We start from the raw sequence: 72089 nt of genomic DNA, 5'->3' as shown, positions 1-72089 counted from the left end.
GTGGGTAGATGAGGTGGATGGTGGTCGATGATGTGGATGGTGGTAGATGATGTGGATGGTGGTAGATGAGGTAGATGGTGGTAGATGATGTGGATGGCGGTAGATGAGGTGGATGGTTGTAGATGTGGTGGATGGTGGTAGATGATGTGCATGGTGGTAGATGTGGTGGATGGTGGTAGATGAGGTGGATGGTGGTAGATGAGGTGGATGGTGGTAGATGAGGTGGATGGTGGTAGATGATGTGGATGGTGGTAGATGAGGTGGATGGTGGTAGATGAGGTGGATGGTGGTAGATGTGGTGGATGGTGGTAGATGAGGTGGATGGTGGCAGATGATGTGGATGGTGGTAGATGAGGTGGATGGTGGTAGATGATGTGGATGGTGGTAGATGATGTGGATGGTGGTAGATGAGGTAGATGGTGGTAGATGATGTGGATGGTGGTAGATGAGGTGGATGGTGGTAGATGTGGTGGATGGTGGTAGATGAGGTGGATGGTGGCAGATGATGTGGATGGTGGTAGATGATGTGGATGGTGGTAGATGATGTGGATGGTGGTAGATGAGGTAGATGGTGGTAGATGATGTGGATGGCGGTAGATGAGGTGGATGGTTGTAGATGTGGTGGATGGTGGTAGATGATGTGGATGGTGGTAGATGTGGTGGATGGTGGTAGATGAGGTGGATGGTGGTAGATGTGGTGGATGGTGGTAGATGAAGTGGATGGGGGTAGATGATGTGGATGGTGGTAGATGTGGTGGATGGTGGTAGATGAGGTGGATGGTGGTAGATGTGGTGGATGGTGGTAGATGAAGTGGATGGGGGTAGATGATGTGGATGGTGGTAGATGAGGTGGATGGTGGTAGATGAGGTGGATGGTGGCAGATGATGTGGATGGTGGTAGATGATGTGCATGGTGGTAGATGTGGTGGATGGTGGTAGATGATGTGGATGGTGGTAGATGAGGTAGATGGTGGTAGATGATGTGGATGGTGGTAGATGAGGTGGATGGTGGTAGATGAGGTGGATGGTGGTCGATGGTGTGGATGGTGGTAGATGAGGTGGATGATGGTAGATGAGGTGGATGGTGGTAGATGAGGTGGATGGTGGTAGATGACGTGGATGGTGGTAGATGATGTGGATGGTGGTAGATGAGGTGAATGGTGGTAGATGAGGTGGATGGGGGTAGATGATGTGGATGGTGGTAGATGAGGTGGATGGTGGTAGATGAGGTGAATGGTGGTAGATGATGTGGATGGTGGTAGATGATGTGGATGGTGGTAGATGAGGTGGATGGTGGTAGATGAGGTAGATGGTGGTAGATGATGTGGATGGCGGTAGATGAGGTGGATGGTTGTAGATGTGGTGGATGGTGGTAGATGATGTGGATGGTGGTAGATGTGGTGGATGGTGGTAGATGAGGTGGATGGTGGTAGATGTGGTGGATGGTGGTAGATGAAGTGGATGGGGGTAGATGATGTGGATGGTGGTAGATGAGGTGGATGGTGGTAGATGATGTGGATGGTGGTAGATGAGGTGGATGGTTGTAGATGTGGTGGATGGTGGTAGATGATATGCATGGTGGTAGATGTGGTGGATGGTGGTAGATGAGGTGGATGGTGGTAGATGATGTGGATGGTGGTAGATGAGGTGGATGGTGGTAGATGAGGTGGATGGTGGTAGATGAGGTGGATGGTGGTAGATGAGGTGGATGGTGGTAGATGTGGTGGATGGTGGTAGATGAGGTGGATGGTGGCAGATGATGTGGATGGTGGTAGATGAGGTGGATGGTGGTAGATGATGTGGATGGTGGTAGATGATGTGGATGGTGGTAGATGAGGTAGATGGTGGTAGATGATGTGGATGGTGGTAGATGAGGTGGATGGTGGTAGATGATGTGGATGGTGGTAGATGATGTGGATGGTGGTAGATGAGGTAGATGGTGGTAGATGATGTGGATGGCGGTAGATGAGGTGGATGGTTGTAGATGTGGTGGATGGTGGTAGATGATGTGGATGGTGGTAGATGTGGTGGATGGTGGTAGATGAGGTGGATGGCGGTAGATGTGGTGGATGGTGGTAGATGAGGAGGATGGTGGTAGATGTGGTAGATGGTGGTAGATGAGATGGATGGTGGTAGATGAGGTGGATGGTGGTAGATGAGGTGGACGGTGGTAGATGATGTGGATGGTGGTAGATGAGGTGGATGGTGGTAGATGAGATGGATGGTGGTAGATGAGGTGGATGGTGGTAGATGAGGTGGACGGTGGTAGATGGTGTGGATGGTGGTAGATGAGGTGGATGATGGTAGATGATGTGGATGGTGGTAGATGTGGTGGATGGTGGTAGATGAGGTGGATGGTGGTAGATGTGGTGGATGGTGGTAGAGGATGTGGATGGTGGTAGATGATGTGGATGGTGGTAGATGATGTGGATGGTGGTAGATGAGATAGATGGTGGTAGATGATGTGGATGGTGGTAGATGAGGTGGATGGTGGTAGATGATGTGGATGGTGGTAGATGATGTGGATGGTGGTAGATGAGGTAGATGGTGGTAGATGATGTGGATGGCGGTAGATGAGGTGGATGGTTGTAGATGTGGTGGATGGTGGTAGATGATGTGGATGGTGGTAGATGTGGTGGATGCTGGTAGATGAGGTGGATGGCGGTAGATGTGGTGGATGGTGGTAGATGAGGTGGATGGTGGTAGATGTGGTGGATGGTGGTAGATGAGATGGATGGTGGTAGATGAGGTGGATGGTGGTAGATGAGGTGGACGGTGGTAGATGATGTGGATGGTGGTAGATGAGGTGGATGGTGGTAGATGAGGTGGATGGTGGTACTTGTGGTGGATGGTGGTAGATGAGGTGGATGGTGGTAGATGAGGTGGATGCTGGTAGAGGATGTGGATGGTGGTAGATGAGGTGGATGGTGGTAGATGAGGTGGATGGTGGTAGATGTGGTGGATGGTGGTAGATGAGGTGGATGGTGGTACTTGTGGTGGATGGTGGTAGATGAGGTGGATGGTGGTAGATGAGGTGGATGGTGGTAGAGGATGTGGATGGTGGTAGATGAGGTGGATGGTGGTAGATGAGGTGGATGGTGGTAGATGTGGTGGATGGTGGTAGATGAGGTGGATGGTGGTAGATGATGTGGATGGTGGTAGATGATGTGGATGGTGGTAGATGAGGTAGATGGTGGTAGATGATGTGGAAGGTGGTAGATGAGGTGGATGGTGGTAGATGATGTGGATGGTGGTAGATGATGTGGATGGTGGTAGATGAGGTGGATGGTGGTAGATGAGGTGGATGGTGGTAGATGTGGTGGATGGTGGTATTTGTGGTGGATGGTGGTAGATGAGGTGGATGGTGGTAGATGATGTGGATGGTGGTAGATGATGTGGATGGTGGTAGATGAGGTAGATGGTGGTAGATGATGTGGATGGTGGTAGATGAGGTGGATGGTGGTAGATGAGGTGGATGGTGGTAGATGTGGTGGATGGTGGTACTTGTGGTGGATGGTGGTAGATGAGGTGGATGGTGGTAGATGAGGTGGATGGTGGTAGATGAGGTGGATGGTGGTAGATGAGGTGGATGGTGGTACTTGTGGTGGATGGTGGTAGATGAGGTGGATGGTGGTAGATGAGGTGGATGGTGGTAGAGGATGTGGATGGTGGTAGATGATGTGGATGGTGGTAGATGAGGTGGATGGTGGTAGATGATGTGGATGGTGGTAGATGAGGTGGATGGTGGTAGATGAGGTGGATGATGGTAGATGAGGTGGATGGTGGTAGATGAGGTGGATGGTGGTAGATGAGGTGGATGGTGGTAGATGAGGTGGATGCTGGTAGAGGATGTGGATGGTGGTAGATGAGGTGGATGGTGGTAGATGAGGTGGATGGTGGTAGATGTGGTGGATGGTGGTAGATGAGGTGGATGGTGGTACTTGTGGTGGATGGTGGTAGATGAGGTGGATGGTGGTAGATGAGGTGGATGGTGGTAGAGGATGTGGATGGTGGTAGATGAGGTGGATGGTGGTAGATGAGGTGGATGGTGGTAGATGTGGTGGATGCTGGTAGATGAGGTGGATGGTGGTAGATGTGGTGGATGGTGGTAGATGATGTGGATGGTGGTAGATGATGTGGATGGTGGTAGATGAGGTAGATGGTGTAGATGATGTGGATGGTGGTAGATGAGGTGGATGGTGGTAGATGATGTGGATGGTGGTAGATGTGGTGGATGGTGGTAGATGAGGTGGATGGTGGTAGATGTGGTGGATGTGGTAGATGATGTGGATGGTGGTAGATGAGGTGGATGGTGGTAGATGATGTGGATGGTGGTGATGATGTGGATGGTGGTAGATGAGGTAGATGGTGATAGATGATGTGGATGGTGGTAGATGAGGTGGATGGTGGTAGATGATGTGGATGGTGGTAGATGATGTGGATGGTGGTAGATGAGGTGGATGGTGGTAGATGAGGTGGATGGTGGTTAGATGTGGTGGATGGTGGTATTGTGGTGGATGGTGGTAGATGAGGTGGATGGTGGTAGATGATGTGGATGGTGGTAGATGATGTGGATGGTGGTAGATGAGGTAGATGGTGGTAGATGATGTGGATGGTGGTAGATGAGGTGGATGGTGGTAGATGATGTGGATGGTGGTAGATGATGTGGATGGTGGTAGATGAGGTGGATGGTGGTAGATGAGGTGGATGGTGGTAGATGTGGTGGATGGTGGTACTTGTGGTGGATGGTGGTAGATGAGGTGGATGGTGGTAGATGAGGTGGATGGTGGTAGATGAGGTGGATGGTGGTAGATGATGTGGATGGTGGTAGATGAGGTGGATGGTGGTAGATGTGGTGGATGGTGGTAGATGAGATGGATGGTGGTAGATGAGGTGGATGGTGGTAGATGAGGTGGACGGGTGGTAGATGATGTGGATGGTGGTAGATGAGGTGGATGGTGGTAGATGATGTGGATGGTGGTAGATGAGGTGGATGGTGGTAGATGATGTGGATGGTGGTAGATGAGGTGGATGGTGGTAGATGATGTGGATGGTGGTAGATGAGGTGGTTGGTGGTAGATGATGTGGATGGTGGTAGATGTGGTGGATGGCGGTAGATGAGGTGGATGGCGGTAGATGAGGTGGATGGTTGTAGATGAGGTGGATGGTGGTAGATGATGTGGATGGTGGTAGATGATGTGGATGGTGGTAGATGAGGTAGATGGTGGTAGATGAGGTAGATGGTGGTAGATGATGTGGATGGCGGTAGATGAGGTGGATGGTTGTAGATGTGGTGGATGGTGGTAGATGATGTGCATGGTGGTAGATGTGGTGGATGGTGGTAGATGAGGTGGATGGTGGTAGATGATGTGGATGGTGGTAGATGAGGTGGATGGTGGTAGATGAGGTGGATGGTGGTAGATGATGTGGATGGTGGTAGATGAGGTGGATGGTGGTAGATGAGGTGGATGGTGGTAGATGTGGTGGATGGTGGTAGATGAGGTGGATGGTGGCAGATGATGTGGATGGTGGTAGATGAGGTGGATGGTGGTAGATGATGTGGATGGTGGTAGATGATGTGGATGGTGGTAGATGAGGTAGATGGTGGTAGATGATGTGGATGGTGGTAGATGAGGTGGATGGTGGTAGATGTGGTGGATGGTGGTAGATGAGGTGGATGGTGGCAGATGATGTGGATGGTGGTAGATGAGGTGGATGGTGGTAGATGATGTGGATGGTGGTAGATGATGTGGATGGTGGTAGATGAGGTAGATGGTGGTAGATGATGTGGATGGCGGTAGATGAGGTGGATGGTTGTAGATGTGGTGGATGGTGGTAGATGATGTGCATGGTGGTAGATGTGGTGGATGGTGGTAGATGATGTGGATGGTGGTAGATGAGGTAGATGGTGGTAGATGATGTGGATGGTGGTAGATGAGGTGGATGGTGGTAGATGAGGTGGATGGTGGTCGATGGTGTGGATGGTGGTAGATGAGGTGGATGATGGTAGATGAGGTGGATGGTGGTAGATGAGGTGGATGGTGGTAGATGACGTGGATGGTGGTAGATGATGTGGATGGTGGTAGATGAGGTGAATGGTGGTAGATGAGGTGGATGGGGGTAGAGATGTGGATGGTGGTAGATGAGGTGGATGGTGGTAGATGAGGTGAATGGTGGTAGATGATGTGGATGGTGGTAGATGATGTGGATGGTGGTAGATGAGGTGGATGGTGGTAGATGAGGTAGATGGTGGTAGATGATGTGGATGGCGGTAGATGAGGTGGATGGTTGTAGATGTGGTGGATGGTGGTAGATGATGTGGATGGTGGTAGATGTGGTGGATGGTGGTAGATGAGGTGGATGGTGGTAGATGTGGTGGATGGTGGTAGATGAAGTGGATGGGGGTAGATGATGTGGATGGTGGTAGATGAGGTGGATGGTGGTAGATGATGTGGATGGTGGTAGATGAGGTGGATGGTTGTAGATGTGGTGGATGGTGGTAGATGATATGCATGGTGGTAGATGTGGTGGATGGTGGTAGATGAGGTGGATGGTGGTAGATGATGTGGATGGTGGTAGATGAGGTGGATGGTGGTAGATGAGGTGGATGGTGGTAGATGAGGTGGATGGTGGTAGATGAGGTGGATGGTGGTAGATGTGGTGGATGGTGGTAGATGAGGTGGATGGTGGCAGATGATGTGGATGGTGGTAGATGAGGTGGATGGTGGTAGATGATGTGGATGGTGGTAGATGATGTGGATGGTGGTAGATGAGGTAGATGGTGGTAGATGATGTGGATGGTGTAGATGAGGTGGATGGTGGTAGATGATGTGGATGGTGGTAGATGATGTGGATGGTGGTAGATGAGGTAGATGGTGGTAGATGATGTGGATGGCGGTAGATGAGGTGGATGGTTGTAGATGTGGTGGATGGTGGTAGATGATGTGGATGGTGGTAGATGTGGTGGATGGTGGTAGATGAGGTGGATGGCGGTAGATGTGGTGGATGGTGGTAGATGAGGAGGATGGTGGTAGATGTGGTAGATGGTGGTAGATGAGATGGATGGTGGTAGATGAGGTGGATGGTGGTAGATGAGGTGGACGGTGGTAGATGATGTGGATGGTGGTAGATGAGGTGGATGGTGGTAGATGAGATGGATGGTGGTAGATGAGGTGGATGGTGGTAGATGAGGTGGACGGTGGTAGATGGTGTGGATGGTGGTAGATGAGGTGGATGATGGTAGATGATGTGGATGGTGGTAGATGTGGTGGATGGTGGTAGATGAGGTGGATGGTGGTAGATGTGGTGGATGGTGGTAGAGGATGTGGATGGTGGTAGATGATGTGGATGGTGGTAGATGATGTGGATGGTGGTAGATGAGATAGATGGTGGTAGATGATGTGGATGGTGGTAGATGAGGTGGATGGTGGTAGATGATGTGGATGGTGGTAGATGATGTGGATGGTGGTAGATGAGGTAGATGGTGGTAGATGATGTGGATGGCGGTAGATGAGGTGGATGGTTGTAGATGTGGTGGATGGTGGTAGATGATGTGGATGGTGGTAGATGTGGTGGATGCTGGTAGATGAGGTGGATGGCGGTAGATGTGGTGGATGGTGGTAGATGAGGTGGATGGTGGTAGATGTGGTGGATGGTGGTAGATGAGATGGATGGTGGTAGATGAGGTGGATGGTGGTAGATGAGATGGATGGTGGTAGATGAGGTGGATGGTGGTAGATGAGGTGGACGGTGGTAGATGATGTGGATGGTGGTAGATGAGGTGGATGGTGGTAGATGAGGTGGATGGTGGTACTTGTGGTGGATGGTGGTAGATGAGGTGGATGGTGGTAGATGAGGTGGATGCTGGTAGAGGATGTGGATGGTGGTAGATGAGGTGGATGGTGGTAGATGAGGTGGATGGTGGTAGATGTGGTGGATGGTGGTAGATGAGGTGGATGGTGGTACTTGTGGTGGATGGTGGTAGATGAGGTGGATGGTGGTAGATGAGGTGGAAGGTGGTAGAGGATGTGGATGGTGGTAGATGAGGTGGATGGTGGTAGATGAGGTGGATGGTGGTAGATGTGGTGGATGGTGGTAGATGAGGTGGATGGTGGTAGATGATGTGGATGGTGGTAGATGATGTGGATGGTGGTAGATGATGGTAGATGGTGGTAGATGATGTGGAAGGTGGTAGATGAGGTGGATGGTGGTAGATGATGTGGATGGTGGTAGATGATGTGGATGGTGGGTAGATGAGGTGGATGGGGTAGATGAGGTGGATGGTGGTAGATGTGGTGGATGGTGGTATTTGTGGTGGATGGTGGTAGATGAGGTGGATGGTGGTAGATGATGTGGATGGTGGTAGATGATGTGGATGGTGGTAGATGAGGTAGATGGTGGTAGATGATGTGGATGGTGGTAGATGAGGTGGATGGTGGTAGATGATGTGGATGGTGGTAGATGATGTGGATGGTGGTAGATGAGGTGGATGGTGGTAGATGAGGTGGATGGTGGTAGATGTGGTGGATGGTGGTACTTGTGGTGGATGGTGGTAGATGAGGTGGATGGTGGTAGATGAGGTGGATGGTGGTAGATGAGGTGGATGGTGGTAGATGAGGTGGATGGTGGTACTTGTGGTGGATGGTGGTAGATGAGGTGGATGGTGGTAGATGAGGTGGATGGTGGTAGAGGATGTGGATGGTGGTAGATGATGTGGATGGTGGTAGATGAGGTGGATGGTGGTAGATGATGTGGATGGTGGTAGATGAGGTGGATGTGGTAGATGAGGTGGATGATGGTAGATGAGGTGGATGGTGGTAGATGAGGTGGATGGTGGTAGATGAGGTGGATGTGGTAGATGATGTGGATGGTGGTAGATGAGGTGAATGGTGGTAGATGTGGTGGATGGTGGTAGATGTGGTGGATGGTGGTATATGTGGTGGATAGTGGTAGATGAGGTGGTTGGTGGTAGATGTGGTGGATGGTCGTAGATGAGGTGGATGATGGTAGATGAGGTGGATGGTGGTAGATGTGGTGCATGGTGGTAGATGAGGTGGATGGGGGTAGATGATGTGGATGGTGGTAGATGAGGTGGATGGTGGTAGATGAGGTGGATGGTGGTAGATGAGGTGGATGGTGGTAGATGAGTTGGATGGTGGTAGATGAGGTGAATGGTGGTAGATGAGGTGGATGGTGGTAGATGATGTGGATGGTGGTAGATGATGTGGATGATGGTAGATGAGGTGGATGGTGGTAGATGATGTGGATGGTGGTAGATGAGGTGGATGGTGGTAGATGATGTGGATGGTGGTAGATGAGGTGGTTGGTGGTAGATGATGTGGATGGTGGTAGATGTGGTGGATGGCGGTAGATGAGGTGGATGACGGTAGATGAGGTGGATGGTTGTAGATGAGGTGGATGGTGGTAGATGATGTGGATGGTGGTAGATGATGTGGATGGTGGTAGATGATGTGGATGGTGGTAGATGAGGTAGATGGTGGTAGATGATGTGGATGGTGGTAGATGAGGTGGATGGTGGTAGATGATGTGGATGGTGGTAGATGATGTGGATGGTGGTAGATGAGGTAGATGGTGGTAGATGATGTGGATGGCGGTAGATGAGGTGGATGGTTGTAGATGTGGTGGATGGTGGTAGATGATGTGCATGGTGGTAGATGTGGTGGATGGTGGTAGATGATGTGGATGGTGGTAGATGAGGTGGATGGTGGTAGATGAGGTGGATGGTGGTAGATGATGTGGATGGTGGTAGATGAGGTGGATGGTGGTAGATGAGGTTGATGGTGGTAGATGTGGTGGATGGTGGTAGATGAGGTGGATGGTGGCAGATGATGTGGATGGTGGTAGATGAGGTGGATGGTGGTAGATGATGTGGATGGTGGTAGATCATGTGGATGGTGGTAGATGAGGTAGATGGTGGTAGATGATGTGGATGGTGGTAGATGATGTGGATGGTGGTAGATGTGGTGGATGGTGGTAGATGAGGTGGATGGCGGTAGATGTGGTGGATGGTGGTAGATGAGGTGGATGGTGGTAGATGTGGTAGATGGTGGTAGATGAGATGGATGGTGGTAGATGAGGTGGATGGTGGTAGATGAGGTGGACGGTGGTAGATGATGTGGATGGTGGTAGATGAGGTGGATGGTGGTAGATGAGATGGATGGTGGTAGATGAGGTGGATGGTGGTAGATGAGGTGGACGGTGGTAGATGGTGTGGATGGTGGTAGATGAGGTGGATGATGGTAGATGATGTGGATGTTGGTAGATGTGGTGGATGGTGGTAGATGAGGTGGATGGTGGTAGATGAGGTGGATGGGGGTAGATGATGTGGATGGTGGTAGATGAGGTGGATGGTGGTAGATGAGGTGGATGGTGGTAGATGAGGTGGATGGTGGTAGATGAGGTGGATGGTGGTAGATGAGGTGGATGGTGGTAGATGAGGTGGATGGTGGTACTTGTGGTGGATGGTGGTAGATGAGGTGGATGGTGGTAGATGTGGTGGATGGTCGTAGATGATGTGGATGGTGGTAGATGATGTGGATTGTGGTAGATGAGGTGGATGGTGGTAGATGATGTGGATGGTGGTAGATTAGGTGGATGGTGGTAGATGATGTGGATGGTGGTAGATGAGGTGGTTGGTGGTAGATGATGTGGATGGTGGTAGATGTGGTGGATGGCGGTAGATGAGGTGGATGGCGGTAGATGAGGTGGATGGTTGTAGATGAGGTGGATGGTGGTAGATGATGTGGATGGTGGTAGATGATGTGGATGGTGGTAGATGATGTGGATGGTGGTAGATGAGGTAGATGGTGGTAGATGATGTGGATGGTGGTAGATGAGGTGGATGGTGGTAGATGATGTGGATGGTGGTAGATGATGTGGATGGTGGTAGATGAGGTAGATGGTGGTAGATGATGTGGATGGCGGTAGATGAGGTGGATGGTTGTAGATGTGGTGGATGGTGGTAGATGATGTGCATGGTGGTAGATGTGGTGGATGGTGGTAGATGAGGTGGATGGTGGTAGATGATGTGGATGGTGGTAGATGAGGTGGATGGTGGTAGATGAGGTGGATGGTGGTAGATGACGTGGATGGTGGTAGATGAGGTGGATGGTGGTAGATGAGGTGGATGGTGGTAGATGTGGTGGATGGTGGTAGATGAGGTGGATGGTGGCAGATGATGTGGATGGTGGTAGATGAGGTGGATGGTGGTAGATGATGTGGATGGTGGTAGATGATGTGGATGGTGGTAGATGAGGTGGATGGTGGTAGATGTGGTGGATGGTGGTAGATGATGTGCATGGTGGTAGATGTGGTGGATGGTGGTAGATGAGGTGGATGGTGGTAGATGATGTGGATGGTGGTAGATGAGGTGGATGGTGGTAGATGAGGTGGATGGTGGTAGATGAGGTGGATGGTGGTAGATGACGTGGATGGTGGTAGATGAGGTGGATGGTGGTAGATGAGGTGGATGGTGATAGATGATGTGGATGGTGGTAGATGAGGTGGTTGGTGGTAGATGATGTGGATGGTGGTAGATGTGGTGGATGGTGGTATATGTGGTGGATAGTGGTAGATGAGGTGGTTGGTGGTAGATGTGGTGGATGGTCGTAGATGAGGTGGATGATGGTAGATGAGGTGGATGGTGGTAGATGTGGTGCATGGTGGTAGATGAGGTGGATGGGGGTAGATGATGTGGATGGTGGTAGATGAGGTGGATGGTGGTAGATGAGGTGGATGGTGGTAGATGAGGTGGATGGTGGTAGATGAGTTGGATGGTGGTAGATGAGGTGAATGGTGGTAGATGAGGTGGATGGTGGTAGATGATGTGGATGGTGGTAGATGATGTGGATGATGGTAGATGAGGTGGATGGTGGTAGATGATGTGGATGGTGGTAGATGAGGTGGATGGTGGTAGATGATGTGGATGGTGGTAGATGAGGTGGTTGGTGGTAGATGATGTGGATGGTGGTAGATGTGGTGGATGGCGGTAGATGAGGTGGATGACGGTAGATGAGGTGGATGGTTGTAGATGAGGTGGATGGTGGTAGATGATGTGGATGGTGGTAGATGATGTGGATGGTGGTAGATGATGTGGATGGTGGTAGATGAGGTAGATGGTGGTAGATGATGTGGATGGTGGTAGATGAGGTGGATGGTGGTAGATGATGTGGATGGTGGTAGATGATGTGGATGGTGGTAGATGAGGTAGATGGTGGTAGATGATGTGGATGGCGGTAGATGAGGTGGATGGTTGTAGATGTGGTGGATGGTGGTAGATGATGTGCATGGTGGTAGATGTGGTGGATGGTGGTAGATGATGTGGATGGTGGTAGATGAGGTGGATGGTGGTAGATGAGGTGGATGGTGGTAGATGATGTGGATGGTGGTAGATGAGGTGGATGGTGGTAGATGAGGTTGATGGTGGTAGATGTGGTGGATGGTGGTAGATGAGGTGGATGGTGGCAGATGATGTGGATGGTGGTAGATGAGGTGGATGGTGGTAGATGATGTGGATGGTGGTAGATCATGTGGATGGTGGTAGATGAGGTAGATGGTGGTAGATGATGTGGATGGTGGTAGATGATGTGGTTGGTGGTAGATGTGGTGGATGGTGGTAGATGAGGTGGATGGCGGTAGATGTGGTGGATGGTGGTAGATGAGGTGGATGGTGGTAGATGTGGTAGATGGTGGTAGATGAGATGGATGGTGGTAGATGAGGTGGATGGTGGTAGATGAGGTGGACGGTGGTAGATGATGTGGATGGTGGTAGATGAGGTGGATGGTGGTAGATGAGATGGATGGTGGTAGATGAGGTGGATGGTGGTAGATGAGGTGGACGGTGGTAGATGGTGTGGATGGTGGTAGATGAGGTGGATGATGGTAGATGATGTGGATGTTGGTAGATGTGGTGGATGGTGGTAGATGAGGTGGATGGTGGTAGATGAGGTGGATGGGGGTAGATGATGTGGATGGTGGTAGATGAGGTGGATGGTGGTAGATGAGGTGGATGGTGGTAGATGAGGTGGATGGTGGTAGATGAGGTGGATGGTGGTAGATGAGGTGGATGGTGGTAGATGAGGTGGATGGTGGTACTTGTGGTGGATGGTGGTAGATGAGGTGGATGGTGGTAGATGTGGTGGATGGTCGTAGATGATGTGGATGGTGGTAGATGATGTGGATTGTGGTAGATGAGGTGGATGGTGGTAGATGATGTGGATGGTGGTAGATTAGGTGGATGGTGGTAGATGATGTGGATGGTGGTAGATGAGGTGGTTGGTGGTAGATGATGTGGATGGTGGTAGATGTGGTGGATGGCGGTAGATGAGGTGGATGGCGGTAGATGAGGTGGATGGTTGTAGATGAGGTGGATGGTGGTAGATGATGTGGATGGTGGTAGATGATGTGGATGGTGGTAGATGATGTGGATGGTGGTAGATGAGGTAGATGGTGGTAGATGATGTGGATGGTGGTAGATGAGGTGGATGGTGGTAGATGATGTGGATGGTGGTAGATGATGTGGATGGTGGTAGATGAGGTAGATGGTGGTAGATGATGTGGATGGCGGTAGATGAGGTGGATGGTTGTAGATGTGGTGGATGGTGGTAGATGATGTGCATGGTGGTAGATGTGGTGGATGGTGGTAGATGAGGTGGATGGTGGTAGATGATGTGGATGGTGGTAGATGAGGTGGATGGTGGTAGATGAGGTGGATGGTGGTAGATGACGTGGATGGTGGTAGATGAGGTGGATGGTGGTAGATGAGGTGGATGGTGGTAGATGTGGTGGATGGTGGTAGATGAGGTGGATGGTGGCAGATGATGTGGATGGTGGTAGATGAGGTGGATGGTGGTAGATGATGTGGATGGTGGTAGATGATGTGGATGGTGGTAGATGAGGTGGATGGTGGTAGATGTGGGTGGATGGTGGTAGATGATGTGCATGGTGGTAGATGTGGTGGATGGTGGTAGATGAGGTGGATGGTGGTAGATGATGTGGATGGTGGTAGATGAGGTGGATGGTGGTAGATGAGGTGGATGGTGGTAGATGAGGTGGATGGTGGTAGATGACGTGGATGGTGGTAGATGAGGTGGATGGTGGTAGATGAGGTGGATGGTGATAGATGATGTGGATGGTGGTAGATGAGGTGGATGGTGGTAGATGTGGTGGATGGTGGTAGATGTGGTGGATGGTGGTAGATGAGGTGGATGGTGGTAGATGTGGTGGATGGTGGTAGATGAGGTGGATGGTGGCAGATGATGTGGATGGTGGTAGATGAGGTGGATGGTGGTAGATGTGGTGGATGGTGGTAGATGAGGTGGATGGTGGCAGATGATGTGGATGGTGGTAGATGAGGTGGATGGTGGTAGATGATGTGGATGGTGGTAGATGATGTGGATGGTGGTAGATGAGGTGGATGGTGGTAGATGTGGTGGATGGTGGTAGATGATGTGCATGGTGGTAGATGTGGTGGATGGTGGTAGATGAGGTGGATGGTGGTAGATGATGTGGATGGTGGTAGATGAGGTGGATGGTGGTAGATGAGGTGGATGGTGGTAGATGAGGTGAATGGTGGTAGATGTGGTGGATGGTGGTAGATGTGGTGGATGGTGGTAGATGTGGTGGATGGTGGTAGATGAGTTGGTTGGTGGTAGATGTGGTGGATGGTCGTAGATGAGGTGGATGATGGTAGATGAGGTGGATGGTGGTAGATGAGGTGGATGGTGGTAGATGAGGTGGATGGTGGTAGATGAGGTGGATGGTGGTAAATGTGGTGGATGGTGGTAGATGATGTGGATGGTGGTAGATGAGTTGGTTGGTGGTAGATGTGGTGGATGGTCGTAGATGAGGTGGATGATGGTAGATGAGGTGGATGGTGGTAGATGAGGTGGATGGTGGTAGATGAGGTGGATGGTGGTAGATGAGGTGGATGGTGGTAAATGTGGTGGATGGTGGTAGATGATGTGGATGGTGGTAGATGAGGTGAATGGTGGTAGATGTGGTGGATGGTGGTAGATGTGGTGGATGGTGGTAGATGTGGTGGATGGTGGTAGATGAGGTGGATGGTGGTAGATGAGGTGGATGGTGGTAGAGGATGTGGATGGTGGTAGATGAGGTGGATGGTGGTAGATGAGGTGGATGGTGGTAGATGTGGTGGATGGTGGTAGATGAGGTGGATGGTGGTAGATGATGTGGATGGTGGTAGATGATGTGGATGGTGGTAGATGAGGTAGATGGTGGTAGATGATGTGGATGGTGGTAGATGAGGTGGATGGTGGTAGATGATGTGGATGGTGGTAGATGATGTGGATGGTGGTAGATGAGGTGGATGGTGGTAGATGAGGTGGATGGTGGTAGATGTGGTGGATGGTGGTACTTGTGGTGGATGGTGGTAGATGAAGTGGATGGTGGTAGATGATGTGGATGGTGGTAGATGATGTGGATGGTGGTAGATGAGGTAGATGGTGGTAGATGATGTGGATGGTGGTAGATGAGGTGGATGGTGGTAGATGATGTGGATGGTGGTAGATGATGTGGATGGTGGTAGATGAGGTGGATGGTGGTAGATGAGGTGGATGGTGGTAGATGTGGTGGATGGTGGTACTTGTGGTGGATGGTGGTAGATGAGGTGGATGGTGGTAGATGAGGTGGATGGTGGTAGATGAGGTGGATGGTGGTAGATGAGGTGGATGGTGGTCGATGGTGTGGATGGTGGTAGATGAGGTGGATGATGGTAGATGAGGTGGATGGTGGTAGATGAGGTGGATGGTGGTAGATGAGGTGGATGGTGGTAGATGAGGTGGATGGTGGTAGATGATGTGGATGGTGGTAGATGAGGTGAATGGTGGTAGATGTGGTGGATGGTGGTAGATGTGGTGGATGGTGGTATATGTGGTGGATGGTGGTAGATGAGTTGGTTGGTGGTAGATGTGGTGGATGGTCGTAGATGAGGTGGATGATGGTAGATGAGGTGGATGGTGGTAGATGAGGTGGATGGTGGTAGATGAGGTGGATGGTGGTAGATGAGGTGGATGGTGGTAAATGTGGTGGATGGTGGTAGATGATGTGGATGGTGGTAGATGAGGTGAATGGTGGTAGATGTGGTGGATGGTGGTAGATGTGGTGGATGGTGGTAGATGTAAGTGGTGGATGGTGGTAGATGAGGTGGTTGGTGGTAGATGTGGTGGATGGTGGTAGATGAGGTGGATGGTGGTAGATGTGGTGGATGTCGTAGATGAGGTGGATGGTGGTAGATGAGGTGGATGGTGGTAGATGTGGTGGATGGTGGTACTTGTGGTGGATGGTGGTAGATGAGGTGGATGGTGGTAGATGAGGTGGATGGTGGTAGATGAGGTGGATGGTGGTAGATGAGGTGGATGGTGGTACTTGTGGTGGATGGTGGTAGATGAGGTGGATGGTGGTAGATGAGGTGGATGGTGGTAGAGGATGTGGATGGTGGTAGATGATGTGGATGGTGGTAGATGAGGTGGATGGTGGTAGATGATGTGGATGGTGGTAGATGAGGTGGATGGTGGTAGATGAGGTGGATGATGGTAGATGAGGTGGATGGTGGTAGATGAGGTGGATGGTGGTAGATGAGGTGGATGGTGGTAGATGAGGTGGATGGTGGTAGATGATGTGGATGGTGGTAGATGAGGTGAATGGTGGTAGATGTGGTGGATGGTGGTAGATGTGGTGGATGGTGGTATATGTGGTGGATAGTGGTAGATGAGGTGGTTGGTGGTAGATGTGGTGGATGGTCGTAGATGAGGTGGATGATGGTAGATGAGGTGGATGGTGGTAGATGTGGTGCATGGTGGTAGATGAGGTGGATGGGGGTAGATGATGTGGATGGTGGTAGATGAGGTGGATGGTGGTAGATGAGGTGGATGGTGGTAGATGAGTTGGATGGTGGTAGATGAGGTGAATGGTGGTAGATGATGTGGATGGTGGTAGATGATGTGGATGGTGGTAGATGATGTGGATGATGGTAGATGAGGTGGATGGTGGTAGATGATGTGGATGGTGGTAGATGAGGTGGATGGTGGTAGATGATGTGGATGGTGGTAGATGAGGTGGTTGGTGGTAGATGATGTGGATGGTGGTAGATGTGGTGGATGGCGGTAGATGAGGTGGATGACGGTAGATGAGGTGGATGGTTGTAGATGAGGTGGATGGTGGTAGATGATGTGGATGGTGGTAGATGATGTGGATGGTGGTAGATGATGTGGATGGTGGTAGATGAGGTAGATGGTGGTAGATGATGTGGATGGTGGTAGATGAGGTGGATGGTGGTAGATGATGTGGATGGTGGTAGATGATGTGGATGGTGGTAGATGAGGTAGATGGTGGTAGATGATGTGGATGGCGGTAGATGAGGTGGATGGTTGTAGATGTGGTGGATGGTGGTAGATGATGTGCATGGTGGTAGATGTGGTGGATGGTGGTAGATGAGGTGGATGGTGGTAGATGATGTGGATGGTGGTAGATGAGGTGGATGGTGGTAGATGAGGTGGATGGTGGTAGATGATGTGGATGGTGGTAGATGAGGTGGATGGTGGTAGATGAGGTGGATGGTGGTAGATGTGGTGGATGGTGGTAGATGAGGTGGATGGTGGCAGATGATGTGGATGGTGGTAGATGAGGTGGATGGTGGTAGATGATGTGGATGGTGGTAGATCATGTGGATGGTGGTAGATGAGGTAGATGGTGGTAGATGATGTGGATGGTGGTAGATGAGGTGGATGGTGGTAGATGATGTGGATGGTGGTAGATGATGTGGATGGTGGTAGATGAGGTAGATGGTGGTAGATGATGTGGATGGCGGTAGATGAGGTGGATGGTTGTAGATGTGGTGGATGGTGGTAGATGATGTGGATGGTGGTAGATGTGGTGGATGGTGGTAGATGAGGTGGATGGCGGTAGATGTGGTGGATGGTGGTAGATGAGGTGGATGGTGGTAGATGTGGTAGATGGTGGTAGATGAGATGGATGGTGGTAGATGAGGTGGATGGTGGTAGATGAGGTGGACGGTGGTAGATGATGTGGATGGTGGTAGATGAGGTGGATGGTGGTAGATGAGATGGATGGTGGTAGATGAGGTGGATGGTGGTAGATGAGGTGGACGGTGGTAGATGGTGTGGATGGTGGTAGATGAGGTGGATGATGGTAGATGATGTGGATGTTGGTAGATGTGGTGGATGGTGGTAGATGAGGTGGATGGTGGTAGATGTGGTGGATGGTGGTAGAGGATGTGGATGGTGGTAGATGATGTGGATGGTGGTAGATGATGTGGATGGTGGTAGATGAGGTTGATGGTGGTAGATGATGTGGATGGTGGTAGATGATGTGGATGGTGGTAGATGAGGTAGATGGTGGTAGATGATGTGGATGGCGGTAGATGAGGTGGATGGTTGTAGATGTGGTGGATGGTGGTAGTTGATGTGGATGGTGGTAGATGTGGTGGATGGTGGTAGATGAGGTGGATGGTGGTAGATGTGGTGGATGGTGGTAGATGAGGTGGATGGGGGTAGATGATGTGGATGGTGGTAGATGAGGTGGATGGTGGTAGATGAGGTGGATGGTGGTAGATGAGGTGGATGGTGGTAGATGAGGTGGATGGTGGTAGATGAGGTGAATGGTGGTAGATGATGTGGATGGTCGTAGATGATGTGGATGGTGGTAGATGATGTGGATTGTGGTAGATGAGGTGGATGGTGGTAGATGATGTGGATGGTGGTAGATGAGGTGGATGGTGGTAGATGATGTGGATGGTGGTAGATGAGGTGGTTGGTGGTAGATGATGTGGATGGTGGTAGATGTGGTGGATGGCGGTAGATGAGGTGGATGGCGGTAGATGAGTTGGATGGTTGTAGATGAGGTGGATGGTGGTAGATGATGTGGATGGTGGTAGATGATGTGGATGGTGGTAGATGATGTGGATGGTGGTAGATGAGGTAGATGGTGGTAGATGATGTGGATGGTGGTAGATGAGGTGGATGGTGGTAGATGATGTGGATGGTGGTAGATGATGTGGATGGTGGTAGATGAGGTAGATGGTGGTAGATGATGTGGATGGCGGTAGATGAGGTGGATGGTTGTAGATGTGGTGGATGGTGGTAGATGATGTGCATGGTGGTAGATGTGGTGGATGGTGGTAGATGAGGTGGATGGTGGTAGATGATGTGGATGGTGGTAGATGAGGTGGATGGTGGTAGATGAGGTGGATGGTGGTAGATGACGTGGATGGTGGTAGATGAGGTGGATGGTGGTAGATGAGGTGGATGGTGGTAGATGTGGTGGATGGTGGTAGATGAGGTGGATGGTGGCAGATGATGTGGATGGTGGTAGATGAGGTGGATGGTGGTAGATGATGTGGATGGTGGTAGATGATGTGGATGGTGGTAGATGAGGTGGATGGTGGTAGATGTGGTGGATGGGTGGTAGATGATGTGCATGGTGGTAGATGTGGTGGATGGTGGTAGATGAGGTGGATGGTGGTAGATGATGTGGATGGTGGTAGATGAGGTGGATGGTGGTAGATGAGGTGGATGGTGGTAGATGAGGTGGATGGTGGTAGATGAGGTGGATGGTGGAAGATGATGTGGATGGTGGTAGATGAGGTGGATGGTGGTAGATGATGTGGATGGTGGTAGATGATGTGGATGGTGGTAGATGAGGTGGATGGTGGTAGATGTGGTGGATGGTGGTAGATGATGTGCATGGTGGTAGATGTGGTGGATGGTGGTAGATGAGGTGGATGGTGGTAGATGATGTGGATGGTGGTAGATGAGGTGGATGGTGGTAGATGAGGTGGATGGTGGTAGATGACGTGGATGGTGGTAGATGAGGTGGATGGTGGTAGATGTGGTGGATGGTGGTAGATGTGGTGGATGGTGGTAGATGAGGTGGTTGGTGGTAGATGTGGTGGATGGTGGTAGATGAGGTGGATGGTGGTAGATGTGGTGGATGCTGGTAGATGAGGTGGATGGCGGTAGGTGTGGTGGATGGTGGTAGATGAGGTGGATGGTGGTAGATGTGGTGGATGGTGGTAGATGAGATGGATGGTGGTAGATGAGGTGGATGGTGGTAGATGAGGTGGACGGTGGTAGATGATGTGGATGGTGGTAGATGAGGTGGATGGTGGTAGATGAGGTGGATGGTGGTACTTGTGGTGGATGGTGGTAGATGAGGTGGATGGTGGTAGATGAGGTGGATGCTGGTAGAGGATGTGGATGGTGGTAGATGAGGTGGATGGTGGTAGATGTGGTGGATGGTGGTAGATGAGGTGGATGGTGGGTACTTGTGGTGGATGGTGGTAGATGAGGTGGATGGTGGTAGATGAGGTGGATGGTGGTAGAGGATGTGGATGGTGGTAGATGAGGTGGATGGTGGTAGATGAGGTGGATGGTGGTAGATGTGGTGGATGGTGGTAGATGAGGTGGATGGTGGTAGATGATGTGGATGGTGGTAGATGATGTGGATGGTGGTAGATGAGGTAGATGGTGGTAGATGATGTGGATGGTGGTAGATGAGGTGGATGGTGGTAGATGATGTGGATGGTGGTAGATGATGTGGATGGTGGTAGATGAGGTGGATGGTGGTAGATGTGGTGGATGGTGGTACTTGTGGTGGATGGTGGTAGATGATGTGGATGGTGGTAGATGAGGTGGATGGTGGTAGATGATGTGGATGGTGGTAGATGATGTGGATGGTGGTAGATGAGGTGGATGGTGGTAGATGATGTGGATGGTGGTAGATGATGTGGATGGTGGTAGATGAGGTAGATGGTGGTAGATGATGTGGATGGTGTAGATGAGGTGGATGGTGGTAGATGATGTGGATGGTGGTAGATGATGTGGATGGTGGTAGATGAGGTGGATGGTGGTAGATGAGGTGGATGGTGGTAGATGTGGTGGATGGTGGTAGATGATGTGGATGGTGGTAGATGAGGTGGATGGTGGTAGATGAGGTGGATGGTGGTAGATGAGGTGGATGGTGGCAGATGAGGTGGATGGTGGTAGATGAAGTGGATGGTGGTAGATGATGTGGATGGTGGTAGATGATGTGGATGGTGGTAGATGAGGTAGATGGTGGTAGATGATGTGGATGGTGGTAGATGAGGTGGATGGTGGTAGATGATGTGGATGGTGGTAGATGATGTGGATGGTGGTAGATGAGGTGGATGGTGGTAGATGAGGTGGATGGTGGTAGATGTGGTGGATGGTGGTACTTGTGGTGGATGGTGGTAGATGAGGTGGATGGTGGTAGATGAGGTGGATGGTGGTAGATGAGGTGGATGGTGGTAGATGAGGTGGATGGTGGTCGATGGTGTGGATGGTGGTAGATGAGGTGGATGATGGTAGATGAGGTGGATGGTGGTAGATGAGGTGGATGGTGGTAGATGAGGTGGATGGTGGTAGATGAGGTGGATGGTGGTAGATGATGTGGATGGTGGTAGATGAGGTGAATGGTGGTAGATGTGGTGGATGGTGGTAGATGTGGTGGATGGTGGTATATTGTGGTGGATGGTGGTAGATGAGTTGGTTGGTGGTAGATGTGGTGGATGGTCGTAGATGAGGTGGATGATGGTAGATGAGGTGGATGGTGGTAGATGAGGTGGATGGTGGTAGATGAGGTGGATGGTGGTAGATGAGGTGGATGGTGGTAAATGTGGTGGATGGTGGTAGATGATGTGGATGGTGGTAGATGAGGTGAATGGTGGTAGATGTGGTGGATGGTGGTAGATGTGGTGGATGGTGGTAGATGTGGTGGATGGTGGTAGATGAGGTGGTTGGTGGTAGATGTGGTGGATGGTGGTAGATGAGGTGGATGGTGGTAGATGTGGTGGGATGGTCGTAGATGAGGTGGATGGTGGTAGATGAGGTGGATGGTGGTAGATGAGGTGGATGGTGGTAGATGTGGTGGATGGTGGTAGATGAGGTGAATGGTGGGTAGATGAGATGGATGGTGGTAGATGAGGTGGATGGTGGTAGTTGAGGTGGATGGTGGTAGATATGGTGGATGGTGGTAGATGTGGTGGATGGTGGTAGATGAGGTGGATGGTGGTAGATGTGGTGGATGGTGGTAGATGTGGTGGATGGTGGTAGATGTGGTGGATGGTGGTAGATGAGGTGGATGGTGGTAGATGTGGTGGATGGTGGTAGATGTGGTGGATGGTGGTACTTGTGGTGGATGGTGGTAGATGAGGTGGATGGTGGTAGATGAGGTGGATGGTGGTAGATGAGGTGGATGGTGGTAGATGAGGTGGATGGTGGTCGATGGTGTGGATGGTGGTAGATGAGGTGGATGATGGTAGATGAGGTGGATGGTGGTAGATGAGGTGGATGGTGGTAGATGAGGTGGATGGTGGTAGATGAGGTGGATGGTGGTAGATGATGTGGATGGTGGTAGATGAGGTGAATGGTGGTAGATGTGGTGGATGGTGGTAGATGTGGTGGATGGTGGTATATGTGGTGGATGGTGGTAGATGAGTTGGTTGGTGGTAGATGTGGTGGATGGTCGTAGATGAGGTGGATGATGGTAGATGAGGTGGATGGTGGTAGATGAGGTGGATGGTGGTAGATGAGGTGGATGGTGGTAGATGAGGTGGATGGTGGTAAATGTGGTGGATGGTGGTAGATGATGTGGATGGTGGTAGATGAGGTGAATGGTGGTAGATGAGGTGGATGATGGTAGATGAGGTGGATGGTGGTAGATGAGGTGGATGGTGGTAGATGAGGTGGATGGTGGTAGATGAGGTGGATGGTGGTAAATGTGGTGGATGGTGGTAGATGATGTGGATGGTGGTAGATGAGGTGAATGGTGGTAGATGTGGTGGATGGTGGTAGATGTGGTGGATGGTGGTAGATGTGGTGGATGGTGGTAGATGAGGTGGTTGGTGGTAGATGTGGTGGATGGTGGTAGATGAGGTGGATGGTGGTAGATGTGGTGGATGGTCGTAGATGAGGTGGATGGTGGTAGATGAGGTGGATGGTGGTAGATGAGGTGGATGGTGGTAGATGTGGTGGATGGTGGTAGATGAGGTGAATGGTGGTAGATGAGATGGATGGTGGTAGATGAGGTGGATGGTGGTAGATGAGGTGGATGGTGGTAGATATGGTGGATGGTGGTAGATGTGGTGGATGGTGGTAGATGAGGTGGATGGTGGTAGATGTGGTGGATGGTGGTAGATGTGGTGGATGGTGGTAGATGTGGTGGATGGTGGTAGATGAGGTGGATGGTGGTAGATGAGGTGGATGGTGGTAGATGAGGTGGATGGTGGTAGATGATGTGGATGGTGGTAGATGAGGTGGATGGTGGTAGATGAGGTGGATGGTGGTAGATGTGGTGGATGGTGGTACTTGTGGTGGATGGTGGTAGATGAGGTGGATGGTGGTAGATGATGTGGATGGTGGTAGATGATGTGGATGGTGGTAGATGAGGTAGATGGTGGTAGATGATGTGGATGGTGGTAGATGAGGTGGATGGTGGTAGATGATGTGGATGGTGGTAGATGATGTGGATGGTGGTAGATGAGGTGGATGGTGGTAGATGAGGTGGATGGTGGTAGATGTGATGGATGGTGGTACTTGTGGTGGATGGTGGTAGATGAGGTGGATGGTGGTAGATGAGGTGGATGGTGGTAGATGAGGTGGATGGTGGTACTTGTGGTGGATGGTGGTAGATCAGGTGGATGGTGGTAGATGAGGTGGATGGTGGTAGATGAGGTGGATGGTGGTAGATGAGGTGGATGGCGGTAGATGATGTGGATGGTGGTAGATGAGGTAGATGGTGGTAGATGATGTGGATGGCGGTAGGTGAGGTGGATGGTTGTAGATGTGGTGGATGGTGGTAGATGATGTGCATGGTGGTAGATGTGGTGGATGGTGGTAGATGAGGTGGATGGTGGTAGATGATGTGGATGGTGGTAGATGAGGTGGATGGTGGTAGATGAGGTGGATGGTGGTAGATGATGTGGATGGTGGTAGATGAGGTGGATGGTGGTAGATGAGGTGGATGGTGGTAGATGTGGTGGATGGTGGTAGATGAGGTGGATGGTGGTAGATGATGTGGATGGTGGCAGATGAGGTGGATGGTGGTAGATGATGTGGATGGTGGTAGATGATGTGGATGGTGGTAGATGATGTGGATGTTGGTAGATGAGGTAGATGGTGGTAGATGATGTGGATGGCGGTAGATGAGGTAGATGGTGGTAGATGATGTGGATGGCGGTAGATGAGGTGGATGGTTGTAGATGTGGTGGATGGTGGTAGATGAGGTGGATGGTGGTAGATGATGTGGATGGTGGTAGATGTGGTGGATGGTGGTAGATGAGGTGGATGGTGGTAGATGAGGTGGATGGTGGTAGATGATGTGGATGGTGGTAGATGAGGTGGATGGTGGTAGATGAGGTGGATGGTGGTAGATGATGTGGATGGTGGTAGATGAGGTAGATGGTGGTAGATGATGTGGATGGTGGTAGATGAGGTGGATGGTGGTAGATGATGTGGATGGTGGTAGATGATGTGGATGGTGGTAGATGAGGTAGATGGTGGTAGATGATGTGGATGGCGGTAGATGAGGTGGATGGTTGTAGATGTGGTGGATGGTGGTAGATGATGTGCATGGTGGTAGATGTGGTGGATGGGGGTAGATGAGGTGGATGGCGGTAGATGTGGTGGATGGTGGTAGATGAGGTGGATGGTGGTAGATGTGGTGGATGGTGGTAGATGAGATGGATGGTGGTAGATGAGGTGGATGGTGGTAGATGAGGTGGACGGTGGTAGATGATGTGGATGGTGGGAGATGAGGTGGATGGTGGTAGATGAGGTGGATGGTGGTACTTGTGGTGGATGGTGGTAGATGAGGTGGATGGTGGTAGATGAGGTGGATGCTGGTAGAGGATGTGGATGGTGGTAGATGAGGTGGATGGTGGTAGATGAGGTGGATGGTGGTAGATGTGGTGGATGGTGGTAGATGAGGTGGATGGTGGTACTTGTGGTGGATGGTGGTAGATGAGGTGGATGGTGGTAGATGAGGTGGATGGTGGTAGAGGATGTGGATGGTGGTAGATGAGGTGGATGGTGGTAGATGAGGTGGATGGTGGTAGATGTGGTGGATGGTGGTAGATGAGGTGGATGGTGGTAGATGATGTGGATGGTGGTAGATGATGTGGATGGTGGTAGATGAGGTAGATGGTGGTAGATGATGTGGATGGTGGTAGATGAGGTGGATGGTGGTAGATGATGTGGATGGTGGTAGATGATGTGGATGGTGGTAGATGAGGTGGATGGTGGTAGATGAGGTGGATGGTGGTAGATGTGGTGGATGGTGGTACTTGTGGTGGATGGTGGTAGATGAGGTGGATGGTGGTAGATGATGTGGATGGTGGTAGATGAGGTGGATGGTGGTAGATGAGGTAGATGGTGGTAGATGATGTGGATGGTGGTAGATGATGTGGATGGTGGTAGATGAGGTGGATGGTGGTAGATGAGGTGGATGGTGGTAGATGTGGTGGATGGTGGTAGATGAGGTGGATGGTGGTAGAGGATGTGGATGGTGGTAGATGATGTGGATGGTGGTAGATGAGGTGGATGGTGGTAGATGATGTGGATGGTGGTAGATGAGGTGGATGGTGGTAGATGAGGTGGATGGTGGTCGATGGTGTGGATGGTGGTAGATGAGGTGGATGATGGTAGATGAGGTGGATGGTGGTAGATGAGGTGGATGGTGGTAGATGAAGTGGATGGTGGTAGATGAGGTGGATGGTGGTAGATAATGTGGATGGTGGTAGATGAGGTGAATGGTGGTAGATGTGGTGGATGGTGGTAGATGTGGTGGATGGTGGTATATGTGGTGGATGGTGGTAGATGAGGTGGTTGGTGGTAGATGTGGTGGATGGTCGTAGATGAGGTGGATGATGTTAGATGAGGTGGATGGTGGTAGATGAGGTGGATGGTGGTAGATGAGGTGGATGGTGGTAAATGTGGTGGATGGTGGTAGATGATGTGGATGGTGGTAGATGAGGTGAATGGTGGTAGATGTGGTGGATGGTGGTAGATGTGGTGGATGGTGGTAGATGTGGTGGATGGTGGTAGATGAGGTGGTTGGTGGTAGATGTGGTGGATGGTGGTAGATGAGGTGGATGGTGGTAGATGTGGTGGATGGTCGTAGATGAGGTGGATGGTGGTAGATGAGGTGGATGGTGGTAGATGAGGTGGATGGTGGTAGATGTGGTGGATGGTGGTAGATGAGTTGGATGGTGGTAGATGTGGTGGATGGTGGTAGATGTGGTGGATGGTGGTAGATGTGGTGGATGGTCGTAGATGAGGTGGATGGTGGTAGATGAGGTGAATGGTGGTAGATGTGGTGGATGGTGGTAGTTGTGGTGGATGGTGGTAGATGTGGTGGATGGTGGTAGATGAGGTGGATGGTGGTAGATGAGGTGGATGGTGGTAAATGTGGTGGATGGTGGTAGATGATGTGGATGGTGGTAGATGATGTGGATGGTGGTAGATGAGGTGAATGGTGGTAGATGTGGTGGATGGTGGTAGTTGTGGTGGATGGTGGTAGATGTGGTGGATGGTGGTAGATGAGGTGGATGGTGGTAGATGTGGTGGATGGTGGTAGATGTGGTGGATGGTCGTAGATGAGGTGGATCGTGGTAGATGAGGTGGATGGTGGTAGATGAGGTGGATGGTGGTAGATGTGGTGGATGGTGGTAGATGAGGTGGATGGTGGTAGATGAGGTGGATGGTGGTAGATGAGGTGGATGGTGGTAGATGTGGTGGATGGTGGTAGATGAGGTGGATGGTGGTAGATGAGGTGGATGGTGGTAGATGTGGTGGATGGTGGTAGATGAGGTTCATGGTGGTAGATGATGTGGATGGTGGTAGATGAGGTGGATGGTGGTAGATGAGGTTCATGGTGGTAGATGATGTGGATGGTGGTAGATGAGGTGGATGATGGTAGATGAGGTGGATGGTGGTAGATATGGTGGATGGTGGTAGATGTGGTGGATGGTGGTAGATGAGGTGGATGGTGGTAGATGAGGTGGATGGTGGTAGATATGGTGGATTGTGGTAGATGTGGTGGATGGTGGTAGATGAGGTGGATGGTGGTAGATGAGGTGGATGGTGGTAGATGTGGTGGATGGTGGTAGATGTGGTGGATGGTGGTAGATGAGGTGGATGGTGGTAGATGAGGTGGATGGTGGTAGATGAGGTGGATGGTGGTAAATGTGGTGGATGGTGGTAGATGATGTGGATGGTGGTAGATGATGTGGATGGTGGTAGATGATGTGGATGGTGGTAGATGAGGTGAATGGTGGTAGATGTGGTGGATGGTGGTAGATGTGGTGGATGGTGGTAGATGTGGTGGATGGTGGTAGATGTGGTGGATGGTGGTAGATGAGGTGGATGGTGGTAGATGAGGTGGATGGTGGTAGATGTGGTGGATGGTGGTAGATGTGGTGGATGGTGGTAGATGAGGTGGATGGTGGTAGATGTGGTGGATGGTGGTAGATGAGGTGAATGGTGGTAGATGTGGTGGATGGTGGTAGATGTGGTGGATGGTGGTAGATGTGGTGGATGGTCGTAGATGAGGTGGATGGTGGTAGATGAGGTGGATGGTGGTAGATGAGGTGGATGGTGGTAGATGTGGTGGATGGTGGTAGATGTGGTGGATGGTGGTAGATGAGGTGGATGGTGGTAGATGAGGTGGATGGTGGTAGATGAGGTGGATGGTGGTAGATGTGGTGGATGGTGGTAGATGAGGTGGATGGTGGTAGATGTGGTGGATGGTGGTAGATGTGGTGGATGGTGGTAGATGTGGTGGATGGTGGTAGATGAGGTGGATGGTGGTAGATGAGGTGGATGGTGGTAGATGTGGTGGATGGTGGTAGATGAGGTGGATGGTGGTAGATGTGGTGGATGGTGGGAGATGTGGTGGATGGTGGTAGATGAGGTGGATGGTGGTAGATGAGGTGGATGGTGGTAGATGAGGTGGATGGTGGTAGATGAGGTGGATGGTGGTAGATGTGGTGGATGGTGGTAGATGTGGTGGATGGTGGTAGATGAGGTGGATGGTGGTAGATGTGGTGGATGGTGGTAGATGAGGTGGATGGTGGTAGATGAGGTGGATGGTGGTAGATGAGGTGGATGGTGGTAGATGAGGTGGATGGTGGTAGATATGGTGGATGGTGGTAGATGTGGTGGATGGTGGTAGATGAGGTGGATGGTGGTAGATGTGGTGGATGGTGGTAGATGTGGTGGATGGTCGTAGATGAGGTGGATGGTGGTAGATGAGGTGGATGGTGGTAGATGAGGTGGATGGTGGTAAATGTGGTGGATGGTGGTAGATGATGTGGATGGTGGTAGATGATGTGGATGGTGGTAGATGAGGTGAATGGTGGTAGATGTGGTGGATGGTGGTAGTTGTGGTGGATGGTGGTAGATGTGGTGGATGGTGGTAGATGAGGTGGATGGTGGTAGATGTGGTGGATGGTGGTAGATGTGGTGGATGGTCGTAGATGAGGTGGATCGTGGTAGATGAGGTGGATGGTGGTAGATGAGGTGGATGGTGGTAGATGTGGTGGATGGTGGTAGATGAGGTGGATGGTGGTAGATGAGGTGGATGGTGGTAGATGAGGTGGATGGTGGTAGATGTGGTGGATGGTGGTAGATGAGGTGGATGGTGGTAGATGAGGTGGATGGTGGTAGATGTGGTGGATGGTGGTAGATGAGGTTCATGGTGGTAGATGATGTGGATGGTGGTAGATGAGGTGGATGGTGGTAGATGAGGTTCATGGTGGTAGATGATGTGGATGGTGGTAGATGAGGTGGATGATGGTAGATGAGGTGGATGGTGGTAGATATGGTGGATGGTGGTAGATGTGGTGGATGGTGGTAGATGAGGTGGATGGTGGTAGATGAGGTGGATGGTGGTAGATATGGTGGATTGTGGTAGATGTGGTGGATGGTGGTAGATGAGGTGGATGGTGGTAGATGAGGTGGATGGTGGTAGATGTGGTGGATGGTGGTAGATGTGGTGGATGGTGGTAGATGAGGTGGATGGTGGTAGATGAGGTGGATGGTGGTAGATGAGGTGGATGGTGGTAAATGTGGTGGATGGTGGTAGATGATGTGGATGGTGGTAGATGATGTGGATGGTGGTAGATGATGTGGATGGTGGTAGATGAGGTGAATGGTGGTAGATGTGGTGGATGGTGGTAGATGTGGTGGATGGTGGTAGATGTGGTGGATGGTGGTAGATGTGGTGGATGGTGGTAGATGAGGTGGATGGTGGTAGATGAGGTGGATGGTGGTAGATGTGGTGGATGGTGGTAGATGTGGTGGATGGTGGTAGATGAGGTGGATGGTGGTAGATGTGGTGGATGGTGGTAGATGAGGTGAATGGTGGTAGATGTGGTGGATGGTGGTAGATGTGGTGGATGGTGGTAGATGTGGTGGATGGTCGTAGATGAGGTGGATGGTGGTAGATGAGGTGGATGGTGGTAGATGAGGTGGATGGTGGTAGATGTGGTGGATGGTGGTAGATGTGGTGGATGGTGGTAGATGAGGTGGATGGTGGTAGATGAGGTGGATGGTGGTAGATGAGGTGGATGGTGGTAGATGTGGTGGATGGTGGTAGATGAGGTGGATGGTGGTAGATGTGGTGGATGGTGGTAGATGTGGTGGATGGTGGTAGATGTGGTGGATGGTGGTAGATGAGGTGGATGGTGGTAGATGAGGTGGATGGTGGTAGATGTGGTGGATGGTGGTAGATGAGGTGGATGGTGGTAGATGTGGTGGATGGTGGGAGATGTGGTGGATGGTGGTAGATGAGGTGGATGGTGGTAGATGAGGTGGATGGTGGTAGATGAGGTGGATGGTGGTAGATGAGGTGGATGGTGGTAGATGTGGTGGATGGTGGTAGATGATGTGGATGGTGGTAGATGAGGTGGATGGTGGTAGATGAGGTGGATGGTGGTAGATGTGGTGGATGGTGGTACTTGTGGTGGATGGTGGTAGATGAGGTGGATGGTGGTAGATGATGTGGATGGTGGTAGATGATGTGGATGGTGGTAGATGAGGTAGATGGTGGTAGATGATGTGAATGGTGGTAGATGAGGTGGATGGTGGTAGATGATGTGGATGGTGGTAGATGATGTGGATGGTGGTAGATGAGGTGGATGGTGGTAGATGAGGTGGATGGTGGTAGATGTGATGGATGGTGGTACTTGTGGTGGATGGTGGTAGATGAGGTGGATGGTGGTAGATGAGGTGGATGGTGGTAGATGAGGTGGATGGTGGTACTTGTGGTGGATGGTGGTAGATGAGGTGGATGGTGGTAGATGAGGTGGATGGTGGTAGAGGATGTGGATGGTGGTAGATGATGTGGATGGTGGTAGATGAGGTGGATGGTGGTAGATGAGGTGGATGGTGGTAGATGAGGTGGATGGTGGTCGATGGTGTGGATGGTGGTAGATGAGGTGGATGATGGTAGATGAGGTGGATGGTGGTAGATGAGGTGGATGGTGGTAGATGAGGTGGATGGTGGTAGATGAGGTGGATGGTGGTAGATGATGTAGATGGTGGTAGATGTGGTGAATGGTGGTAGATGTGGTGGATGGTGGTAGATGTGGTGGATGGTGGTATATGTGGTGGATGGTGGTAGATGAGGTGTTTGGTGGTAGATGTGGTGGATGGTCGTAGATGAGGTGGATGATGGTAGATGAGGTGGATGGTGGTAGATGTGGTGCATGGTGGTAGATGAGGTGGATGGGGGTAGATGATGTGGATGGTGGTAGATGAGGTGGATGGTGGTAGATGAGGTGGATGGTGGTAGATGAGGTGGATGGTGGTAGATGAGGTGAATGGTGGTAGATGATGTGGATGGTGGTAGATGATGTGGATGGTGGTAGATGATGTGGATGGTGGTAGATGAGGTGGATGGTGGTAGATGATGTGGATGGTGGTAGATGAGGTGGATGGTGGTAGATGATGTGGATGGTGGTAGATGAGGTGGTTGGTGGTAGATGATGTGGATGGTGGTAGATGTGGTGGATGGCGGTAGATGAGGTGGATGGTGGTAGATGAGGTGGATGGTTGTAGATGAGGTGGATGGTGGTAGATGATGTGGATGGTGGTAGATGATGTGGATGGTGGTAGATGATGTGGATGGTGGTAGATGAGGTAGATGGTGGTAGATGATGTGGATGGTGGTAGATGAGGTGGATGGTGGTAGATGATGTGGATGGTGGTAGATGATGTGGATGGTGGTAGATGAGGTAGATGGTGGTAGATGATGTGGATGGCGGTAGATGAGGTGGATGGTTGTAGATGTGGTGGATGGTGGTAGATGATGTGCATGGTGGTAGATGTGGTGGATGGTGGTAGATGAGGTGGATGGTGGTAGATGATGTGGATGGTGGTAGATGAGGTGGATGGTGGTAGATGAGGTGGATGGTGGTAGATGATGTGGATGGTGGTAGATGAGGTGGATGGTGGTAGATATGGTGGATGGTGGTAGATGAGGTGGATGGTGGTAGATGAGGTGGATGGTGGTAGATGTGGTGGATGGTGGTAGATGAGGTGGATGGTGGCAGATGATGTGGATGGTGGTAGATGAGGTGGATGGTGGTAGATGATGTGGATGGTGGTAGATGATGTGGATGGTGGTAGATGAGGTAGATGGTGGTAGATGATGTGGATGGTGGTAGATGAGGTGGATGGTGGTAGATGATGTGGATGGTGGTAGATGATGTGGATGGTGGTAGATGAGGTAGATGGTGGTAGATGATGTGGATGGCGGTAGATGAGGTGGATGGTGGTAGATGTGGTGGATGGTGGTAGATGATGTGGATGGTGGTAGATGTGGTGGATGGTGGTAGATGAGGTGGATGGCGGTAGATGTGGTGGATGGTGGTAGATGAGGTGGATGGTGGTAGATGTGGTGGATGGTGGTAGATGAGATGGATGGTGGTAGATGAGGTGGATGGTGGTAGATGAGGTGGACGGTGGTAGATGATGTGGATGGTGGTAGATGAGGTGGATGGTGGTAGATGAGGTGGATGGTGGTATTGTGGTGGATGGTGGTAGATGAGGTGGATGGTGGTAGATGAGGTGGATGCTGGTAGAGGATGTGGATGGTGGTAGATGAGGTGGATGGTGGTAGATGAGGTGGATGGTGGTAGATGTGGTGGATGGTGGTAGATGAGGTGGATGGTGGTACTGTGGTGGATGGTGGTAGATGAGGTGGATGGTGGTAGATGAGGTGGATGGTGGTAGAGGATGTGGATGGTGGTAGATGAGGTGGATGTGGTAGATGAGGTGGATGGTGGTAGATGTGGTGGATGGTGTAGATGAGGTGGATGGTGGTAGATGATGTGGATGGTGGTAGATGATGTGGATGGTGGTAGATGAGGTAGATGGTGGTAGATGATGTGGATGGTGGTAGATGAGGTGGATGGTGGTAGATGATGTGGATGGTGGTAGATGATGTGGATGGTGGTAGATGAGATGGATGGTGGTAGATGAGGTGGATGGTGGTAGCTGTGGTGGATGGTGGTACTTGTGGTGGATGGTGGTAGATGAGGTGGATGGTGGTAGATGAGGTGGATGGTGGTAGATGAGGTGGATGGTGGTAGATGAGGTGGATGGTGGTAGATGAGGTGGATGGTGGTAGATGTGGTGGATGGTGGTAGATGATGTGGATGGTGGTAGATGAGGTGGATGGTGGTAGATGAGGTAGATGGTGGTAGATGATGTGGATGGTGGTAGATGAGGTGGATGGTGGTAGATGATGTGGATGGTGGTAGATGATGTGGATGGTGGTAGATGAGGTGGATGGTGGTAGATGAGGTGGATGGTGGTAGATGTGGTGGATGGTGGTAGATGAGGTGGATGGTGGTAGAGGTGTGGATGGTGGAGATGATGTGGATGGTGGTAGATGAGGTGGATGGTGGTAGATGATGTGGATGGTGGTAGATGAGGTGGATGGTGGTAGATGAGGTGGATGGTGGTCGATGGTGTGGATGGTGGTAGATGAGGTGGATGATGGTAGATGAGGTGGATGGTGGTAGATGAGGTGGATGGTGGTAGATGAGGTGGATGGTGGTAGATGAGGTGGATGGTGGTAGATGATGTGGATGGTGGTAGATGAGGGTGAATGGTGGTAGATGTGGTGGATGGTGGTAGATGTGGTGGATGGTGGTATATGTGGTGGATGGTGGTAGATGAGGTGGTTGGTGGTAGATGTGGTGGATGGTCGTACATGAGGTGGATGATGTTAGATGAGGTGGATGGTGGTAGATGAGGTGGATGGTGGTAGATGAGGAGAGGTGGATGGTGGTAGATGAGGTGGATGGTGGTAGATGAGGTGGATGGTGGTAAATGTGGTGGATGGTGGTAGATGATGTGGATGGTGGTAGATGAGGTGAATGGTGGTAGATGTGGTGGATGGTGGTAGATGTGGTGGATGGTGGTAGATGTGGTGGATGGTGGTAGATGAGGTGGTTGGTGGTAGATGTGGTGGATGGTGGTAGATGAGGTGGATGGTGGTAGATGTGGTGGATGGTCGTAGATGAGGTGGATGGTGGTAGATGAGGTGGATGGTGGTAGATGAGGTGGATGGTGGTAGATGTGGTGGATGGTGGTAGATGAGGTGGATGGTGGTAGATGTGGTGGATGGTGGTAGATGTGGTGGATGGTGGTAGATGTGGTGGATGGTCGTAGATGAGGTGGATGGTGGTAGATGAGGTGGATGGTGGTAGATGAGGTGGATGGTGGTAAATGTGGTGGATGGTGGTAGATGATGTGGATGGTGGTAGATGATGTGGATGGTGGTAGATGATGTGGATGGTGGTAGATGAGGTGAATGGTGGTAGATGTGGTGGATGGTGGTAGTTGTGGTGGATGGTGGTAGATGTGGTGGATGGTGGTAGATGAGGTGGATGGTGGTAGATGTGGTGGATGGTGGTAGATGTGGTGGATGGTCGTAGATGAGGTGGATCGTGGTAGATGAGGTGGATGGTGGTAGATGAGGTGGATGGTGGTAGATGTGGTGGATGGTGGTAGATGAGGTGGATGGTGGTAGATGAGGTGGATGGTGGTAGATGAGGTGGATGGTGGTAGATGTGGTGGATGGTGGTAGATGAGGTGGATGGTGGTAGATGAGGTGGATGGTGGTAGATGTGGTGGATGGTGGTAGATGAGGTTCATGGTGGTAGATGATGTGGATGGTGGTAGATGAGGTGGATGGTGGTAGATGAGGTTCATGGTGGTAGATGATGTGGATGGTGGTAGATGAGGTGGATGATGGTAGATGAGGTGGATGGTGGTAGATATGGTGGATGGTGGTAGATGTGGTGGATGGTGGTAGATGAGGTGGATGGTGGTAGATGAGGTGGATGGTGGTAGATATGGTGGATTGTGGTAGATGTGGTGGATGGTGGTAGATGAGGTGGATGGTGGTAGATGAGGTGGATGGTGGTAGATGTGGTGGATGGTGGTAGATGTGGTGGATGGTGGTAGATGAGGTGGATGGTGGTAGATGAGGTGGATGGTGGTAGATGAGGTGGATGGTGGTAAATGTGGTGGATGGTGGTAGATGATGTGGATGGTGGTAGATGATGTGGATGGTGGTAGATGATGTGGATGGTGGTAGATGAGGTGAATGGTGGTAGATGTGGTGGATGGTGGTAGATGTGGTGGATGGTGGTAGATGTGGTGGATGGTGGTAGATGTGGTGGATGGTGGTAGATGTGGTGGATGGTCGTAGATGAGGTGGATGGTGGTAGATGAGGTGGATGGTGGTAGATGTGGTGGATGGTGGTAGATGTGGTGGATGGTGGTAGATGTGGTGGATGGTGGTAGATGAGGTGGATGGTGGTAGATGTGGTGGATGGTGGTAGATGTGGTAGATGGTGGTAGATGTGGTGGATGGTCGTAGATGAGGTGGATGGTGGTAGATGAGGTGGATGGTGGTAGATGAGGTGGATGGTGGTAGATGTGGTGGATGGTGGTAGATGAGGTGGATGGTGGTAGATGAGGTGGATGGTGGTAGATGAGGTGGATGGTGGTAGATGAGGTGGATGGTGGTAGATGTGGTGGATGGTGGTAGATGAGGTGGATGGTGGTAGATGAGGTGGATGGTGGTAGATGTGGTGGATGGTGGTAGATGAGGTGGATGGTGGTAGATGAGGTGGATGGTGGTAGATGTGTTGGATGGTGGTAGATGAGGTTCATGGTGGTAGATGATGTGGATGGTGGTAGATGAGGTGGATGGTGGTAGATGAGGTTCATGGTGGTAGATGATGTGGATGGTGGTAGATGAGGTGGATGATGGTAGATGAGGTGGATGGTGGTAGATATGGTGGATGGTGGTAGATGAGGTGGATGGTGGTAGATGAGGTGGATGGTGGTAGATGAGGTGGATGGTGGTAGATGTGGTGGATGGTGGTAGATGAGGTGGATGGTGGTAGATGAGGTGGATGGTGGTAGATGAGGTGGATGGTGGTAGATGAGGTGGATGGTGGTAGATATGGTGGATGGTGGTAGATGATGTGGATGGTGGTAGATGAGGTGGATGGTGGTAGATGTGGTGGATGGTGGTAGATGTGGTTGATGGTGGTAGATGAGGTGGATGGTGGTAGATGATGTGGATGGTGGTAGATGAGGTGGTGGATGGTTGTAGATGATGTGGACCGTTGTAGATGTGGTGGACGGTGGTTGATGGGTGCATGGTGGTAAATGGTATGGATCAGGGTGGATGGAGTGGATCGCCGTTTATGAGGACAGGTGAGGGACATTCCTGTTTCCAGACTGTGTGTGTCAGAAGCTACGGTTTGGAGGGTCACTGTTTTAGGCCGGCCTGGGACCCCAGACACTAGAGACGTCCTTCGTGCCAATGCATGCCTGTCCTCCCAGCCCAGTGGAATTGTGAACCGGTGTACCACAGTCCAGGACATTCTGGGTAAAAAGCAAGATCGGATCACAAACGTCACCAAGGAGAAAAGTGCTGGTTGTGTATCTACCTCGGGGAGGGAACAGGTGCTTGGCCCGTGCCAACCTGAATACTCTCAGCCAGCGAATTGGTAAGTATTCTGAGCCCCTTTTGCTTCCCAGGAGATTTATTTTTCCTCTGATGTGAACCCTCAGAACGAGAACCTCGTGTACTCTAGGCACTCAGTGAAGACTTGCTGAGTTAGTGATGAAGCCTAGAGACTGTTCATGGATACCTGGGGGGATTGCAGGAGTGGAGACCCCGCTCTTCTGTCACGTCCCCTGCTTTCACCTCTGGGCTCTGGAACTAATCGTTGAAGGGAATCTTCTATCATTTCTCGGGTGTATCAAGCGTCTTTTGAGGATGGGTTGGTGTTACCACACTCTAGGAGACCTGCACAGTTCTATGTGAGGGGTCTTCTCCCCTCTCCACCCTTACCTGCCCATACCAGCCACTGTCACACCTCCATCATGTCTTCTGCTCTAGCAGGGTTCATGTGTAAAACTCCTCTCCAGTTTCTGGGGTGAAGGGTATTGAGGTGTAAAGGTACTGAGGGGCAAGGTTCCTGGCGTATAACAATACTAGAGTCCAAGGGCAAACTGGGCTGCAAGAGCCCTGAGGTGTGAAGGTATTTCGGGGTGAGGGTACTCAGGTAAAGGGTACTGGGCATGAGGTTATTTATGTGGGGGGCTCTGTGAGCCCTCAGGGCACTGGCTCTCTTCTGGGGGTACAGAGGTGCCCCCATTCTCGGGGGCACTAAATCCTGTGCCGTGTGATCACATACTCCTCTGGGCTGGTTGTGGTCTGGCGCTGACGACACAGGCTGCATCTCCAGAAGGAACTTTCCACATTCTTCTGGGATTCAGTCGCTCTCCAGACCTACACGGTTCTTACTCTGCTGTGGGGCAAGATACCTAGAGGCTCTATGGTTTTATATCTGTCCCTATTTGTCTTACAGTGAAGAATTTTTCAAAGCACAAGGTTTTGCCTTGAGTCTCAAAGTGTATTTTGGCAAGAGGAGCGCGTTTGACTCTGTCTCGGCTCCTTTTGTTCAGTCTCATCACAGAGGCCCTGGGCGTGGATGTCTCCTGCCGGGACGGGCCTGGGGTCTGGCTGAGTCCGGAGAGGAGCCGGCCGTGTCCGGCTTTGATATGGGCCTGCGCAGCATCCAGCAGCTCCGAGTGAAGTGGACGAGACTCAGAATTGCACGTATGAATAGAAAACCTCGGTGTCAACCGAGTCTATGGTGAGAGAAAATGACGTGGGGCAGATAGAAAAACCTGAGCGTATGAGAGAGGGAAAAGAGGGCAATGAGCAAGACTGTACTGTGTGAGCATTTAGGGATGCCCACGGCAGAACACGGCACACACACATGTGTGAACATCAATGACAGAATATCACACACGTGCATGTGCATGTGGGCATGCGTGTTCATGGCTGCACCATGTGTTTATGAACACCTGCGCGTGATATGTGCTGTGTCTATGGTAACAGAGACAGTGCACACATATGCGAACATGTGTCCATGTTGGAACAGTACATGGGTGCACGCTTATCGATGTTGGGACCATGCACTTATATGTGTACCCATGTGCACATGCGTGTGAATGAACAGTGCCTATGTGTAAAGTGTACCTTCAAGAGCCATCATTCAATCATCTGAGCACACAAGGCCTTGGTTGTAGGGTGATTCGTGTCTGGTGTTTTGAGGAAATGCTGCAGTGCCTTCTCTTTTACAGCTTTCAGCAAATGTCTTTTATAATACTTGAATTTGTGCTGAAGATCTCAGAGCTGCACCATGAAGCACAAGCACAGGGCTATTTGCCTGCACGCTCAAAGCTATTTCATTCCTTTTGGTTTGATTGACTTGGTCTACTTTTCCTCGTGGCTTCTCCCTGCTTCTGTCTAGTTGATAACTCATGCTCAGCTCCACACACCGCCCTGCAGAGGGCCCTGAATTCTTTTCTGGGGACTCACCTCTGGCTCTGATCGTGGTAGGCATGTGTGTGCTTGCATGAGCGTCTTGAAGGCTCAAAAGCTCAGTTCTTACCATGTGAAGGTGGCCATTCTCCACTGCACATGCTTCTGGGCACGCAGGACCCACTCCCTGGGCCAATTCTCTCACACTGCTGCAGGAAGGACGGCAGGACAGCACAGGGCAGTCACAGCCCAGGACCTCAAAGTCAAACCCGCACATTTTCTGCACTAACAAGCACACTGGCTTCCTGTGAGAGAGTGAGAGGGTGGATGATGGAGGTACAAACGGAAGGTGAGAGATGGAGGTGGACGACTGAGGTGGACGGTGGAGGGGGACCATGGAAGGTGGATGGATGGAAAGAGAAGATGGAGGCGGAGGGTGTGGGTGGGCGTTGGAGGGCCGATCCTGCCTGTGTGTAGCTGATGGGAGGGAGAGCGTGAGTGTGGACGCCTGGTTGTTCAGTAGTGATGGCCGTGTCATAGGGTTAGTGTTCCGTGGGATTTCCAGCCCTGTGTTGATAGCTTCTTGGGCTCTTCTTTCACTTCTTCCTTGTCTGCTGGATTTTTTTTTTTTTTTTGTCAGTCATGGGACTTGAGCGCTGGGCCTCTGGGCCCTGTCCCTGACTCCAGCTCAAGGCAGGAGTTCTACCCCTGTGTCCAGGGCCACTTCCCGTTTTCTAGTGGTTAATTGGAGATAAGAGTCTCATGTTTTCTTCATGCCTAGGCTGGCTTTGAACCGCTATCCTCCGTTCTCAGCCTCCAGAGTAGCTAGGGTGACAGGTGGGAGCCACTGGGTCAGGATGGACTTTTTTTTTTTTTAAACAAAGTGCTAACCACAGTACAAGAGCACACAAACAGGTTAAGAGGGGAGGCTGGTTCATTCTCCTGTGTCAATCCCGGTGCTCCCTGCTGAGAGTAAGCAGGCCTCTTGTCCTGCAGCCCTTCCATAGACTCTGGGTCTCAGAGGGAGGAAGTTATGGTTCACACAGCAGCCACCCTGCGCCAGGAGGCCTCTTTTCAATTTCCAGTCCTTTCAGCGGCCTGTGATTTTATGGCCTTCCTCATGCCATTTTACACGTCAGGAACAATAGGCTTCCACGTCAATGACCGGGGCTCGAATTTGCCCTGATTTTCCACTGTGTCCCAGCAACCCTTTCTTTGCAAATGGCAGGGCAAAATTGCAGTGATGAGGAGAGAGCAGGACTGCGAAAGCTTGCTCCACTATGAGGACCAAATGCCTGTCCTCCCTGCCTCCTCCTGACCTCTCCGCCGCCGCTGGCTGGAGCTCTGCTGACCCTGCAGTGGAGTGGTCAGTGTCCTCCGAGCTCCCATGTCCCCCAGGGATGGCGTGTACCACATCGCCCTGCCTGGCCTCCAGGAGACTCCTCCAAGAAGAGACAGAACTGTGGCTGAGGAAGCCAGGTGCCCGGGCCCCGTGGGGCTGCGTCTGTTCTGTGTCTTCAACTCACACCTAGCTGTCACATCCGGGAAAGCCAGGAAGGCCCAGCGAAGCAGCCTGTAGCACCTTCCCTTTCTCTTTTGCAAAGATGGGGGATGTGGGGATAATAGGAATGAGGTGGGGAAAATAGAAACCTTAGTTCCAAAGATAGGAAGCCATTCCTGATCTGAAAATAGGATGAACATCACCAGTTTGCAACACATTTCCTACACAGGTCGGTGCTAATATGACCACTTTCTGCAACGTTAGAACCTCCGACCTGAGCAGCAAGGCTGGCAGGACTCTGCCGGGCTCCTCAGTGCAGACTGGGGCTCCAGGGTGTGTGCTCACTCCCCGCCATTCTGGAGAGGAAAATGTCCAGCACGGGCCGGTGGTGTGTGAGCGCAGGGCCATGGGGCCTGCTGCCAGGACATAGGGGCCAGCTCTGCCTTGGGTGGGGGTGGCTTGGGGTTGGCGGTGGGTGTTCTCTTCCCAAGCCCCTGGCGAGGCGCTGGCAGCTGGGCGGTCCCCATAGAGATGGCTCTCCTGGGTGATCTGGGGGCTGGAAGACAGCCTGCCAGCAGAGTGTAGACGCTCCTTTGCAAGCAATGGTGCTCGGCCACTGGGCCCAGGCACAGAGGACACAGAGAGCAGGACCACCGAGGTCGGGGCCCCAGCGAACATTAATTACACACGCGAGTGTGACATTTCAACAGCACACCGTGTGCGTGGAGCAGCTCCATCCCTTCTACACCACCTGGGCAGATCTGGGTGAGTTGTGTTGTGCTGTCTTCGTACCTGGAGATGACGTATTTCTAGAATGTTCACCTGTCACACTGTTCTTCTTCCCTCCCCGCCCCCTAGCTCCCAAGACACAATCTCACTGTTATTTACAGCCTCGTTGTTTTACTTTTAGGTCTAGATCTGCGGATGGGTGAAGATAGGGGACATGGATCTTTCTGAGCTTGGCGACAGGATGGCCTGCAGCTCCACACGTGCTTTTCAAAGGAGATACTTTGCTTTTTATGGCTGAATAGAGTGCCATTGCCCGTGTGAACACAGGAAGTGGCGCAGGCCGGGCACGAAGAAAAGCAAAGCCTTTCGTCTCACTGCCTTCTGGCCTCACCAGCAGCGACACTGGGGAGTGGATGGCAGACTAGCATACTTCTGCGACTGTGGAACCACCACCCCCTGCCTTGGCGGGTGTGTGCAGTGATGCCTTATCTATCCTGGCTGCCCAGAGAAGGAGCCCCGGGTGGAAGGAGGCCCCGCCCAGAGCCCAGCGCCACAGAGCGGACCCGGCCTTTCCTGCAGAAACCATCTTCCCACAGCCTTTTGCTGCCTCCTCAGCTCCCCCCACACAGCTGTGTGTGGTGAACGCGTTCATGGTGGGCACAACCTCTGACCTCCCTGGGCACATTTCTGCCATGAGGAGCTACTTGGTGGCTTTGCAGTCTCAGTGGCCGTGGGTGAACACCAGGACCCACATGCCACCGGTCAAGCCATTGCCACACCATGCTTGAGGAGCCCAAGCAGTCAGGGATCCAGGGGACATCGCCCAGCTGTGCCCCAAGGCCCGGCTGGCCCTCATCTGGGGAGCCCTGTCTGGCTATGAGGGACTCTGGTCACCATGAACCTTTGTGGCTGTGGGAACCTTCTTTTCAGATTCCTATGCGTTCTCATGCCTAGGTCCGTGGCCTGAAGTGCTGCTGTGGGTGTGGGTAGCATCGAGAGCATCTGGCATGGGACCAGGGGCGGGGCGGGGCCCTGCTTCCGCCTGGCTGCCGAACCTAGAAAACCCTGGGGAGTCCCTGGGGAGCTTCCTGACCCCGCACACGGGGCACTGGGGGACCTTCCCACTGACGTTGCACAGTTCAGGACTGCATGACACCCTCTCCAGGGTGGGGCCGTGGGGTGCAGGACAGCCTGGGTGACTTTGAAGAGGCTTCTCAGCCGAAAGCAGGCACCCTCAGCTCTCCTCGGCATGGCGCCTGCTGCCCACAAGCTTTTGAGCGCCCTTGGAGAGTTCTAGCGAGGTGGGCTCCAGTCGGGGCGGGTCCCAGCCTGTGTGAGATGGCCCTTTGGCCTTGGTGTCATGGTAGCTGTCAGCTCCCACTGGCCATGTTTGGTCTACTACAGGCAGGTCCAGTCTTCGTAAATGGGAAGGAAGCTGATTACTACAGCTAAGAAAAATGTAGCATTATCAAGATCGGGCTGGGTTTTATTTACCTGGAGCGGCCAGGGAAGGAGAGGAGACATTCATTAAGCAGACAAGGCGCAGGCGCGTCTGCTCCAGGGCCAGGCAATGTGAAGTAGGCACAAGTGTGGGCGTCCGCTCGGCTCTTTGAAACCCGAGCCTGGGACTTTATTAAATCGCCCACGGATTACAGCCCAGCTCCACCGTCCACGTGTGAGAACACACCTCCACCACACCTCAGCGCTCAGGAATGCGAGCACCACTCGGGGCAATCGGCCACCATCTAAGATCTACAAACTAAAACAAGGGGGTAACCGTCGTAACCGGTAGCAATTTGGTGGGTACGGTTCATCGTTTATCATCTGCATGTACATATCAATAACGGTCGACGCCCTTTGGCAAGCGTTCCCAGGGGACGTTGCCATCAACAACAATAAATCATTTGTGAGCCCATGTAGCAATTATCATCCCAAATAAAGGCTTTCAGTCTCAGCCGGCGGGCGGGGCACCTCAGCTCCTCCCAGACAGACCTGCTGGGAGCCGCCTGACTCACCCGGCTGTGCATCGGGTCCATGGTTACGCAAGCATTGTGGGTCCCAGGCACCCAGACGAAGGGCCTGCCAGCGAATCTGGGCCTGGGCCTGGGCACAGAAAGGCCTCTATGTCCCCCATGCGGAGGAAGAGGCATGCCAGGCAGGCCTGGACACGCAGGGAGCCACTCCTGGTATCCGAGAGCTGCTTTCGCAGAGTGACTGAGAAAGTGTCCTGGGGTCTGGGTGTAAGAGGTGCAGGGGGAGCAGGGCCCTCCCAGGGGACGGGTCCAGCTCCCCTGGGAATGGCTGACAGCCTCCCCCCCGAGTGGGTCCAGGTGTTCGGGGAGGAGTCAGCAGTGCCTAGTGCAGTGAAGGGTCGCCTGGCCCCCAGCCCATTGCCTCACACACAGCTTGGTTCTGCTGAATGCTCAGCAGAGCCCGGTCAACTGGGTCTTTCCTGTCTGACTTCCCAGGAAGAAGGGATTTCCCCGCCTCATCAGAGGTGGGACAATGACGCCATCCAGGAATCTTGACTGCTCCCCTGATCCCCTCTGCTCTGCCCCACCCCCATCCTCTCCACTCAGGCCTTTGGGGCCCATGCAACCCCATTGAGGCCCCTCCTTGGCTTTGGGGCCCCACTTCCCCACTACACCCCATCCCCTTCCCCCATTTCCACCGCGCGGAGCTCTGGGCCTTGTGAAGCTCATTCTCCAGCACTGCAGCACCCCTCTTGTGATGGGTGAGTCATGTCTCAGAGCCTTGTCTGTCTGCAATCCAGTTTCCTCCTTTTCTGACTTGCTGTTCTTTCTCCGCCTCCACTTTCTCCTTCCAGGGATCAGACCCTGAGGGACAAGTCTGTACAGGCAGCCAGGCCCACGCTAGGACGTACCAGCACCCCCCGCCTGGGCAGGAGCCAGGAGTCTTCCTCCATGCAGACCGCCCTGCCCTGAGATAGCTTTTCATTTTCTTAACAACATCTCTACATAATTACGCGGGCTGGAGGCTCTGTCAGGCCCAACCACTCCCGTTCTTGCTGTGTGGTCCAGGAATTCATAAGGCCTGACACCCGCCCTCTCCTCCCAGGTAAAGGCGGGGGCGGTGCCCCAGCTGTGAGGCCCTGCAGCTCCACTTCCTGGGTCAGTGGAAGTAACACCATGAGAGGACTCCCACCCCCAGCCCCCACACCTTACCACCAGCCACTGTAAAGTCAAGATTCCCTCTGATGGACTCGGGGAGCTGTGTTCACACTGGAACGACAGCTTGTGGCAGATGCAGAGAAGCTGCACACACAGTTGCCCCACACTCACAGTAGTCCACACTCACAGTAGTCCACACACACAGTAGTCCACACACACAGTAGTTCACACTCACAGTAGTCCACACACACAGTACTCCACACATAGTCCACACACACAGTAGTCCACACTCACAGTAGTCCACACTCACAGTAGTCCACACACACAGTAGTCCACACATAGTCCACACTCACAGTGGTCCACACACACGGTAGTCCACACATAGTCCACACTCACAGTAGTCCACACACACGGTAGTCCACACATAGTCCACAGTCACAGTATTCCACACACACAGTAGTCCACACACACAGTAGTCCACATTCACAGTAGACCACACACGCAGTAGTCCACACATACAGTAGTCCACACTCACAGTAGTCCACACTCACAGTAGTCCACACACAGTAGTCCACAAATAGTCCACACTCACAGTAGTCCACACACACGGTAGTCCACACTCACAGTAGTCCACACTCACAGTAGTCCACACATAGTCCACACACACAGTAGTCCACACGCACAGTAGTCCACATTCACAGTAGTCCACACACGCAGTAGTCCACACACACAGTAGTCCACACTCACAGTAGTCCACACTCACAGTAGTCAACACATAGTCCACACTCACAGTAGTCCACACACACAGTAGTCCACATTCACAGTAGTCCACACACGCAGTAGTCCACACACACAGTAGTCCACACATAGTCCACACACACAGTAGTCCACACACACAGTAGTCCACACACACAGTAGTCCACACTAACAGTAGGCCACACTCACAGTAGTCCACACACACAGTAGTCCACACAGGCAGTAGTCCACACAGTAGTCCACACTCGCAGTAGTCCACACACACAGTAGGCCACACTCACAGTAGTCCACACTCACAGTAGTCCACACTCACAGTAGTCCACACATAGTCCACACACACAGTAGTCCACACACACGGTAGTCCACAGTCACAGTAGTCCACACACACAGTAGTCCACACACACAGTAGTCCACACTCACAGTAGTCCACACTCACAGTAGTCCACACACACAGTAGTCCACAAACGCAGTAGTCCACACTCACAGTAGTCCACACTCACAGTAGTCCACACACAGTAGTCCACACATAGTCCACACTCACAGTAGTCCACACACACAGTAGTCCACACTCACAGTAGTCCACACACAGTAGTCCACACATAGTCCACACTCACAGTAGTCCACACTCATAGTAGTCCACATATAGTCCACACACACAGTAGTCCACATTCACAGTAGTCCACACACGCAGTAGTCCACACACACAGTAGTCCACACATAGTCCACAGATGCAGTAGTCCACACTCACAGTAGTCCACACTCACAGTACTCCACACACGCAGTAGTCCACACACACAGTAGTCCACACTCACAGTAGTCCACACACAGTAGTCCACACATAGTCCACACTCACATAGTCCACACACGCAGTAGTCCACACACACAGTAGTCCACACTCACAGTAGTCCACACTCACAGTAGTCCACACTCACAGTAGTCCACACACAGTAGTCCACACATAGTCCACACTCACATAGTCCACACACGCAGTAGTCCACACACACAGTAGTCCACACTCACAGTAGTCCACACTCACAGTAGTCCACACACAGTAGTCCACATTCACAGTAGTCCACACACGCAGTAGTCCACACTCACAGTAGTCCACACTCACAGTAGTCCACACACAGTAGTCCACACATAGTCCACACTCACAGTAGTCCACACACACAGTAGTCCACACACACAGTAGTCCACACACACAGTAGTCAACACTCACAGTAGTCCACACACACAGTAGTCCACACTCACAGTAGTCCACACTCACAGTAGTCCACACACACAATAGTCCACACATAGTCCACATACACAGTAGTCCACACACACAGTAGTCCACACTCACAGTAGTCCACACTCACAGTAGTCCACACACGCAGTAGTCCACACTCACAGTAGTCCACACTCACAGTAGTCCACACACACAGTATTCCACTCATAGTCCACACTCACAGTAGTCCACACACACGGTAGTCCACACACACAGTAGTCCACACATAGTCCACACACACAGTAGTCCACACTCACAGTAGTCCACACACACAGTAGTCCACACTCACAGTAGTCCACACACACAGTAGTCCACACACACAGTAGTCCACACTCACAGTAGTCCACACATAGTCCACACACACAGTAGTCTACACTCACAGTAGTCCACACACACAGTAGTCCACACACACAGTAGTCCACACTCACAGTAGTCCACACTCACAGTAGTCAACACATAGTCCACACTCACAGTAGTCCACACACACAGTAGTCCACACTCACAGTAGTCCACACTCACAGTAGTCCACACACACAGTAGTTCACACATAGTCCACACACACAGTAGTCCACACTCACAGTAGTCCACACATAGTCCACACACACAGTAGTCCACACTCACAGTAGTCCACACACACAGTAGTCCACACTCACAATAGTCCACACACACAGTAGACCACACACACAGTAGTCCACACACACAGTAGTCCACACTCACAGTAGTCCACACACACTGTAGTCCACACTCACAGTAGTCCACACATAGTCCACACACACAGTAGTCCACACACACAGTAGTCCACACTCACAGTAGTCCACACACACATAGTAGTCCACACACACAGTAGTCCACACATAGACCACACACACAGTAGTCCACACACACAGTAGTCCACACATAGTCCACACTCACAGTAGTCCACACACACAGTAGTCCACACACACAGTAGTCCACACTCACAGTAGTCCACACACACAGTAGTCCACACACACAGTAGTCCACACACAGTAGTCTACACTCACAGTGGTCCACACTTACAGTAGTCCACACACACAGTAGTCCACACATAGTCCACACTCACAGTAGTCCACACATAGTCCACACACACAGTAGTCTACACTCACAGTAGTCCACACATAGTCCACACACACATAGTCCACACTCACAGTAGTCCACACACGCAGTAGTCCACATTCACAGTTGTCCACACATAGTCCACACTCACAGTAGTCCACACACACAGTAGTCCACACACACAGTAGTCCACACTCACAGTAGTCCACACACGCAGTAGTCCACACATAGTCCACACTCACAGTAGTCCACACATAGTCCACACACACAGTAGTCCACACTCACAGTAGTCCACACACACAGTGGTCCACACTCACAGTAGTCCACACATAGTCCACACTCACAGTAGTCCACACACACAGTAGTCCACACTCACAGTAGTGCACACACACAAGAGTCCACACATAGTCCACACACACAATAGTCCACACATAGTCCACACACACAGTAGTCAACACTCACAGTAGTCCACACACACAGTAGTCCACACTCACAGTAGTCCACACACACAGTAGTCCACACTCACAGTAGTCCACACACACAGTAGTCCACACTCACAGTAGTCCACACTCACAGTAGTCCACACTCACAGTAGTCCACACATAGTCCACACACACAGTAGTCCACACACACAGTAGTCCACACATTGTCCACACACACAGTAGTCCACATTCACAGTGGTCCACACTCACAGTGGTCCACACTCACAGTAGTCCACACATAGTCCACACTCCCAGTGGTCCACACTCACAGTAGTCCACACTCACAGTAGTCCACAGTAGTCCACACACATAGTAGTCCACAATCACAGTAGTCCACACACACAGTACTCCACACTCACAGTGGTCCACACTCACAGTAGTCCACAAAGACAGTAGTCCACACTCACAGTAGTCCACACACACAGTAGTCCACACATAGTCCACACTCACAGTGGTCCACACACACAGTAGTCCACACTCACAGTGGTCCACACACACAGTGGTCCACACACACAGTAGTCCACACTCACAGTAGTCCACACAGACATTAGTCCACTCACACAGTAGTCCTCACACACAATAGTCCACACATAGTCCATACTCACAGTGGTCCACACACACAGTAGTCCACACTCACAGTGGTCCACACACACAGTAGTCCACTCACACAGTAGTCCACACTCATAGTGGTCCACACTCACAGTAGTCCACAAAGACAGTAGTCCACACTCACCGTAGTCCACACTCACAGTAGTCCACACTCACAGTGGTCCACAGACACAGTGGTCCACACACACAGTGGTCCACACACACAGTGGTCCACACTCACAGTAGTCCACACTCACAGTGGTCCACACTCACAGTAGTCCACACACACAGTAGTCCACATTCACAGTAGTCGACACTCACAGTAGTCCACACACACAGTAGTCCACAGTAGTCCACACTCACAGTGGTCCACATACACAGTGGTCCACACACACAGTGGTCCACACTCACAGTAGTCCACACTCACAGTGGTCCACACTCACAGTAGTCCACACACACAATAGTCCACACTCACAGTAGTCCACACACACAGTAGTCCACACTCACAGTGGTCCACACACACAGTGGTCCACACACACAGTAGTCCACACACACAGTAGTCCACACTCACAGTGGTCCACACACACAGTAGTCCACACTCACAGTAGTCCACACTCACAGTGGTCCACACTCACAGTGGTCCACACTCACATAGTCCACACTCACATATTCCACACTCACAGTAGTCCACAATCACAGTAGTCCACTCTCACAGTAGTCCACACTCACAGTGGTCCACACTCACATAGTCCACACTCACAGTAGTCCACACTCACAGTAGTCCACACACAGAGTAGTCCACACTCACAGTGGTCCACACTCACAGTAGTCCACACACAGTAGTCCACACATAGTCCACACACACAGTAGTCCACACACACAGTAGTCCACACTCACAGTAGTGCTCTGAGTTGTGGTAGTTTCCAATCTGCCTTGGCTATTCCTTGCCTGGGTTTCTGTGAAGGACATCAGGCTCTTCTAGCCCTGCCCAGGAAAGCCTTGGTTGTTGCTCTGGTCCTGCCTCACCACTGACAAGTGACAACCACCTCAGCGGGCCAAGGGCAGAGTGGTGGAGAAGGAGAAGGGAATTTGTGGCTGTGGGAGATGGAGGTGGGCATGTCCTCTCCTGACAACCCCTGCTGCTGGCCGGCCTATGTGGGACACTGGGGGGTGGCACGCCAAGCTCCATGAGCTCAGCTGGAAGGTGAGACGGTCTTCCAGAATGCAGACGTACCTCTGTCCCTGCCTGTGGCCTGGGCCTGGGGTTTTCTGCTCCTGACGATGGCAGCACCAGGAGGTATAATGGCAAAGATCACTCTGTATCTGCTGCAGGATGATTGGCTTCACAGCGAAGCAGGCTCCAGAGGCCATGTTTATAATAGCTTTACAGAAGAATGGAGTGAACCATTTGGAAATTGCCTCTCCCCTCGCCTGCTCCTCACACACACAATTTCCTAACTATGAATACACATGTTGGGGTACACCAGAGAAGTTGAAGCAACAGGATTGAGATGATAGATGAACAGACAGATGGATCATAGATAGATAGATAGATCAGATAGATCATAGATGATAGATACGTAATACATAACAGATGGGTAGATGAGATATATAGATAAATATATACAATGTATTCTTGTTTACAATTAATTTAATATATAATACATTGTATATGCATATTATACATGCACACTCATAATTAAGACAACTGACTCCCATAACTATAGAGACTGAGAAAATATAGGATGGCCTTCTAAGGTCTGGAATCCCAGGAGTTCTGGTGGCATCGGTAAGTCTCAACCAGATGGCAGAGGACCAGGAGTGCCTGGTTCATTCTTAGCTCCAGTCCTCAAGCCCAGCACAAGTGGGAGTGAAGAATGGCCTGCTGAACTCACAGAAGCCAAAGGTCCCAAACCAAGCGTGCCCAAGGCACGAAAGACCCAGCTCAGGAGAACCGAGGGAGGGTGACGTCTACTGCCGTCCTGCCTGTGCTAGGGTCTGCTAATCCTCCGCTGGGGCAGATAAGCCTTCCCCGGTCACTCTGCTGAGCCAGCCTTAAACTCCAAGCAGCAGTAAAGCTTTATTACCGCCCCCCCAGACCTCCTTCATCAAGTTGGCACATAAAGTGAACCACCACCGTTGGCACGCGGCTTTGGCCTAGCCAGTGTTTGGAAGTGGTTAACATACGCTGATACATTATTTTACACTAGTGTCTGCCATTTACAGGGGGTTTCGTGTGCCGTAAATGACCGCACAACATGTATCTTGATGGAGAAGCCTGCAGTGCGGTGTCTCTGTCCCTCAGCCCCCGTGCACACGGCTCATTCCCCTCTCCCACCGAGACCTGGAAATAATTGGTCTTTCTCTTTTGTCTTTTCCAGAATCTTCCATAGTTGGAATAATGAAGCATGTAGCCTTTTCAAATTGGTTTCTCTCACTTACTGATATATGTTTCAAGTTTCCTTGTCTTTTTTTCTCGGTAGTTCATTTATTTATTTTTTCACTGTGGAATAATATTCCACTGTATTTCAGCTTATATATCCACCCATGGAGGGACATTCTCCCAGCTCCATGTTTTGGCAAGAGATTAAAGTGCTATAAACATCTATGTGCAATTTTTCGTATCACCACCAGTATTCCACTCTCTGTGTGAACAGGAAGGGGCACTAGTACAGGTCCATGGGAATGAGTTTGCTTAGTTAATACTAAACTGCTGACCTGCCTTTAGAGTGGCTGCAGTGCTTAGGTGATAAGTCCCAGCTCCTGTGGCTCCCTCGGTGCTGGTGTGCTCTGTCAGGCACAGAGTCGTGTGAGCTGAGGGCACGATCAAGGTCCATTCTGGTTGCTCTGGGGTGGGGTGATGGATTTTGGCCATGAGGTGCTCATAACTACCAGGGGAGGTGGCAGGGGTGGCCTGGAACAGAGCTCAGAGCACAGAGAAGGGAGCCTATTGGGAAGGAATATATATATATATATATATATATATATATATATATATATATATATGTGTGTGTGTGTGTGTGTGTTTGTGTGTGTGTGTGTGTATAATATAATATAACCATACATCACTCCTGCTGGGAAGGAATTTCAGGACGTGCTGTGGCCGGGAGAGAGGCGTTTCTGTCTGCCATGACTTCCGCAGTCAGAGGGATGGAGGCTCACACACCCAGCTCATCACCTTTGTGAAGCTTGGGAGGAGGTGAGGAAGGTCAGTTCCTTCAATGTCGAGTCTGGAAGAGGTCAAGAAGCATGCCCGGCCTCCGCCCCTGAGTAGTTTCTCTTGCAAACATGATGTGTTTTCATATTAAACGCCAGTCCTGGGCTTGAGCTCAGGGCCTGAGCACTGACATTAGACTTTTTCAAGGCTAGCGCTCTACCACTTGAGCCTCAGCACCATTTCTAGCTTTTTTCTATGTATGTGGTACTGAGGAATCAAACCCCAGGTTTTCATGCATGCTCGGCAAGCACTTTAACCACTAGGCCACATTCCCGGCCAGAGTTGATCATTTTTAATGGGCAATTTCAGACTTGCCGTAGTGACCCCACGGCAACTGGCCAACACAGGCCCGGGATTCCCACGCCGAGCAAGCCCGTGCAGAGCTCAGATCTGGTTCTGCACCAGTGCTGGTGAGGGCAGGTGCACAAGGGTGGATTTCCAAGGTCCCAGCTCCCGACACAGAGCCCTGCAGCTAAACCGCCCGCCCGCCTTGATTCTACGTTCAACGTTCAGCACAGCCACTTGGTTTCCCAGGGATGCCAGCCTGGCTTGTTTTGCTAAACCGTGTGAATTGTATTCCCAAATCCTGGCCTATGCAAACATCAATTAGTGAGTGCTGACCTCATGACAGTGATCTGGAGGCATATTAGAGTCGACTGCTAGTCTGCTAATTAGAGGAGTGTCCAATTACAGCTGCTGAGGCTGGGCACCCGTTCTCAGGCTGAGGAAGCAGGGCCCTGGTCCGGGCATCTGGAGACGAGACAGGTCACTACAGGGAAAGGACAGGGCAGGACAAGTGAGACAATAGCCAGTCCTCCCAGGGAAGCGGGCACCCGCTACCTGGGCCAGGAATAATGTCACTCTTCTCTTTTGATTTCTTAGCCATTCCTCAGCCATACCTTCCCTGTCTATCAACAGAACTAGAGTTACTCCTTAAATAAGAACAACCACCACAGTTGTGACCACATTAGTCTGACTTCATGGTCAAGAATAAAGCCCTGGCTTTAGGAGTAGTCTCTGGAAAGGGTGGTGGCCACAGAAAATGGAAGTAGATGTCAGGAAAGACTGCTGCTTCTTTTCTACTTAAGAAATGTGGCGCCCAAAACAGGTTCATTGCTAAACCAGCCCAAAGCTGTGCTTCAGAAACTAGCTGCCCTCTCTGACCTCAATCCCAGTGCTCCCAGAAATGCAAGAAACTTTGTCTTTCATACACTTTCTCCTGTGAAGGCTGAGGTGGCAAAGGAATCGTCTAAATCTCAGGTGAGGAGAAGAGGCCCATCATAATGCCATCTCCTTCTCCTAAGCGCCTCAAAACAGATAATAGCACTTCACAATCAAAGCAAAGCATCTTCAAATACTTGGAAAGCTAGCAGCACCAAGAATGCTGGCATCTCTACTCAGATTGGTCTGAGAAGTTTCCTTTCTCCATAATCAATGCATTAAGATTATGAAGAGACTCCAGTTCTTTCTACTGTATGGATCTGGTCGCCTTTTTCCTAGGTTGGCCACTCTATGATTTTTCCACTACTGGCTCATGAAATGCTTGAATGAAGTTTCACTTCCTCCATGAAATATTTGACATTTTTTCCTAACAGTCTCCTGGGTTGATGCCTCTTTGTGATAGAAATCGTTGAAGGATGAGGATGAAGAGAAGGAAAGTGTGTGGCATTACAAATAAGTACAGAAAATTGTGAAAATCAATATCTAAATAACCTTTTCAAACTCATGAGATTCATACCATGGTGACCATGACTCAGTAAAGGGGAGACTTCTTAGATGCCGGGCCTAGGGACCAACGAATGGGTTGTTGTATTAGTCGTGTCCCTTTTGTTTTCCTATATACTTTCCAAAGTCTGAAGTTTCTAGTTAGCTTTTCTGCTTTTGTCATAAGGCCTTTCTAATAAGTCCTTAAATTAGGACTAACATTTTCTGGACTCTTTATTCAGTTTAGAAAGCTGTTAGCTCTAATTTTCTGGAGTTAAGGGATGAAAATAAAGGGTAGTATCTGCCCACATTAGGAAATCTGTGGAGCAGAAACCTTTCTTAGGACTGAATTTTCCATTTGAAACATTCCAGGACCTCCCCATATCACCCTAACAGAAAGAGGCATAGCCATTATTTTATTTCATGACCAGTTAGAACATTTTTCTTTTTTTCTTTTTTTTTTGTCGGTCATGGGATTTGAACTCTGGGCCTGGGCACTGTCCTTAAGCTCTTCAGCTCAAAGCTACCGCCCTAACCCTTGAGCCATAGCATCACTTCCTTAATTTTTTTTTTTGAGTCAGGATTGGGCTTGAGAAATTCGAAGAAGTTTCTGTTTTTCACTGGGAGATAGGGAGGACCAATTGAAGTGGTAAATTAAGACCTAAAGTTTTCTAACACTCAAGATACTGACTTTGATAGAAGTCATGTTTATATATTTGTAATCTTATACTGGGGAAATGTGTATAAAGCTATTTTAATATGTATGTAGATTTTCAATAAATCTCAATGCCTGGAAAAAAAAAAGAACAACCGCCGTCACTGTCCTTAAGAAATGATCCCTTGGACACTATTATCCAGTGTCCTGTAGAAATCAGAGTGTGTAGACTGTGGTATGTGTTATGGCTTCAACTCCCCAGCTGGAGTGCAAACGGCCCAGATCTCCCTGAAATCTTACCTGGAAAAAGTTCACCTTCTCACCAGACCAAAGAAGCCATATGTTATGGGAAAGTTTCCAGAATTCTCCAAATGACCGGCCATGTTCTGTTCCCACTGCCTGCATGCTCACCCCCATCACAGAACTAGGCCAGCCCTGCCACGGGAATGAGAAACACTAGAACAGGGCTTTAAACTGTACTTCCTTGGTGATGATGATGATGATGATGATGATGATTACAAGGGGTGCAGTTATAGAAGTCAAGCATATTTCTTTTTGGACAATGTCACCCCTTTTCAACTATGTAGGTTTTCCCATGAAAAAGAACAATGATTTCTGACTAATGATAAGGTTTCATACTTATAGATCTTGTATGTGTGATTATGCCAAACAACTGGGATTTACAACAGGACTCACAGGGGAGCGCTGGGTCTGTCCTGAGCCCGAACTTCTCCAGACAGGTTCATCCCGCAGGTCTTTCCAGCCTAGCCCCAAAGCTCGGGTCTGGGTGGCTGCAGAGCTCTTTGCCTCGGGGGAAAGCAAACCTAAACATCACCCCTCACCCCTCAAGGCCATTCCTGCCTCAGGGCACTGCCTGTGCCCGCATCCTTCTGGAAGAGCACGGGTCATCACCACTCATCCCCGCCCTCGTCACAATCAACCACCTTGTAGCTGATGTTGACAGGAGGACCAGCCTGTCAAAGAATGTGCCCCAAACCCCAGGGCCTCACCTCTGAAACCACGGCACCTCTGCACCTGACGTTGTACAGGTGTCCTTTTACCACAGGAGGGCTCCCCTATGAAACATGAAGGCAGCCACAGAAGTGCATCTGAAAAACAGCACCGAAGCCAAACGCACCACAATGCGGGTGGTAGGATGGTTGCTGTTTGCCTGCAGTCCTGGCTGTGGGATGCAGGACACGTGAACAGCCCAGGCCCTGAGGACTCCCTGGAAGTTCCCTCCACCACAGGGGTGTGCACGCCGCGTGTCCTCAGTTCTCCTCCACTCCTAGCGGGAACCGGAAGAGCAACTGTCTATGGGTCAAGAGCACTGCAATCTGGATACCCGGGCTCTTCTTTCGAGGCCCTGCCCAGACGGAGAGTCTTCTTACCTCCCTTTCATGGATTTCCTTTCACTGTTAAATAAACTTACTTTGTTTTCCTTTAAAAGAATCCATCCATCCATCCACTTACTGTCCCATCCATCCATCCATCCATCCATCCATCCATCCATCCATTCTTTAACCCATTTATTTGCCCTGTTGCTGAGTCTGGCACTCAAGTAGGGCCCAGGCCGACTGAGGAGGAGGAGGAGGAGGAAGGAACAGGAGGAGGGAGAGGAGGAGGAGGAGAAGTAGGGGAGGAGAAGGAGGGGGAGGAGGGGGGAGGGGGAAGAAGAGGAGGAGGAGAGGGAGGAGGAGGAGCTCTTGGGAAGTCAGATGGCCTTCAGCCTCGGCCCCTGACTCATCCCAAGGCTTGGACCTCAGCATCCTGACTCCAGAGCTCTTTCCACACGAGACCAGGGCACAGCACTGCTAACAGGCTGATTGATCCAGAAACCAATTTTCCTCAGAGCCACGCAAGCGAGCTTCCTTTCGGTTTAGAGGACGAGCTTCCGACCTTCACCCTGGCCCTGGCACAGCACGTTAGTGGTCCTTGAGGAGGCTGACATCAGGAGTGGTAGGAGTGCATGCCATCTGTGTGGCCAACTTCTCTCGAGGCATCTGTGCCCTGGGGATACGTGGACAGTCTGTGGACAGCAGTGGCACTGACGGTCCACTAGCTGTCCACCTTCGCTCTGGCTTTGCGCCATTTGCTGGGTGATGTCACTCGATTGCCTGGGACAGCAGTGTCCAGGCTTCCTGCATACCGCAGGGCCGTCATACCTGCTGAGTCAGCTGACCCGTCTCCTCTTCCAGCTGAGGCTGGCACATCACAATGCGGGGATTCCTGTGGATCCGAGCGCATCTCTGTGCAGGCAGGCGCATGTCTGCAGATTTATGTTTTGGCCTGCATTTCTGTCTTGGTATTTAGACAACCCTAATGTTGGTTGCAGGATGAGGAAGAATGGGCCCCGCTAAACTTAACACAGTGGCAGGCACTTCTCTGGCTCTGCTCATCTTGCTTCTGAGTGTCACTTCACATGCCAAAAACGTAGGCCATGCAAAGAGAGCATGCAGTAATTGCTAAATGCATTTTGTGGCAAATGCTTAGCCAACCTGACTTAAGTCTTGGATTGGATCAGTGTTCAGTGCCACTGATGTCACTTAGTGAGGGAACTTCCCTGCTGCTCGTTAGCTGCTCAGGAAATTATCTGAAGGCTGTGTCATTGCTGGATTAATAAAACCCACAGGAAGAAAAATGAAGTGAAGAATGAAATCGGAGTGGTCCTTCCTGAGGTTCTTGTACTCTTACCAGCTCTTCCGTGAGCAGCTAAAGACCAAGACGAGTTCTGCAATAAAACGAGCCGTGGGGAGCTCCCCAGGGGCCGTGGACACGTTGGAGTTGATTGGTCTTCACTGCTTCTCTGCCCTCACAGAGAGAACGCGGGCCCTGCTGACGTGTGAGCGGAAGAAGACGAGGCTCACTCCCGTGATGCAGAGAACCACGGTCCCCCGGGCCAGGAGAACTGGAGGAGAGGCCCACTCGGGCCCTCGGCCATGGGAACCCAGAGGCAAGTCACGCTCACGAGAACCAGGAACCGTGGTCCTTTAGGCCACGAGGTTCACAATGGTGAGGCCAGCTCTCTCTGTGCGCCGGGAGTGTAGAGCTGGGGTGACACAGAGGAAGCCGGCTCTGCACCCACGTGTCTGTCTGGAGCAGTGTGGAGTCCTGAGCAAGCACTAGTGGGTGCAGCCGTGGGCTGCTCATATAGGGCGGCCTAGGTGACAGGAAGAAAGGAGCAGGGCAGGCAGGACTGGGGACCTGTGAACAAACACAAGCCGTGGTGCCAAGGAGTATGTGGGGTCCTGTGTGTGTGTGTGTGTGTGTGTGTGTGATGCAGAGAAAGTGTGTGTGATGGACTGTTCTATGCAGTGGTGTGGTACAGGTCATGGTGTGAGTCACCTGGTGTGTGGAGAAGGTGTCTTGGGACACAGCCCCCCTGTGGCTGAAATGCTGAGTCTCCCCTGTGGGCAGGGCTCTGGGCTCTGTTTCCCCGGGTACAGTAACCTCAGAGCCCACGGCCATGGTGGTGGCATGTCTATGGAGCCCACAGCCTGGATTTCAGTCTCCGGCACCCTGTTCCTGGTTCAAACTCCCCTGAGCAGGGTCAGCCTCAATGTACCAGCCCTTGAGTGGGACCCACACGCACCCCTTGCAGCAGGGTCTTGTGACCTTTGGGGAAGGAGCCCAGTGAAGCCATCACTGACTTCTGACCAGCATGGTAGAGCCCTGGCCATCCACTCACAAACCTGGGCCCTGGGTGGCTGTCCACTCACGAGCCTGGATAACCATCCACTCATGTGCCCGGGCCCTGGGTAGCTGTCCACTCACGAGCATAGGTCCTGGATGGCTGTCCACTCACAAGCCTGGGCCCTGGGTGGCTGTCCACTCATGAGCCCTGGGCCCTGTATGGCCATCCACTCATGAGCCTGGGACCCCATCCCTCGCTCCCAGCCTAGACTGCTGGGTGTAGTGATGCTGCCACCTTGGCTGTCATGGCCCTCCACACTGGAGCCCATCTCCTGGCCTCCGGGGTCTCCTTGCAGGCAGGCTGAGCCTTCTCGCTGGTGTGGGCTCCTGTGGTTGACGTGAGGCTCCCAAGGGCCATGATGTTGAAGTGAGCTGAGACTGACCCGGCTCGGGACCAGGACCACTGCTTTCTGACCTGGTTGTGCAGACGCTGCCTGCACACAGAGTCCTGAGAGCCTATGGCTCTTTCTCCTTTCTTCCAGGCCATTGCTGGTGTCTGGGGCCTGGCCCTGCCGGCACTCCCTGCTGCAGGCCTTCTCAGGGATCGCCTTAAACCACAGTCATCCGGGTCCAGGACACTGGTCATTGCCCCAGGCTCACTGCCCTGCCAGCTCCTCATATCTGTGAAACCAGAGTGGCCCAGGCATTAAGTTCTTCTGTGTATCCTGAGAAAGGAATCAGACGCCACCACAGGCACGGCGGAGCAGTCGAGCCTGCCGGGAAGCACTGCACTGGTGATGTGCCACAGTACTGCTGGACTGGGTCCTTAACACATGCACACAGTGGGTCTACAGTACTGCTGGGCTGGGTCCTTAACTCATACACACAGTGGGTCTACAGTACTGCTGGGCTGGGTCCTTAATGCATGCACACAGTGGGTCTACAGTACTGCGGGGCTGGGTCCTTAACGCATGCACACAGTGGGTCTACAGTACTGCTGGGCTGGGTCCTTAACACATGCACACAGTGGGTCTACAGTACTGCTGGGCTGGGTCCTTAACACATGCACACAGTGGATCTACAGTATACACACACACACACACACACACACACACACACACACACACAGAGTGGATCCACAATACAGCCAATCTGTCTCCTTAACTCACACAGTGGGTCCACGATATAGACAGGCTGTGTCCTTCACACACAGTGGGTCTACAGTACTGCCAGGCTGTGTCCTTAACATGCACAATGGGTCTACAGTATACACACATACACACACACACACACACACACACACGCACATACAGTGGATCCACAATATAGCCAATCTGTCTCCTTAACGCACACAGTGGGTCCACAATACAGACAGGCCGTGTCCTTCACACACACACAGTGGGTCTACAGTACAGCCAGTCTGTGTCCATCACACCCACACCCCCCCACACACACAGTCCATTTCTGCTGGACTCCGAGGCAGAGACCCTGCTTGCCTTGTGGACCCTCCAGAGGATATGAGCTGAGTGATGACCAGCACCGTGGCGCCCCCCCCGCCCCCCCCGGGCCAGAGAAGTTCATAAAGGAATGTCCATATTTCTGCAAGCTCACAAAAGACTGGATGACTGCCTTCATATTTAATAAAGATCTCGGCCGTCAGCTGCAGCCAGCGATAAGTGTAATATCCTTAAATGGTTAATCCAGGGATCAGGGCTCAAGTGCCTTCTGCGGGTTGAAGCAGGATTCTGTGAGGAGCTGCATTTCATAAACCCACAGGGGGAAAAATGTTTTTGATTTGGCTTTTTACTCTATCTTAAATGCTTTATTTTTCAGGGGTGAGATAAGGCCTAGTTCTTCACATAAAACTAGGGCTTAGCCAGCGCCTCGTCTCCCTCTGTTAAGGAGAGGTCCTGTCTGCGCACAGATGTCTCAGATTAAATTGTGTGGTGGCGTTCTTACAGTGCGCAGCGCTAGATGAACTGCCAAAAAGGCCGTAGGCAAGAACTAAATTGCTTTGGTTTCAGTACACAGTGAATTTGGCTCAGACAAGCCGAATCAGTACATTAAATGCGGGCCCCTCACAGATTTGAAAGCAGCCCTCAGCACAATTATTGACTGTGAGTGACGATGGCGTCTAATTGAAGGAGACGAGCTACCTGTAGCTCTGCTGGACTCGGCCGGGCCTCACCAGCCCTGCCTCTTAATTCAACCCGGCAGCCTGGGAGGGCCACGGAGGCAGGTCCTGAGTCGGCACGCATGGCCCAGAGATGATAATGCACTGTACTGGCCCAGTCACTGGGCAGACGGCGTCATCCCGTGGTTGACCGCAGGGAAGGGAGCTCACAAGCTTGTGTGTTGGGCCACGCTCTTGTTGTGCGTGCCCCAGTGCTTCTCTGGGCGGGAACAGGAGGATGCTCTTGTTCCTTTGTGTCCAGCCGGAGCCGGACGAATTTCCCACAAACGTGGGGAAACCCACGTGGTGAGATTATTCCGTGTCTTCAGTCAGAGCGATGGATGGACCGCTTAATAGATTCCGCCTGCTGGTCTGGACCATCCATTTCTGACCAACACCGCAGCCAGGAAGAACCAGCCTGGCTGAAGAAGGCATGTCCACCGGACATTACCACGTCTTCTCGTTTAGAACCACACTCTGCGGATACTCGTTAAAAAAAGACTCCTGCCGGCCTTCACTGCCCCAGCCACTGACAACCCCGAGTGTGGTGTGCCTGTGAGTGTGTGCATGGCCCTGAGCACCAGGTGTGAGTCCACGTGGATGCACATCGTCATGTGTGAGACCTGAGTGCAAGTGTGCACAAGCGCACCTGTGCCCATGCAGGTTCACGTCAGTGTATGGTGATCGTGTAAGTGCACGTGTGTACAAATGTATGCACATGCCATCGGGAAGACTGTGAATACAAGTATGAGAGAACGCGTATGAGCATCAGTGTGTGAAACTGGGTACATGTGTGTATATACATGTATATATATGTGTGTGTGCACAATGGCATGTGTGCATGCTTGTATGTTCTTAAGAGTAGAAGTACAAATACTACGTGTTAAATGTAGGTGCACGCACATTTATGTTTGCACATGCATGGGCATATTCACCTGTGAGTGAGGTGTGTGTGTGTGTGTGTGTGTGTGTGTGTGTCTGTGTCTGTGTGTGTGTGAGTGCACGAGCACAGGCGTGTGTGGGAGAGTGAGGTTCTCACCTACCCACCATTTTCTTGCTGCAGTGAAGTTATTGAGAATGGTCTTGTGGGCGCTGCATGTCACCTTAGGCAGATTTGCAAATCCGTTTCTTTTGTTTGCTGCATCCCACATCCCGGGCCTTCTCCACATCTGCACACCGCATCCCGGGCCTTCTCCACGTCTGCACACCGCATCCTGGGCCTGTTCCACGTCTGCACACTGCAGCCCAGAACTTCATGTCTGCACACCGCAACCCGGGCCTTCTCCACATCTGCACACCGCATCCCGGGCCTTCTCCACGTCTGCACACCACATCCTGGGCCTTCTCCACGTCTGCACACTGCAGCCCAGAACTTCATGTCTGCACACCACATCCCGGGCCTTCTCCACGTCTGCACACCGCATCCCGGGCCTTCTCCACGTCCGCACACCACAACCCAGGCCTTCTCCACGTCTGCACACCGCAACCCAGGCCTTCTCCACGTCTGCACACCACATCCCGGGCCTTCTCCACGTCTGCACACCGCAACCCAGGCCTTCTCCACGTCTGCACACCGCAACCCAGGCCTTCTCCACGTCTGCACACCGCAACCCAGGCCTTCTCCACGTCTGCACACCACATCCCGGGCCTTCTCCACGTCTGCACACCGCAACCCAGGCCTTCTCCACGTCTGCACACCGCAACCCAGGCCTTCTCCACGTCTGCACACCGCAACCCAGGCCTTCTCCACGTCTGCACACCGCATCCCGGGCCTTCTCCACGTCTGCACACCGCTTCCTGGCCTTCTCCAAATCTACCCAGCACATCCTGGGCCTCACCACGTCTGCACAGAATGTCACCCCAGAATATTCACTTGTCCTTTCAGCATGTGTGACTTCTCGTCAATGTCCCCTTCCTTCCCCACCAAACCAGCCACCCTGCTGCCAGGGCTCTCTACCCCCACGTGGCTCAGCAAGCACCCAGGGAAATGGAGGCATGAGGGCCAAGCACCCAGGGAAATGGAGGCATGAGGGCCAAGCACCCAGGGAAATGGAGGCATGAGGGCCATGCACTCCGGCCTTATTTCTGAAGCCTCCTTGTCTAGCTCTGGTGAGTCAAGTCTGACGCGTTAACATAGATTCTACCCTGATTTTCCAAACAGTTGCCGAAGAATAATGCTGAGACTTTTGTCTCCTTGGCAAAAGCGGAGTCAATTTCCTATTCAGGGTGGAAGACCATAAGCTGGGAAGCTGTGGTTTCCTTGTGTCGAGACTGAGGTGCAGCGAAAACTTTCTTTCAAAGACAGAGGTGGATTTTTGCCCAGGTCGTGAAGATTCAATTGTTCTAAGAGGAAATCAGCTTGGGGGTGTGGGTGGCGGTGTGGGTGGCTGAGGTGCCACTGAGAGAGGAGGGGAGCTGAGGGGAGGGTGGAGCGGGTGGGCACTCCAGGCAGAGCTTCTGCAGCAGAGGGTGCTGTGACACCCCTGCCCCATCACAGCAACATGGTGCTGCAGCAGAGCGGCCAACACACTGGTCACATGACGCCGGCAGCCCCAGAGACAGGGACCGGGCATTGGAGCCGAGCTCTGCATGGAGGGGAAGCACTGAGCCTCCCCGGTGTGTGTGAGACGTGCGGGTCCGCTGCCTTTTAGCCTGGTGTGTGTCCAGCTGTCCGGGAATCGGGGATTTCCAGGCAGAAAATGTTCGCAAAGCTTCATCTCAACCAGAAGTAAGGAAGAACTGGTGGGGTACCATTCATCTTCACCCTCGCTGCTTGGGAAGCCTCAACAGACGACGGCAGGCTAGGCTGCTCCCAGCTAAAAAGAGAGACACTGTCCCCAAAATAAGCTGAGCAAAAGAAACTGGAGTTCGCTCAAGGGTTGCAGTACCTGTTTAACAAGTGCAAAACCCTGACTTCACACCCCTGCCCTGCCAGGAAAAACAAAGTCCCTTTTATTACAGCGGCTACTCATCAACTTCAGCTCTCACATCACTGAGCAAATATTTTCAACTGTGAACATTTGCAAATTAGTGCTGTTATGATAGTCATACAGCTCCCAGGACAGAGCCAGCCCTCTCACATCTGCCATGTAGACAAAGCAGGTTTGTCCTGGCCCTCAAGCAAGGGTTTGTCTCTAGTTGATGCTAAACCATCCCTCTGTGAGGAAGGAAAGCCACTGCCCACACAGCGGGCACACGGGTCCCCTGGGTTAACACGGGTGCTCAGACCCCACGCCAGGTCACGGCCTGGTGTCCTGCTGGTGGCCGTGTGGATGGACCCCGAGAAGACAGTACGCCTGCCCGTGTGTGTGTCCATCTCTCCATCTAAGCTGAGGAGCAGGCGAGCGATTCCTTCATGCAGTCATTCTTCCACGTCAGCTCTCTGGAGGCTTTCTAGACTGCCCTTGGAGGTGACACAAATAAGACAGCTTGGTGACACAAAAACCACATATCCAAGAGCTGCTTGTGCCTGCTCTCAAGACCAGACAGGCATGTCCCTGCCAAGGCATTTCCAGTCACGAGCAGAGCTATCTCCTCTCTGCCCCTGGTACCCAGCTCCGCCCCCTGGGCTCTGGGTCTGAGAAGTATAGGCCCAAACCCTGTGGGATCTTTATTTCACTCAGCTCTCAAAGACTTCAGCTGAGAACACAGCATTTCCTACTTGAGGATCTGCAAGCACACACGCACACACACACACACACATGCACACACACATGCACACACATGCACACATGCACACACAGATGCCCACACATGCACACAAACACAACACATACATGCACACATGTGCATACACATGCATATACATGCACACACACATACATGCACATACATATATGCACACCTGCACACCTACAGACACATGTACACACATGCACATGTACACACATGCACACACGCATGCACACATGCACAATACACAATCACATACACATGCAGACACATGTACACACATGCACACACGTACATGCACATGCACACACATGCAGACGCATGCAGACACATGTACACACATGCACATGCGTGCACACATGCACACATGCACATATGCTCACACACAATGCACAAACACATACACATGCACACATACATGCACACACACACTCAAGTACACAGCCCAAGGTGATGACCAGGTCATTGTAAACATCCTGTGCATACACAAATATATTCTATTTTGTGTGGGAAACAGACATACAGCAACTAACTTATTTAAGAATCATCTACTCTTCTATAACATGCAGCATGTATTCTGCATTAGATGTAAAGAGCGATATATTCTATAAACATACAGACAGGCATGTACACATTCTATGAACAAGACACATGCACACACATGCATTCATATGATAATTACTACAGCATCTATGAGTCACTGAAATGCACATAGTTAATGTACATAGGGACATGTATAATCTATATAGATGTATATAAATACATACCCACATCTATTCCATATACCAACCACACATGTACTACAAGCAGTGCAAAATCAGCCTACCACCCAGATCATACATATATTTCTATTTTCCTATCCTTTCAGAGAATGAACTGCTACTCCTCCTCCAGTGTAAATAACGCACTGAAGTAAAATATGGACTGTCAAACTTGGGCAACAATTAATTCTATTGCACATAAATCCTTCCTTGCAGTGACTAATGCATCGGCCTTTGTGCATAAATGTTTCTCCAGACTGTGTTTGAACTTCTAGCCTCATAACATCAGAAGGTACAGTCAGGATAATTTTCATTAGAAAAATAATTATAGGCTAAATATGGTTAATAAAACATTAACTATAAATTTGAATATTTTAAAAGCATGCCCTCCTAGAAGCAGCTTCTAATGAATTTTGATGAAAAAAAACATGATTACTTAAGAAAAATAAATAAACCTGGTTATTACACACAATTGTGAGATGGATGAATTACAAAAAACAATTTTAACCAGGAATAATTATTCTGGGCAATCTGCTTTGGAAAATAGATGATTATATGGAGAAAAGCGGGGGGGGGGGATAGATCCTTTTGTGTGACAAAGCCTTTGATCTGCTTTACCCGTGTAGGTTTTGGAGTTTTGGGAAATCATGCATTGTATCCATAACTTGATTTATTCAAAGGCAACTCCTTGGTATAAATACTGAAAAACAATTTTAAAATGAAGAAAGGAAATAAAATAAAAAGGAAATCACATATCCTTCAGGATCAAAAATTAGAGTGGTAATGGAATACGGACTTGTGTGGAGGGTGCCAGCCCTGGGAGAGGCAGTGAACAGTGCTGCTCATACCTCTATCTCTCCAGGGAGCCCCTCCCCAGGGTCTCCATCTCCTCCCTCCCCAGGGTCTCCATCTCCTCCCTCCCCGGGGTCTCCATCTCCTCCCTCCCCGGGGTCTCCATCACCTCCCTCCCCGGGGTCTCCATCTCCTCCCTCCCCAGGGTCTCCATCTCCTCCCTCCCCAGTGTCTCCATCTCCTTCCTCCCCGGGGTCTCCATCTCCTCCCTCCCCAAGGTCTCCATCTCCTCCCTCCCCAGGGTCTCCATCTCCTCCCTCCCCAGTGTCTCTATCTCCTCCCTCCCCAGTGTCTCCATCATCACACTCCCCAGAGTCTCCATCTCCTCCCTCCCCAGTGTGTCCATCACCTCCCTCCCCAGGGTCTCCATCACCTCCCTCCCCAGGGTCTCCATCTCCTCCCTCCCCAGGCTCTCCATCACCTCCCTCCCCGGGGTCTCCATCTCCTCCCTCCCCGGGGTCTCCATCTCCTCCCTCCCCGGGGTCTCCATCACCTCCCTCCCCGGGGTCTCCATCTCCTCCCTCCCCGGGGTCTCCATCTCCTCCCTCCCAGGGTCTCCATCTCCTCCCTCCCCAGGGTCTCCATCTCCTCCCTCCCCAGTGTCTCTATCTCCTCCCTCCCCAGGGTCTCCATCATCACCCTCCCCAGAGTCTCCATCTCCTCCCTCCCCAGTGTGTCCATCACCTCCCTCCCCAGGGTCTCCATCACGTCCCTCCCCAGGGTCTCCATCACCTCCCTCCCCAGGATCTCCATCTCCTCCCTCCCTAGTGTCTCCATCTCCTTCCTCCCCGGGGTCTCCATCTCCTCCCTCCCCAAGGTCTCCATCTCCTCCCTCCCCAGGGTCTCCATCTCCTCCCTCCCCAGTGTCTCTATCTCCTCCCTCCCCAGGGTCTCCATCATCACCCTCCCCAGAGTCTCCATCTCCTCCCTCCCCAGTGTGTCCATCACCTCCCTCCCCAGGGTCTCCATCACCTCCCTCCCCAGGGTCTCCATCTCCTCCCTCCCCAGGGTCTCCATCACCTCCCTCCCAGGGGTCTCCATCTCCTCCCTCCCCGGGGTCTCCATCTCCTCCCTCCCCGGGGTCTCCATCACCTCCCTCCCCGGGGTCTCCATCTCCTCCCTCCCCGGGGTCTCCATCTCCTCCCTCCCCGGGGTCTCCATCTCCTCCCTCCCCGGGGTCTCCATCTCCTCCCTCCCCGGGGTCTCTATCTCCTCCCTCCCAGGGTCTCCATCTCCTCCCTCCCCAGGGTCTCCATCTCCTCCCTCCTCAGTATCTCTATCTCCTCCCTCCCCAGGGTCTCCATCATCACCCTCCCCAGAGTCTCCATCTCCTCCCTCCCCAGTGTGTCCATCACCTCCCTCCCCAGGGTCTCCATCACCTCCCTCCCGGGGTCTCCATCACCTCCCTCCCCGGGGTCTCCATCACCTCCCTCCCCGAGGTCTCCATCTCCTCCCTGCCCGGGGTCTCCATCACCTCTCTCCCCAGGGTCTCCATCACCTCCCTCCCCAGGGTCTTCATCTCCTCTCTCCTCAGAGTCTCCATCACCTCCTTCCCCAGGGTCTCCATCACCTCCCTTCCCAGGGGCTCTATCACCTTCCCTTCCCAGGGGTTCCATTTCCTCCCCTTCCCAGGAGCTCCATCTCCTCCCCTTCCTGGAAGCTCCATCCCCTCTTCTCCCCAGGGGCTCTATCACCTCCCCTTCCCAGGGGATCCATCTCCTCCCCTTCCCGGTGGCTCCATCTCCTCCCCTTCCTGGAAGCTCCATCCCCTCTTCTCCCCAGGGGCTCTATCACCTCCCCTTCCCAGGGGATCCATCTCCTCCCCTTCCCGGTGGCTCCATCCCCTCCCCTTCGCAGGAGCTCCATCTCCTCCCCTTCCCAGGAGCTCCATCTCCTCCCCTTCCCAGGGTCTCCATCCCCTCCCCTTCGTAGGGGCTCCATCTCCTCCCCTCCCAGGGGCTCCATCTCCTCCCCTCCCAGGGGCTCCATCTCCTCCCCTTCCCAGGGGCTCCATCTCCTCCCCTTCCCAGGGGCTCCATCTCCTCCCCTTCCCAGGAGCTGCATCTCCTCCCCTTCCCAGGGGCTCCATCTCCTCCCCTTCCCAGGAGCTCCATCTCCTCCCCTTCCCAGTGGCTCTATCTCTTCCCCTTCCCAGGGGCTCCATCACCTCCCCTTCCTGGGGTCTCTATCAACTCTCCTTCCCAGGGCCTCTGTGCCCTCCCCCACTTCCCAGGGGCTCTGTCAAGCTCTTTCCATGTGCAGTGCACACACGCTGGGGTCCACCTTGACTGCCATCCTGGCCTGTATCACAGGAACCCCTGGGCCAGTCTCGCCCTTCTGATGGCTCTCGGGAACCTGCAAGCTGTCCTGGCCACCTATAGTGAGGGCCCAGAGCCTGGGGAAGATGGCCATTCACGGGACTTTGGGGGCTCTTACCCTGGGGGTCTGGGAGGAGCTGGAGCAGGGGCAAGGCTGAGGTTCTGAAGTTCCGTAGAGGTGAAGGTGCACTTGGGCCTACTCTCATGGTCTGGTTCCAAATCACTTTTAATGAACAGAAAGTACCCAGGAATTCCCCACAGGCCACACACAAAAAGCAGAGGAGGCGCTGTCATTATCACTGACTCATCAACCCTTTGTTCCCTGGGACGGAACTTTTTCAAATAGTAGCAGACATGACCACAGCAGTGAAGTTGTGGAACGTGCACGGGGCCAGTGGGGCTGTGGCATGAGTTCCCGCCGGCCGGCCTTGTCCTGGCTCTTCCCTGGCAAGACAGGAAGGGAGGGGAGGTGCTCAGGAGAGCCGGAGTCAGAGCAGAATCAGAGCTGTGCTCAGAGCTTTGCAGACACCACAGAAACACCCACCGCACACGTGCTGATATTTCCAGGAAGTTCATTGCCAGCGGAGCAGCAACAGTCTGGGTGTAGAGTGCGAGGAGTGCTGTCCTGGGCAGAGCTTTGCCCAGTGCCATCTCCAGGTGGCTCTGCCTGCACTGCCCTGGGAAGGGCGGTGTCCTGACTCCAGGGTCCATCTTGCTGGCCTGGGTCTGTGACCTGCGCCTGGGTCCCCAGCCTCCTGCTCTGCTGCCTCATTCTGCTGTCCCTCAGGCTGAGGACACGATGCAGACTGAGTGCTCATCACTACTCACTCGCCGTCTCCATCCAGGGAGGGGCAGTGGGCCGCCCGCGTGGTGGGTGGCGGCTGCATGGCTCCCCTGCTCTGATGTAGAGACTCTCCTGACCTCTTCCCTGACACACAGAATGTGTATCCTGGCTCTGGGAAAGCTTCCTGACCTGTCCACATCTCCCACCTCCACTTGGCCCCTCCACACCCATGCATGCCCCAAGGCCCCCCGTCCTTCTTAGGGCTCTGGTGGAGCCTTGAGGATGCATTGGGCTCTGGGAGGCAGACCCTGTGGAGAGCTGGAGCAGAGGCCGCCTGCCCTAAGTGCAGGAAACTCCTCTGATTCCAGGGAGCTTCCTCCAGCTATCAGGAAGGGGCCTCATGAGGCTAGGCCTTTCAAAAAGAGTGAAAAAAGAAAAATAATGGAAGTTGCCTGGGTTTATAAATAACCATCTTATTCTGAGACTGTGCCCCGGTCCCAGAGCCCCAGAAGGTGAGGATTCAACATGACTTAACAAGGTAAGAGCAGCGGCCCCAGAGTTATCCACGCCTGTCTCTGGATTGTGGACTCTGGAAAACACTGGGGGATTTTTCACTTGATCATCTTAAATGATAAAAAGAGAATACGAAAAACCTGAAATAAAATAACAAAATAAAAAATAGAAGCAATGATGAGAGAAGGAAGACAGGGTGGTTAGAAAAGAAATATGCCAGGCCCTTCCAGCCACCATGAGACAGGTATGTTCTCCTGGGAGGGGTGGGCACAGGGTCACAGGAGGCAGGTGTGATCTGGAGGTGGGCACAGGGTCACAGGAGGCAGGTGTGATGTGGAGGTGGACACAGGGTCACAGGAGGCAGGTGTGATGTGGAGGTGGACACAGGGTCACAGGAGGCGGGTGTGATCTGGAGGTGGACACAGGGTCACAGGAGGCGGGTGTGATCTGGAGGTGGACACAGGGTCACAGGAGGCGGGTGTGATCTGGAGGTGGACACAGGGTCACAGGAGGCGGGTGTGATGTGGAGGTGGACACAGGGTCACAGGAGGCGGGTGTGATGTGGAGGTGGACACAGGGTCACAGGAGGCAGGTGTAATCTGGAGGTGGACACAGGGTCACAGGAGGCAGGTGTGATCTGGATGTGGACACCGAGTCACAGGAGGCAGGTGTGATGTGGAGGTGGACACAGGGTCACAGGAGGCAGGTGTGATGTGGAGGTGGACACAGGGTCACAGGAGGCAGGTGTGATCTGGAGGTGGACACAGGGTCACAGGAGGCAGGTGTGATGTGGAGGGGGCCACAGGGTCACAGGAGGCAGGTGTGATCTGGATGTGGACACCGAGTCACAGGAGGCAGGTGTGATGTGGAGGTGGACACAGGGTCACAAGAGGCAGGTGTGATCTGGAGGTGGGCACAGGGTCACAGGAGGCAGGTGTGATGTGGAGATGGACACAGGGTCACAGGAGGCAGGTGTGATGTGGAGGTGGACACAGGGTCACAGGAGGCAGGTGTGATCTGGAGTGGACACAGGGTCACAGGAGGCGGGTGTGATGTGGAGGTGGACACAGGGTCACAGGAGGCAGGTGCGATCTGGAGGTGGACACAGGGTCACAGGAGGCGGGTGTGATCTGGAGGTGGACACAGGGTCACAGGAGGCAGGTGTGATGTGGAGCTGGACACAGGGTCACAGGAGGCAGGTGTGATCTGGAGTGGACACAGGGTCACAGGAGGCACGTGTGATGTGGAGGTGGACACAGGGTCACAGGAGGCAGGTGTGATGTGGAGGTGGACACAGGGTCACAGGAGGCAGGTGCGATCTGGAGGTGGACACAGGGTCACAGGAGGCAGGTGCGATCTGGAGTGGACACAGGGTCACAGGAGGCAGGTGTGATGTGGAGGTGGACACAGGGTCACAGGAGGCAGGTGCGATCTGGAGGTGGACACAGGGTCACAGGAGGCAGGTGTGATGTGGAGGTGGACACAGGGTCACAGGAGGCAGGTGTGATGTGGAGGTGGACACAGGGTCACAGGAGGCAGGTGTGATGTGGAGGTGGACACAGGGTCACAGGAGGCAGGTGTGATGTGGAGCTGGACACAGGGTCATAGGAGGCAGGTGTGATCTGGATGTGGACACCGGGTCACAGGAGGCAGGTGTGATGTGGAGGTGGACACAGGGTCACAGGAGGCAGGTGTGATGTGGAGGTGGACACAGGGTCACAGGAGGCAGGTGTGATGTGGAGGTGGACACAGGGTCACAGGAGGCAGGTGTGATGTGGAGGTGGACACAGGGTCACAGGAGGCAGGTGTGATGTGGAGGTGGACACAGGGTCACAGGAGGCAGGTGTGATGTGGAGGTGGACACAGGGTCACAGGAGGCAGGTGCGATCTGGAGGTGGACACAGGGTCACAGGAGGCAGGTGCGATGTGGAGGTGGACACAGGGTCACAGGAGGCAGGTGCGATGTGGAGGTGGACACAGGGTCACAGGAGGCAGGTGTGATGTGGTGTGATGTGGAGGTGGACACGGGGTCACAGGAGGCAGGTGTGATGTGGAGGTGGACACGGGGTCACAGGAGGCAGGTGTGATGTGGAGGTGGACACGGGGTCACAGGAGGCAGGTGTGATGTGGAGATGGACACGGGGTCACAGGAGGCGGGTGTGATGTGGAGGTGGACACAGGGTCACAGGAGGCAGGTGTGATATGGAGGTGGACACGGGGTCACATATTGCCTTCTCATCCCCTTTGCTATCCAGTGAGCCTCTGGTGTCTCTAAGTTGTGCTGAAACTATTCACTTAAAAATGTACTTATTGATGCAGGATGTTTCCCCTCCTGCTCTGTCAGGTGCCCTGACCCTGGGCCCCCTCCACGCACAGCGTTCCCTTCCACTTCCACGCTCTGCGGTGAAGGAGGCAGCAGTGGCCCCAGACCTCAGGGAGTTAGTGTGAGCCACATGCAGGGCTGTGGGACAAGGGACCCATGGTCAGCTGTCCGTGCCAGCAGTGGCTGAGTCCTGTAGGGGACATCCACCGTGTCAGGATTCGCTCGACCCTGAGCCCGCGTGCAGACGTGCAGACATCCATTCCTTCGCCGTGCGGCCCCGACAGCCCCTGTGCTTCTGTCTGCTCATCTGTGAGTCCCCTTTGGGTGTCAGTAGGGGCTGGAGCCCTCAGAGGCTCCGACTGGAAGAAAGCCCCAGCTCTTCTTGGGTCTTAGGACACTGGACGACGACTCTGAGCTGTGTTGGCGGGGAGATTGCACCCCGGACCTTTGCTGTGTCACAGGGTAGCACAGGGCCCTGCTGTCACAGTGACCGGGTCACCAAGGCTTTCTCTGGTGTATGGCTTTCCTGTGTCACAGGGCAGCACAGGGCCCTGCTGTCACAGTGACCAGGTCACCAAGGCTTTCTCTGGTGTGTGGTTCAGTGGATTTGCTGCTCTCCACGTTCTCCACATTGTGACAGCCAAGCTGCCTGAGGCCACACGGGCACCATGTCCTTCGGACAGCATCACATTCTGCAGGTCTCATTCCAGAGCCGTTCCTGCATGAATCCAGCACCCAGTCCCAAGGGTGTCTCACATGGGGCAGTGAAGGACACGTATGCCACAAAGTAAGGAACGGGGTTGACGAAGCTCCACTCTACCAACACGAGAGAAATCCACCACCACCTGGTGCCAGACACCGGGTCGTGTCTTTGTGTGTGACACCCTGGCTGCGCCCCTGGGGGGGGGGGTGGAGGGTTATTCTTCATCTAAACACTCACATCCTACACCTGCCTGCACAGAAAAGGCCTGTATACACGCATGTGCACCTAAGCCCCTCCCCCACAGAACCTGGGACATGCGTTCTCTCTCACACAATTCTGTACACACAGCGCTGCACACTGGTCTTGTACACACAGCTCCACCTGCACACACACACACACACACACAGACACACTTCTGCACTCATAGCTCTGCCTACACACAGCCCTAGAGACCAGCCCTGCCGTACATGCACGGTTGCACACACCTTTGCATATGTAATCACACCTTGCAGCTCCAGCTCCTTAGTGCTTCTTCATGAGCCCCTCCCCCCCGCCTCAGGTGTGTGGTCAGTGACGGGGGAGAATCCTCCCCAGAACCTCTTCTTGTGGGCCTGCTCAGACTTCCTACCAAGTCACATGACCTGGTGCTGGCCACTGGGGCTGTGTGAATCTGTGGAGGCCTGGAATAGGATAAGGACATATTCTGTCGTTCACCGGTCCCCCCCCCCCCCCGTCTCTCTCTCTCTCTCTCTGAGGGCTGTGGCTCCTCAGGCTCTGTGCACAACTGCATGAATGATAGGGTAGTTCTGTTGGTGTTTCTACTCTGTGTGTATATGTGTGTGTGAGTGTGTATATGTGTGTGTGAGTGTGTATATGTGTGTGTGAGTGTGTATGTGTGTGAGTGTGTGTGTGTGAATGTGTGTGAGTATGTGTGTGTATGTGTGTATGTGAGTGTGTTTGTGTTTATGTGTGTATGTGAGTGTGTGTGTATATGTGTATGTGTGTGTATATGTGTATGTGTGTGTGTATGCGTGTGTGTATGCGTGTGTATATGTCTGTGTATGTATGTGAGTGTGTGTGTATATGTGTATGTGTGTATATGTGTGTATGTGTGTATGTGTGTGTATGTGTGTATGTCTGTGTATGTCTGTGTATGTATGTGAGTGTGTGTGTATATGTGTGTATGTGTGTATGCGTGTGTGTATGTGTGTGTGTGTATGTCTGTGTATATATGTGAGTGTGTGTGTGTATATGTGCGTATGGGTGTGTTTATGTGTGTGTGGGGGGTGTGTAGTACCACTTGCTGGCC

The sequence above is a fragment of the Megascapheus bottae genome, chromosome 4, assembly GCF_031878675.1.
Source record: "Megascapheus bottae isolate mThoBot1 chromosome 4, mThoBot2.hap1, whole genome shotgun sequence".
Lineage (NCBI taxonomy): Eukaryota > Metazoa > Chordata > Mammalia > Rodentia > Geomyidae > Megascapheus > Megascapheus bottae.
This window is presented reverse-complemented; position numbering follows the sequence as displayed.